The sequence below is a fragment of the Bufo gargarizans genome, chromosome 9, assembly GCF_014858855.1.
Source record: "Bufo gargarizans isolate SCDJY-AF-19 chromosome 9, ASM1485885v1, whole genome shotgun sequence".
NCBI classification, from domain to species: Eukaryota; Metazoa; Chordata; class Amphibia; order Anura; family Bufonidae; genus Bufo; species Bufo gargarizans.
The window spans coordinates 3,036,700-3,108,788 of record NC_058088.1 but is presented as its reverse complement, the minus strand read 5'-3'; the positions used below and the strand labels follow the sequence as shown (position 1 = coordinate 3,108,788).

Genomic DNA, 72,089 nt, shown 5'->3' with positions numbered 1-72,089 from the left:
AACACCAGCCAGATGTTGGTTGAGGTGCCCTTGATGGTAATTAGTGTTAGGTGCTTTTGCGGCTGGGCCCCTGGTTCGTGACGCCAGCACCGTAAAGTGCAAATGTTGAGAGTAGTAGTAAGAATGAGGAGTCGGTTGTTGTAAACCAGTTAAACATTTACTGAAGAATTAATAGTCTTTGGACAGTTGGTACAGTTCATCAATGGAAAGCGTTTTGTATAGCACAAATAATAATAAGTTCACTGGTAATCCTATTATCAGGTAGTGGCAGTCAATGGAGGGATTCTTCTAATGCTGATACTTTACAGGCAAGGATCCTGGTGGTAATCCTAAGTTACCGGTAACTCTTTACAGCAATCTGGCACTAAAGATGCTATTAACTATTTATTTAGGAGTTATCCTTTAAGAGCGTTCCCCTCACGGCAGGCAAACACATCTGCTTCATTCTTTGGCAAGAAACTCTTCTAGAAAGTTTTTGGTTTTCACTACTACCCAGAAGGTTTAGTTAGTGATAAAGACAATTCTGTGCATCAACTGTCCATTTGTGTCCAGGCACTCGGAAAGCTACTCCTGGTCACTTGTGCTGATGAGGTCCATAAGCTATAGTTAGCTGTTACCCTCACTAGTCTCTCTGCATCTTGGTGTATAAACTTACTGTCCGGTGCTTGGTTTCTATAGTTAACTGCTCCAGGCTTGATCAGGGCCCAGAGGAAAGGAACAGAGCTACATGGTGACTTTAGCCTGAATTGATGTGGAGAAGGCCTTCGACAAGGTCAACTGGGACTTCTTACAGAAAACATTATTGCAATTTGGCATACCGGAAAGGTTTCAGCAAGCAATTATGACTTTATATAGTGAACCCAGCGCCAGAGTTAGAGTCAATGGGACGTTGTCTAACACCTTCCTTATCAGGAATGGTACGAGGCAGGGGTGTCCTCTGTCCCCCATTCTCTATATACTTGTTATGGAAACCCTTCTTCAAGCAATTAGAGTCCACATGGGGATAAAGGGGGTTCAGATTGGAGATAAAGGACCAAGTTATGTAAATGCAGCATTTGCAGATGATCTTCTCATTATGGTCACAAACCCTGTCGAGGACTTCCCGCATCTGTTGGAGTTATTTGACCTTTAGGGGAGCTTATCTAATTTTAAGGTCAACCACTCCAAATTTGAATCTATGAACGTTTCGGCCCCTCTCAGTTGGGAAAACTGTACCAATTAAACTATTCGCCGCTGCTCAAAGACATTGAAACACATTTAAAGGCCCTTAGGATCCTATATGTTTTATGGATGGGGCGAAAAAACTTACTAAAAACCTTTATTATGCCTAAACTGCTATATGTTATGCAAATGCTTTCTATCTTTTAGCCTAGCTCCTTTTTCTCTACAGTAAGAAAAATATTTACTAACTTCCTATGGAATGGGAGAAAACCCAGAATAGCCTCCCAGATGCCTTAACATACGACAGAGCAATACACCTAAAGAGATGTCTCCAAATTCAAACATCCAACTATAGAGCTCAAGGCAATGAAATAGAACTAACATGCCTTACACATGTACAGAGAGCGGGTCTGTGGTGTCTGAACACCTCGCCTATAGAGGACAATCCACTCCTAAGGGTAACAGTATCTGTATTACGGAATCTAAATGAGGATCAGGATCTACTTGTGAAACCATCCCTAAATATGCCAGCAGAGCTCATCCCTTTTTCTGTTAGACCAGGAGTTACTGATCTTGCCCCGATATGGGGGAAATTTAGGAATTGCACAGTAGATGACTTCTTGGAGGAGATATCCCGGGCGGAGGAGATTCCTCAACATATTCCTCATGCCAATAAATGTAGTCATTTTCTTGACACCTCAGAAGTTTATTCTGCTGGAAAATTACTATTTAAGAAAATAAGTGTAGACAGGGAGAGGACATGGTTTGAAAAACTAATGGATAAAGACTCTATCCCAAGAAGACATGGGCCTCAGAGCTATGATAATTTTTCTTGAAACAGACATCTTGCGTTGCATATGCACTCACACTCTCATGGGTTCTCGAGGTGTGTTAGGGTCCAAGAGCACTCTTAAAAAAGTCCTGACTCAATGATACACAACCCCCAGACAATCATACTTAAGTGGTCTTCAAGACTCAGATAAATGTTGGAGATGTAGATCAGGGGTAGGCTCACTGAGTCACATATTTTGGTCCTATCCTAAGATAGTACCTTTCTGGTCAGAAATTACAAGCTCAATCAATAGAATTTCACGTTGACTCCACAGGCTGTACTCCTATGGCTGCCCACTCTAGACTGTCAACTCTCTAAAAAGAACCTGGTTACCCACCTGATCCAAGCAGCGAGAATTTTAATTCCAATAAAATGGTTAAGTGAAGATACTCCCACAATGGAGCAATGGAGAGACAAGTCGATCAGATGTATAGATTAGAGGAGTTGGCCAGTTGGGGGGATAGGAAGCATGAACAATTTCTAAAAATGTGGAGCCCCTGGAGAATATATAAGCTAAATAATTCCCCTGGAGGTGAGCATTAGGAAAATGGGTGCCCTCTAAAGTGGGATTTGCTTTGACAGCAAGGCCTGCATGCGTCATCTTAAGTAATTGTGGAAATATGTCATGCTTCATAATACAAATTATCTCAGGAAAAAGCCCAAACACGGCTTAAACATCCAGAAAACCAGGTGTGCCGATTGGAGGGGGCGGGGAGATTATGGCCCCTTGCCCTTTTTCCCTCGGCCCCTTTCCCTCAGTCCTTCCCCCCAGCCAATTCCCTCCCCTTTGAACCCTTCCCAATTTTAACCTATTCCAGATTTCTGTTCTTTCACATACTGTTACAAATTGAATTATATTATATGATATGTTGCTTTTGTATATTAATCTACGTAAGCTGAAAAATTCTGATCTTGGATTCTCATTTATGTATAAGGCCTCATGCACACGACTGTTCTGTTTTTTGCGGTCCGCAAAAAACGGAAGCCGCCCATGTGCCTTCCGCAATATGCGGAACGGAACGAGCGGCCCATTGTAGAAATGCCTATTCTTGTCCGCAAAACGGACAATAATAGGACATGTCCTATTTTTTTTGCGGGGCTAGGGAACGAAGCAACGGATGCGGACAGCACACGAAGTGCTGTCCGCATCTTTTGCGTCCCCATTGAAGGGATTGGGTCTGCATCCGAGCCGCAAAAAATGCGGCTCGGATGCGGACCAAAACAACGGTCGTGTGCATGAGGCCTAATGAAGATGTTTACGCTGGGCCCAATTCAGTGCTCCGAATGAGTGGCCGTGTATGTATCATTTATAATATGCTTAAAAAAGAAATTTGAAAGAAAGTGAATTAATCACCAAACAGCTGATCGTGGGGTTGCCACGACCCCCGCCTATCTAATATTGATGACCTACCCTAAAGACAGGTCATCAATATAAAAAAGCGGACAACCCCTTTAACAGCATTTAGTTATATGCTTTACAGCAGCCACCATGGGCCATAGACACAATGGACAGGAGCTGACTCATTGGGGGTCATTCAAACGCTGATCTTCGTTTCCCCTTTCCGCTGCCGGAGGACGCGCCTCATTTATAAGGAGGTGTGTGCTGTGTCATAAATTAGGCGCACCTCCAGCAGTCCGTGCGCCAGGAGTTAAAACTACTTCAGTCCCTGAGTAGAGTAGTTTTGCACCAATATTTAAGCCTGTTTCCAGTACATCTGTTGGGGCTGATGTCTCTGCCCCCGCCACTCCCTCACCACTTCCTCAATACTCCCAAACATGGCACAAAAATGATGCCTGTGTGACAAAATATTGTCACACGGGTGTTTAAAAAGTCGCAAGGGCCATTTTTTATGCCAAAAACAGGGGAAGCACTTTTCGTAAATGACCCCCATTGTCATCTATGGGGCAGGTTTTTGGGCATGCTGTGTATGAGCGGTGCAGAGGTGAAGAGGGAGTAGACAAGGTATGATATCCCCTTTTGTGACATGGTGGATCCTATGTTAACTATATGACTGTGTGATATCTGTCATTGTAATACTGCCTGTAATGACAATGAAATGACTGCTGAAAAGTGATCTGTACAGACCAAGAATTGGCCCCTATTATTAGGCTTAGTGGCCAGTGGGAAAACTGCAGGATATTATTATATATATTTTTTTTAAATAGATGTTGACATGGAAAATAAAAAATAACCACCAAAAATTCTAAAAATCAGTTTCTGTAATACCCCAGAGTAGGGACATTACTATTGTTGCACTGATTTATTGTATTTCACATAATTTGGATGTAATCTTAAAGAGGACCTTTCACTTGTATAAACTATGTGAACTGAGTATGCTGCCATATAGAGCGGCGCCCGGGGATCTTACTGCACTTACTATTATCCCCGGGGCGCCGCTCCGTTCTCCCGTTATAGGCTCCGGTACCTTTGCTCCTTAAGTTATAGTAGGCGGGTCTTCCCTTGTCCTGTGGGCGTCTCCTTCTCCTAGGCTGCAGCGCTGGCCAATCGCAGCGCACAGCTCACAGCCTGGGAGGTTTTTTTCTCCCAGGCTGTGAGCTGTGCGCTGCGATTGGCCAGCGCTGCAGCCTAGGAGAAGGAGACGCCCACAGGACAAGGGAAGACCCGCCTACTATAACTTAAGGAGCAAAGGTACCAGAGCCTATAACGGGAGAACGGAGCGGCGCCCGGGGATAATAGTAAGTGCAGTGAGATCCCCGGGCGCAGGGCCGTCTTTGCCGCAGGGCAAAAGGGGCAGCTGCCCCGGGCCCAGATGCTCCTGGGGGCCCAAGGCAGCTCCGTTTCCCGACTCCCACATTTACTTGTTGTCTATGCGAGCGAGCGGCGTGTGGCTCGCTGCTCGCATTAGTGAAGGACTTGTCTGTCAAGAAATGGGTAGGGGTTGACCCTCCAACAGTTCGGCAGTGGAGAAAAGCAGTAGAGGACTTGATTAAAGAAGAACGGGTGATGGAGGGCCATAGTAGAAAAGGAAAAACTACGGATGAAATATGGAAGAGCTGGTTACTTTAGGGCTGGATAGATAGGTTTTCTTTCTTTTTTTTTGTCTCTTATATTGCACGTCTCCCCCTCCCCCCCCCCCCCCCCCCCCCCCCCCCCTATGGGAGGTGGGAGGGTGGGAAATTGGAGAGTAAAATATTTGGGTATGTATAAAATAAGATTGGAATGTTTTTCTTTTCTTTTTTTTCATCTTATTCCGACGGCTCAAAAAATGTAATTTTTATCCAATCTATGGATGATGATTTTTGAGACGATGGCAAAAAAAGGATATTTATAAAAGGGAAAGAGAAGAAGGAGGGGAGAAAAAGGGGAAAAGAAAAATAAATATTGCCATACACTGTCATTATAAATAGTACCATATATTGTCATTATAAATAGTGATGCATTTGGGTGGGGGGGTGGTAGGGGTAAAAAGTTAATGTGAATGACTATTGTGACGACCCGTTGGACGGTCTGATACTGTATATTTAATGTGTTTTGTATAACAATAAAGAAATATTTTAAAAAAAATATATAAATTACTTACTGCCGTCTGCCGGCCAGTGCCATGCTAGCTCCTCCTCCCGACCTCCGACCTGGGCCTGCCCTTGCGTCCCTACGGTACGTACGCTGCCTCTCTCTGAGCCACAGTCTCCCGCTGCTGCCAGCCTCATCCCTCAAGTTCCGACCTCAACTTGCAAAGGCGGCTGTGTTACAGAGGAGACACCCAGCCCATCACCACCACCATCAGCCCCCGGCCAATCCAGCTGGTTAAAAGTAAGGGTGTATGTAAGGGTTAACAGTATTATGGCCTGTGATAATAGTAGACCACTGCCATGGGCGATTTAGGAGATAATGCCACTGTGTATTCATGGATGTGGATGTTTAATACAGATAATATCATTAGATATTATTTGATGAGCAATGTTTTATGGTTAGAAATGTGTAGTGCAGCTTCTGCAATATCCAGATAGAGAGTTAATTCACCAGTGATGTGTAAGCATATGCCAGTCTATGTAATGTAGGGGTTCAGCATCAGTGATGCCATCAGCAGAATACAGGCCTCCATTTACAGCTGCTTGTTAGGACACAGGCTGCAGAGAAGCCTGTTCCCTATCTGAAAGATCACCCCACGAAGCCAGGGTCAGGACCGAAGCTTGGGGAGCAGATGAGTCTGGTTATTTCCTTAGGTACCACATACTAGGGGGTGACTTTAAAAGGGACCCAATCCTGGGATACCCCTTTAATGTCCTGCTGCCTGGACCAGTATCTGTACACGTATGTATGGCATAATTAATAGAATGACACATCACACATGACATGACATGAGTGACACAGGTCTTTACCAGGCAGCCTGGTAAAGACCTGTGTCACTCATGTCATGTTATGTGTGATGTGTCATTACATTAATTATGCCATACATACGTGTACAGATACTGGTCCTGTACTCCTGTGAGGCTGCAAGCCAGGGGTGTGGTGTGGACCCACTCTTGAGACTGCATGTGCTTACAGTCCCTAAATAAATAATACTGCAGTGATTAGCAACCGTATGACAGGTGTTTATCACTGATGCTCAGGATGACCGTCGCTTGAAAGAGCTTAAAGTGTAACTGCCATTTCATTATTTATTTTTGCTAAAGTATAGGGCAAGTGATAGGTAACATTTTTAGAATATAGTTTATTTAGCCAAAACGTTTAATTGTAGTAGAAAACTGTGGCTGAGATGGCCCTTAGCAGCGCTCTCTGAAATTAGCGTTGCTAACGGCCAACCGTCTTCTATTTGAAAAGGGGAGACGGGCTGTGCGGGAGCTGTGCTTCTGCCTCCCGTGCTCCCCCGGTAGCCACAGGCATCTTAAAATCTAATGCTCGGGTACACTAACTCAGTGTTTCCCAACCAGTGTGCCTCCAGCTGTTGCAGAACTACAACTCCAGCATGCCCAGACAGCCTTTGGCTGTCTGGGCATGCTGGGAGTTGTAGTTTTGCAACAGCTGGAGGCACACTGGTTGGGAAACACTGCACTAACTAACCTGCCTTCCCTGTGATAATCACTCATGAAGACGCATGGACCTTAGCATTTCAGAGAGCGCTGCTAAGGGCCATCTCAGCCACAGTTTTCTACTAAAATTAAACGTTTTGGCTAAATAGGCAATATTTTTAGAATATAGTTTATCACTTGCCCTACACTTTAGCAAAAAAATAATAATTAAATGGCAGTTACACTTTAAATAGAGGTTGGGTAAAGCATGCTTCCTGCACCTCCATTTAAATGCCATGATGCTGAATGGCGCCGCTCTATATGGCAGCATACTCAGTTCACATAGTTTATACAAGTGAAAGGTCCTCTTTAATGTATGACATGCTATGGCTGGCAGTGCTCTGCACCAGGAATGGAACTTACCATTCCCTTCTCCCCCTTTGGTAGAAATGGGTTAGGCCGACTTCTTGCCAAGGGTGGAGGCTGAGTGTGTAAGTTGGTTGAGAGGAGAATAGGGTGATGAGCTGACGTGTTTTCCCCCTCTCCAGCCAGAAGAGTAGGGAAGCAGCTCGTAGAGCACCAACTCCTCACAATATTCAGCCCTTGCGGACATCGTATTTAAATAGAGAGAAAAGGGGCCAAGGACACCCTCATCATCAAGCCATTTGTAGGCCAGTGTCAGCTAAGAACAGAAAGCAGCATCAAGTCAGCCTGCCACCATACCTTCCTCCGCTGGTGCCAGAAAGAGAGTTTGCACTAAAGTTGGCTGTAACCATTTGCACCTTCAAGCTCAAGTTGCCTTAGTAAAAGAACTTCATAATGTTTCCAAGTGTGGCCTCATTCGTCTTCATCAACCCTTTCACTGTATCGGATGGAGTGAGATAGGACACCGTGACACAACTACTACACTACATCAGAACCACTACCACTACCATCCTCTACATCGGCTCCTATGGGGGCTTGCTGCATTTCATATAAAAACCTGATTAGGGCTAGTTTCACACTGCCTGCTGGAGGTCTCTGGATAGTGTGGCGGTTTTTGCTGGGTAGTAGCCGGATTTCCGCGGAACCCCATTATAGTCATTCTGGTACCATCCGACAATGCCGGATCCAGAGAGCTCCGGCGGGCTGTTCTGTGCCGGAAGAGCCTGCTTGAATTAATAACTGCAGCGTGACACATTTCTGCAGCGTGACAAATGCTTGGGGCCCCGGAGATCAGGGGGCCCCCTGCTGGCCTCAGGCAGTTGATCATATAATATTACCTTAGGCTACTTTCACACTTGCATTCGGGGCTGCGCTTGTGAGTTCAGTTTAAAGGCTCTCACAAGCGGCCCCGAACGGATCCGTACAGCCCTAATGCATTCTGAGTGGATGCGGATCCGCTCAGAATGCATCAGTCTGGCAGCGTTTGGCCTCCGCTCCGCTCAGCAGGCGGACACCGGAACGCAGCTTGCAGCGTTCGGGTGTCCACCTGGTCGTGCGGAGGCAAACGGATCCATCCAGACTTACAATGTAAGTCAATGGGGACGGATCCGTTTGAATTTGACACAATATGGCTCAATTTTCAAACTAATCCGTCCCCCATTGACTTTCAATGTAAAGTCTGGACGGATCCGTCTGAAGCTACTTTCACACTTAGAATTTTTTTCTACAATATAATGCAGACGGATCCGTTCTGAACGGATCCCATCGTCTGCATTATATGAGCGGATCCGTCTGGGCGGATCCACTCTGAACGCAAGTGTGAAAGTAGCCTTACTCACTTACAAAACAAAATGAGTAAAGCAGCTGCACGTGGTCAGGGACAAGGGGGCCCTTCTCAGCTGTAGAGCAGCCCAAAGAGAGTCGCTGTTGGGGCGGAGCTTAGTAGTATGACAGGGCGGAGCTTTCAGTTGCAACTGGGTGGAGCTTAACTTTGCTTGGGGCCCCAGAAATGCCAAATCCACCTCTGGGGAATGGGTGTCTATGGATTTTTTTGACCTACACTCAAGGAGCCTTTCCTGACAAATGGTCTCCACAGAAAGCAGCCTACAAGAAGGCGGATCTCTGAGAACCACAACAATAAAGGGTTAAAGATCTATTCACTTCTCTTCCCCCACACCAGAATGGATTAATCATCAGGTTAATTTTTACCACGGGGAGAAGATTACAAGAATAATCCGCAGTTTGACCTCACCCAGAAACACACGGATGATCGATGAATTTTATGACTGTTATTCTTTTCCAATTAATCTATGACCTGACGGCTCCAGCTCGCGGCGTCTGCTGAGCTTCCCCAAATCACTGGCTTGGGATCCCCCACAATCAGGAGACCTCGCCAGGAAAGTGGCCGCTGCATTTCCATTTTATGTGTCCTGCGTCAGAGCATAACCCGGCACACCTAGACGTCAATGGGCTGTCCGTATAATAGACGGATAAGCTGGGTTCTCTATAGGAGGGGTCCCTCTTTAATAACACCCTGGCTGACAGAAGGGAGCAGGGGACCCATATTTATTACATCGATTAGCCATGTGCGAAGCCAGCTTTGGAGGTTACATCCGAAGTCGCTTCATTCAAAACTTCAGGTTAATGCTGCACAACTCCCAACTTTTTGGACGGTCAAAGAGGGACACTTATGGTTCATTGTATGAGAGATCCATTTTTCCTGCATATCGATACACTTCAATAGTTTTCTCTTACGAAATAGCACAAAAATAATATGAATATAGACATTTCTAAAATCCCAACCGCATTAAATAATGAAATAATATACAAGAGAAGAAGCAGACAAACACTTTCTGGGTCAATATTGCGAATGTAATAATGCAAACCTATACCTCAGATCAAAAAGTGGGACATATAAGGAGCAAAGAGGCACAGAGGGGATTGGGTTAAAAAGAGGGACTGTTCCTCGAAGAGAGGGATACTTGGAAGGTCTGATACTGTACGGAGTCTCATTTCTACTCCACCCCAGGGCTGGCTTACTTTTCTTTGTCTTTTTTTAGTGCTGAAGTGCGACTTTTTGCATGTCAGGGAGACATGCAACTTTTCTCCACACAGATGCAACTTTTTAATGCACAAATAAATTAAACCAGTCTAAGTGAACATGAACCTGTCACACTGAAAAACAACCACCAGAGGTCAGACTTAGGCCTCTTGCACACAAACGTTAATTTTTTTTCCATTTCCGTTCCGTTTTTGTGGATTCCGTTTGCGGTCCATATGCGGAACCTTTCACTTCAATGGGTCCGCAAAAACAACGGAAGGTACTCCATATACATTCCGTTTCCGCATTTCCGTTCAAAGATAGAACATGTCCTATTATTGCCCGCAAATCATGTTCCGTGGCTCCATTCAAGTCAATGGGTCCGCAAAAAAGACTTTAATGCATATGAAATGCATCCATATGTCTTCCATATCCGTTCTGTTTTTGGGGAACCATCTATTGAAAATGTTATGCCCAGCCCAATTTTTTTATGTACTTACTGTTTAAACATTATTGTATGCTTCAGTTTGCAATCCGCAAAAAACGGATCACAAACGGAAACCAAACGGCAAAACAGAATGGAAGCGGAAACACTACTGAAACAAAAAACGGAAAAATGGATCCGTGAAAAACGGACTGCAAAATACTGAAAAAGCCATACGGTCATGTGCAAGAGGCCTAAGGGCTCGTTCACACGACCGTTGCCCTTCCGTTGCCCGCATACGGCGGGTCCGCAATACACGGGGCACCGGCCGTGTGCATTCCGCATCACGGATGTGGACCCATTCACGTGACACGGTCGGTGCCTGTGCATTGCGGACCGCAATTTGCGGCACGGGCACGGAGGGGCAACGGTCGTGTGAACGAGCCCTAATACAAATAAGCCTAGTCTAATTCATCAATTGCTGTGCGACTTTTAATAAAAAAACTAAAGACAGACAAAGGAAATATACGCCAGTCTAATTTCAGCCCTAATAAGAGACGAGCTTGATAAATGTTCCCCGGTGTCTCATTCTCGTCATCCAGCAATCTTGCGAGCAGGGCCCCGACTCCTAGTGTTTCAGTTGTATATTAGCCAGTTACATTGTGATGTATTTTGTTTTGAACCCTATGAATTTGTAAAGCGCTGTGGAAAATGGTGGCGCTATATAAATAAATATTATTATTATTTTATTATTAATGGACACCTATTAATTAAAACATATTAATTACCCCCCGACAGGTTTTGCCATTAGCACGGAGTCCTCAGGGGTTACAGGGCTAACTACCCAGGATATCCCCTGTTTAAAAAAAAATAATTGGGAGAAAAGTTGTAGTTGAGGAAAACTCTATCGCCATCTGGTGGATACATTAAGAATTAACAGTTAAAGCATCAAGTAAAACCTTGTCGAAGAAGGCACAAAAATTATCTAGGACATATAATAAATGTGCTGCAAAGCATGTACCTCAGGTTTTTGGCCACATTAAGACATAAAAATTGTTTTAAATCTCCCTGCACTGATCCTAAATTACAGCCTGCTTTATACTCCAGAGCTGTATGCACAATTCTGCAGCCTTCAAAGCTGGTCACCCGGCATTTCTTGCATGTTCGGTGTCTGTACTGAGCCTCCTGGTTATTTGTACTCTGATAGGTGAAGTCTAAACGCTGTACTCTCATTCCTCCATTATACATGTGCATCCAGATTCCCTACCAATAGGTACATGCCCAGTGGAATCCACAAACACAGCAGAGCTAAGTTCTTGGCTTTTCTCACCAACAGAAATCAGAGCGTTGCCTCTTAGATTTCAGATATTGTAATATGACCTGTTTTTTGGCCACTTGGTTTTCTGGCAGCAGCCTTGGCATGCACTGTGACTTCTGTATCTAATAACAATCAGCAGAATTGTAAATGCAGCTCTGGAGGATAATACAGAATGTAGCCCAGGATTAGTACAAGAGTAAGTAAAGGAAAGTATTTCCCTTAGGCCTCTTTCATACGGGCGTCAGTTTTTTTGCCCGGATAAGAGGCGGGTGCGTTGCGGGAAAATGCGCGATTTTTCCGCGCGAGTGCAAAACATTGTCATGCGTTGCACTCGCGTGAGAAAAATCGCGCATGTTTGGTACCCAAACCCGAACTTCTTCACAGAAGTTCGGGCTTGGGATTGATGTTCTGAAGATTGTATTATTTTCCCTTATAACATGGTTAGAGGGGTTTTCCCTTATAACCCCTCTAGCGCTGTTTTACTATGCATTCTGTATTCAGAATGCTATTATTTTCCCTTATAACCATGTTATAAGGGAAAATAATAATGATCGGGTCTCCATCCCGATCGTCTCCTAGCAACCGTGCCTGAAAATCGCACCGCATCCGTACTTGCTTGCGGATGCTATGCGATTTTCACGCTTCCCATTCACTTCTATGGGGCCTGCGTCGCGTGAAAATCGGACAATATAGAGCATGCTGCGATTTTCACTCACCGCTCATGTGCACAGCCCCATAGAAATGAATGGGTCAGGATTCAGTGCGGGTGCAATACGTTCACCTCACGCATCGCACCCGCACGGAAAACTCGCCCGTGTGAAAGGGGCCTTAGGATAGGTCATCAAAATAAGATTGGCTGGGGTCTGAATCCCGACATCCCCACAATCAGCTGTGATCAGGATCTGAGGCACCAGATCTGTACACTGTTTAGTGGTCGAGCCTGGTTACTGCAGCCCTGCTCCCATTAATCAGAGGGGGGGGGGGTGTACTGGGAGATGGAATCCCAGAATCCAATATTGATGACCTACCCTAAAGATTGGTCATCAATCGCTCAAAACATGCAGTGACAGGGGAGCAGCCCATAGCAGGCCACAACGGTGATGAGCCTCCCTAGCATTGCGGGTGACACTAGGGAGGCTCGTCCCCGTTGTGGCCTGCTATTGGCTGCTCCCCCCGTCGCCGGATGTTTTGTTCCGAGCGACAGGGAGATGCTGTGGCGGCCGTGCAGGGATCCGGAGCAACGCAGGTTACGGGGAGCAGGTAAGCATAATGTATACGAGGGGCCCGGGCATTGGGGGGGTCATAGGGATTGAAATATCCCTTTAACCCAACATGAGATGCCCATACGTCAGGAGCGTCAAGGGGTTGTACGGAGTGTTTTCTTTTGAATTTTACCCCACATAGAAAATATATTTAAAAAAAATAACCTTTTGGCTTTTGGAATGTGAGGAGGAAAAAAACGAAAATGCAAAAAAATGAAAAATTGTGTCCTTAAGGTCCCTTTCACACGACTGAGTTTTCTGCACGGGTGCAATGCGTGAAGTGAATGCATTGCACCCGCACTGAATCCGGACCCATTCATTTCAATGGGTCTGTGCACATGAGCGCCGTTTTTCACGCATAATTTCTGCGTTGCGTGAAAATCGCAGCATGTTCTATATTCTGAGTTTTTCACACGGCCGGCCTTAGGTATTCAGGCGCCCTGTGCGAGCTAACCTTGTGGCGCCCCCCCCCCCCCCCCCCCCCCTCCTTACACCTGGTCGCATAAACATACACAAAGAGGAAAAAAATATTTGTAACAAATATTTTTGAAAATGTAATAGTGTTACCTGCAGTCCTATGTAAAACCACAGATAACACTAGTGCTCATAATGTGGTAGTGTTACCTCCGATCCTATGTAAAACCACAGATAACACTAGTGCTGATAATGTGGTAGTGTTACCTGCAGTCCTATGTAAAACCACAGATAACACTAGTGCTGATAATGTGGTAGTGTTACCTGCAGTCCTATGTAAAACCACAGATAACACTAGTGCTGATAATGTGGTAGTGTTACCTCCGATCCTATGTAAAACCACAGATAACACTAGTGCTGATAATGTGGTAGTGTTACCTGCAGTCCTATGTAAAACCACAGATAACACTAGTGCTGATAATGTGGTAGTGTTATCTTCGTCCTTAGTGTGCCTTCTTGTGTCTATCACACGGACTCCCTGCTGGCGGCGCTGCCTCATCTTCCTTTTTCTTCCTCCGCACAGAACGTCCTGATGCAGCTGCGTCAAGACATAAAAAACACTGGGTATGGTCATGGTGACACACAGGAAGAGACACATACATACAATAAATATGATCACATCACAGTTCCTACCTGTCTGCTTTGGTAAAGCTGGGCATAGCTGGGCTATGCCAGGCTTTAGCAGAGTGGGCACAGGACAGTGGACACATGGCACGATATGTATGCAAGCACAGCTGAGCGAGTGCAGGGCAAGGGCCCGCATACACATTTCTCCTTCTGCCTGTCATACCCCCCCCCCCCCACACCGGGCATTTTGGGGGTCATTAGGGGTTGGATGATGCGGATTGTGCACATAGCCACCAATAATATCCCCCCCTCCTAAAGGTAACTGATGTGCTGGGGGAGAGGAATATGATTGGTGGCTATGTGCACACTCAACATCAGCAGCAAGGAGTTAAAGTCCAACTCTTAATGGCCCCCAAAATCCCTGGGGGGGGGGGGGGGGGTTGATGTAGTAGCAGGAAAGCACACTTTCCCCCTGTCCTCTATGAGCCCCCCCTGAGTCCTCTCTGAGCCCCCCCTCCCCCATTGCACACTTCTCCCACTCCATGGGCCATTGGGCTGGCAGCAGCACATCCCCCCCCCCCCCCCAGCCCCCATGGCACATTTCTCCAAATACCTACTTGTTCTTTTGCTGTGTAGACTGTAGTGCTGCCGCGTGGGCCTTCCTTGCTGTGGCTGCTGGCTGGTGCTCGGGCGCGCTCCGTCTTCTCTCTGGGGGCAGAGCTCAGTGGCAACGTCAAAAGGGAAGACGTGCCTGTGCGGCAGCTACGCTCCAGCAGCCACTGGTCTGCTCTCTTAAAGAGACAGGCAGGCCAGCCAGGCAGCAGAGCGGAGCTCAGAGCGGCCGCAGGCCCCGCCCCCTCCTCACTCCTTCAATTGTCCAGACCGTGCGCTTTGAGCGCTGTGTTAGTCGGCCGCCCGCAGTCGCAGAATAATCGTGAGTAGAGACTCCTCTAGACTTAGTTCACGGCGGGCTGTCGGCCGCCCGGCGCCCCTGTTGCTATGGCGCCCTGTGCGGCCGCACAGCCCGCACACCCCAAAGGCCGGCCCTGGCCCTATAGGCCTTTCACACGGGCAAGTTTTCCACGCGGGTGCAATGTGTGAGGTGAACGCATTGCACTAGCACTGAATCCGGACCCATTAACTTCAATGGGGCTGTGCAGATGAGCAGTGATTTTCAAGCATCACTTGTGCATTGCGTGAAAATCGCAGAATGTCCTATATTCTGCGTTTTTACGCAACGCAGGCCCCATAGAAATGAATAGGGCTGCGTGAGAATCGCAAACATCCACAAGCAAGTGTGGATGCGGTGCGATTTTCACGCATGGTTGCTAGGAGAAAATAATAGCATTTTTAACACAGAATGCTTACTAAAATGTCAATTGAGGGGCAAAAAAATTAATAAAAATGAACTCACCTTATCCACTTGATCACGCAGCAGGCATCGTCTTCTTTGGCATTTCTGGCAGAGCTGAGTTACCTAGAATGGAACCCTTCCTTCCATTGTATTCCCCTCTCTAGAGAGGGAGGAGTTAGTGAAGATTAGTCTAGCCTTCCCCTCCTTGGGGACGGGTTGTGTAGAGTCTAGCTTACCCCTGTAAGAGGAATGCTGTGTATCAGCCAGCAGAGCACGGTCTGCTCTGCTGGGCCCAGAGGCCCCAGCTACAAGCCTCTAAAGCCAGGAGAGAAGTTTTCCTGGATCAAGATAAAGTAAGAGACAGGCTACAAAAAGTTAAGTTGCTGTTACAGCAGAAGAGGAAAAGTTTCCTATTTGATTCAGCTAACATAGCAGAGCTGAGATTTTGCAGACGTGTTTGCCTGCCGGAAATTAAGCTAAAACCTGCTGATGACCAAGATAAAGTTTGGAAGATTGTTCCTTGATGAAAGTTTATCCCAAGTAAAGCTGTGTTCAATGTTACTACCAGTCTGGACATATATTGTAAAAGCCTCCTAAGGGGCAAGGGATACCCCAGACGTCCGGCCTACGGGCGTTGCACAGGCAGGATGGGTCACAGTCTCTAGTTATCTACCTCGGGCCTACTTATGTACAGTCTCTAGACCAGAAGTGGTCCAGAAACACTTGTAATATCCAGGGTGGTCTCTACTACAACAGGCACAATCAGTGACAACAGCCCAGATCAGTGTCTGTTGGACCTCGGGGTGACAGCTGTTCTTAGCAGACCCAACTCCAACTAATGGTCCTCTGCAGTGTGAACTAGCTCATGAGAGGTGTGCTTTGGTTCAGCAGCAGTCTGCCATACACTACCTGAATGACTGACTGACCATGAGGCGCTCTGAGCTCTTGATGTTTATAACCTGGCCCCACCTAGGACACAACACATGCAGTGCAACACTACTGTGTCCGCATGTGTGACCCCTGACCTCAGCCAACCTTCTCACCGCTATGCAGCGTTATCGTCTTAAAGGGTTTCTACCACCAGAAATACTGTTATGTAGCTGACTGACATTAGGGATGCGCCCATGTCAGCACTACATAACAGTATGTTTCTAATGTTAGTCCCTCCATTTTTATTATATGCTAATGAGCCTCTAGGTGCTATATGGGCGTAAAATCAGCACCTAGAGGCTCCGTCCACTCACCCTGTATTCCGCCCAGGTCCTGTGTTGTGCCCGCCCAGCTCCTCTTGATTGATGCCACTGTTCCCTGCATCGTTGGCGAAATCCTGCGCCTGCGCCGTTCACTTTGGTCTTCGGCGCAGGCGCAGTGAGTGAATGATGCGATCCTGGTGCCGGCTTCCTCACTGCACCTGCGCCGACTACGTCACAGTGAGGAAGGCTTCTAGGACGTAACTCAATGCCGTAAAAGAATAACGCTAGTGTGAAAGTACCTTTACTTTGCTAACTGTATTTGGAGACTGTTGGATTGCTCTTTCTAACCACCAAGCTCTGTAGCTCACATCTAAGTGTAACCACCAAGCTCTGTAGCTCACATCTAAGTGTAACCACCAAGCTCTGTAGCTCACATCTAAGTGTAACCACCAAGCTCTGTAGCTCACATCTAAGTGTAACCACCAAGACCTATTCCTCACATCTGAGTGTAACCACTAAGTCCTGTTACTCAAATCTGAGTGTAACCACCAAGTTCTGTGCCTCACATCTGTTTGTAACCCCCAAGCTCTGTGCCTCACATATGAGTGTAACCACCAAGCTGTGTGCCTCATATCTGTGTGTAACCACCAAGCCTTAAGCCTCACATCTGTGTGTAACTACCAAGCCTTGTGCTTCACATCTGTGTGTGCCTCACATTTGAGTGTAACCACAAGCCCTGTTCCTTACATCTAAGTGTAACCAGCAAGCTTTGTGCCTCACATCTGAATGTAACCACAAAGCTCTGTGCCTCACATCTGAGTGTAACCACCAAGCTCTGTGCTCAGGGCCAGTGTCAGCACCCGGCATACCCGGGCAAGTGCCGGGGCCCATTGCTCCTGGGGGGGGCCCACTGAGCTGCTATGAGCACTTCCATCAATGACACTGCTGTCATTTCACTTACGCAGTAGCCCTCTGGTGGGCCCTCTGATAGTCACATGAGGCCGGCTGCTGCAGAGCTTAAGAAACACCCCCTCTACAAGACGTGCTGCCTGAAGAGAGAGACCACAGGGCTGGAGCAGAAGTGTGAACACAGTCTGTCAGTCTGCACTGTGACTGTCTCTCTCTGTGGGACAGGAGGGTGGGCAGGCTGAAGTATTCGAGTTGCTGCTGGATGCTGTATACCAGCAGCTTCATGCTATTTGGTTGTTTTACTGCCTCATTAAGCAGTTTGCCTCCATGACACCTGCCCCCCCTTCATATACTGTCCTATCTCATCCTCATGGAGCCCCCTACTGTCTCCTTTCCTCCATCATGTATCCAGAGCTCCTGTCCCACCCTTCTATCTCCTACTGCTGCCCTGCACAGACCTCCTGCCCCTACTTCTTGTATGAATCCCACTCAGAGACCCTTCCACCTACTTGCTGTGTCCACCCCTCCTGTCTATCCAGGGCCCCGGGCCCCTGTCTCACTCCTCTGCCTCTCATTATGGTGGCATCTGAACCGCATTCACCATAAGGACCTTCTAACGTCACAGGGTCATGTGACTGTGCCCCCCACCCCGTACTGTGCCCCTCACCTCGTACTGTGCACCTTTATACCCCGCATTGTGCCTTCTTACCACACCCTGTACAGTGCCCCTAGTCATTCCCTGTACTGTGCCCGTTATACCCTTTTATCCAGTCACTGTATGGCGGTGTTATCCGGTCACCGTACAGAGGTGTTATCCAGTCACTGTATGGCCGTGTTATCCGGTCACTGTACAGAGGTGTTATCCGGTCACTGTATGGCGGTGGTATCTAATAACTGGATGTCCATAACTGTATCCCCTTCCCTGCCCACGCCACCTTTTGTAGACCTGGCATGAGTGGGGAAAAGTTGCAGGTTGCGGTGCTAAGGACCTTTGCATCACAACCTGTGTCAGAAATACGCCTAACATAGACGTATTTCTAAATAATGAATGACCACCTAAATGTATTATTATTTTCGGGGGTAGGGCTAATATCATTATATTATGTAGAGTCTAGTGTATTATACTGTGCCCTGCATTTCCCAACAGAGAAATTAAACTTGGGAGACACAGTCGCTATCCCTGACAACCAGGTAGCGCTCTGTCAGTACATGGCGGCCTCCGCTCCGCAGCTCCGCTGTGTACTGGTGTTTATTCTGACACTGAGGCCGGATTCACATCACATTTTTGCCATCCGTTTAATGTATACCAAAAATGTATACATTGATAACAGATGCCGTACAAAGGCGTCCGTTCACCATAGAGTTCCATTGTAAAAAAAATATATACGTTAACGTATGCATTTTTTACTGGACTCTGCAGGATACAAAAACGTGAAGTGCTGCACATTTGTATACATCAAACCGATAGGAAAAACGGGATGTGAACTACATCACTGCACAGCTCCTTCTCTCCTACAGGCCCGGCCCAGCGGTGACGTCATGATGTATCTCTCACTGCTGCAGCAGGCCGGAGGAGAGAAGGAGTGCAGGAAGCTGCGGTTAGTGAATGATCTCCATTGACCCTCCATTTAGTATAATGACCACCAGAGCCCGATTCAGTATAATGACCCCCAGTGACCACCATACAGTATAACGACTCCCAGTGCCCCCATTCAATATAATGACCCCCAGTGACCCCCATATAGTATAATGACCCCCAGTGCCCCCTTCATACAGTATAACCCCCACTGGGGGGGGGGCACTGGGGGTCATTATTCTAAATTGGGGGCGACTGGGGGTCATTATTCTGAATAGAGGGCCACTGTGGGGTCATTATACTGTGTGTGGGGCCACTGGGGGTCATTATACCATGTGGGAGCCACAGGGGGACATATAAATGTAAAAAAGCCTCAAGGGGGCCCACTGGGATTTATCGCCCAAGGGCCCACATGAACCTGGAGCCGGCCCTGTCTGTGCCTGACATCTGCATGTAACCACCAAGCTCTTTCCCTCACATCTGAGTGTAACCATCAAGCTCTGTGCCTCACATCTGAGTGTAACCATCAAGCTCTGTGCCTCACATCTGAGTGTAACCATCAAGCTCTGTGCCTCACATCTGAGTGTAACCATCAAGCTCTGTCCCTCACATCTGGGTGTAACCATCAAGCTCTGTGCCTCACATCTGTGTGTAACCCACGCTCTCTGCCGCAATACTATGTGCAACTGTCAAGTTTGTGCCCTCTGTGAGACACTATAACCCTGTTCTTGCTGCCTCAATCTGAGTAAACCGCTCTTCAGGTTAAACCTCACCTATAAGTCATAGGTGGATATTCTCTTCTAGATGCATTGGTTTATCTTTATGGTTTGCAGACCTGCCAGTATCGCACAGCCTTGGTGACCACTTTAATGACTAGTCCACCGATAAGAAATAATGGCTACATCTACAATAATACCACAAATAAAGAAGATCATTTTAATGGCAGTATACCAAAACATTCTTGTTTTACTCCTTTTCTTGGATTCAATCATAATTCTTCCATTTTCTTCCACTAGGTGGCATAAGATGCCCACATTCCCTAGCATGACAATTAGAGCAGTGCTGTACATTCCTTTAGTGGGGTGGGCACCCAGGGAGTGGAATATCCCCCCTTCGGAATAACTCGTACATTCTCTCAATACAGCTGTTTTCCACATTTTTATTTTTTTTTTTAATCATTTTAAGTTGGGGGCTTGGAAAAGCGAGGAGCTCTATACTTGACCTATTAACAGTCTCTGTTGACACATAAAGGTGGTCCTAAATTCCCCACCCTACTATTCCCTCCTGCCTCCTTCGCACACACCCTGTTCCTGCCTGCCCTTTTTTTCCAGTCCTGTTGTTAAGGGTTTTTTTTTGGATAGACTTAGCTTCAGACCGAAATCTCCAGACAAGAGGAGGATTCAGACTTAGAAGAACAGGAGGACAAGGCTAAAAAACCAAAAAAGTGGCAGAGACTCCTCATATCAACCCGCAGGTGAAAAATAAACTGTGAAAATGTTCAGCTGGATGAAGAAGAATGAGAAGAACAAGAAGACCCCAGAAGTCATCCATACGGTCACTGAGGGTCTCAAAGACCTGTATAAGAAGAAGCTGAAACCAGTAGAAGATTACTACCGATTCCACGACTTCCATTCTCCAGCCCTGGAAGATGCTGACTTTGACAACAAGCCCATGGTGTTGGTCATGGGGCAGTATTCCACTGGGAAGACCACCTTCATAAAGTATCTCCTTGAGCAGGACATCCCGGGGAGTCGCATTGGACCTGAGCCCACCACCGACTCTTTTATTGCCGTTATGCATGGAGAAACTGAGGGCATCACTCCAGGCAATGCGCTGATGGTTGACCCCAATAAACCCTTCCGAAAACTCAACCCTTTTGGGAACACTTTTCTGAACAGGTGAGTGAACGAGGGATAAACACCTGCATTCGGGATTCACGTTATAGCGAAGAGAAGCTGGTAAATAGTTGGGAGAATTAACTAGAAATGTGATTTCCCCACTCAGCGCCACACCTGTCCACAGGCAGTGTGAGGTATTGCAGCTCAGCCCCCTTCTTTTCAATGGAGCTGACCTGAAATTCCAGATACAATCCATGCACAAGTATGGCGCTCTTCTTGAAAGAGTGCGGAGATGTTTTTCTGATCCTTGACCCCCCTATTAAAGGGGTCTTCACATGTTATAAAGTGATGGCATACTGCCAGGCTTTTATTTTAGGAATTCGCTCTCTACGATTGACCTCAAAAGTGAAGGGGCTGCAGTGCTGATTTAGCACCACGTCCCCTGTTTAGTTTTCCCTCCAGTGCCACCCTGACCACCTGGTTGTGCAGGGGTTATATTCACTTGAATGTGTGTTTGCTGTTTCCTGCATAGTGGGTGCCCAGGCGTCTCCGAGCAAAGAAGAAACAAAGGGATGTAGCACTAAATCAGCACTGTCCCATCTTTATTAGTAGGATCAGTGGAGGTTCCAGAGGTTGGACCCTCACCATATATAATGATGGCATATACTAGTGTAAGGGGTCACTCTCTCTCAGGGGGTCGCAATCACAGACTTCTCCTCTGACCACGGGTTTCAGGTCCAAAAGGTGCCTTATTTCAGCACTTCAGCACCATCACACACATAAACATTGAAAATAAACACCTCCCCGTCCTAATACACGTTGTCTCTGCCTCGCCTATAGAGCACAGTACACACATGGGATTAGTTCCAGTTTCCTCAGCCATATACCGTCCAGAATAATCTGACTATTCCAGCACCCTTGGGGATAGATGGTTCAGAAGTCCTCCCGACTCTGACCGTGCATACCTCTTTCCATAGGCGTCGCTGGGCCCCCCAAACTTCAGGCTTTACAAAGCCTCGTGGCCCCTCAGCCCTTCTGGCTGAGACCACACAGAGCCTCTCAGGCTCCCCCAGCTTTTCTTCCTCCAAGTCAGGCTCCATTCAAACGTCCGTATATTGGGTTCGCATCCGTTCCGCAAATTGCGGAACGGGTGCGGACCCATTAATTCTCTATGGGAATGAAATGGATGCGGAGAGCACACTATGTGCTCTCCGCATCCGCATTTCCGGAACGCTCCCCTGATCTTCCGGTCCGCCGCTCCAGAAAAAAATAGAGCATGTCCTATTCTTGTCCGCAATTGCGGACAAGAATAGGCAGTTCTATGGGGGTGCCGGCCAGGTGTATTGTGGATCCGCAATGCACTACGGACGTCTTAATTGGACCCTCATCCACAGAGGGTTGTTTTATTCCTCCTTGATTACAGCAACAGGCCTTACCTGCAATCACCTCTGGCAAAAGACAATACATGTAGTGGAAGTGTGTGGACTGGCAGATCCCACTACCAAACCTATCCCCCAGTCCACGTAAAATCCAGCCCAGAACAACATCTAGACAAAACTGTCTCAGCAAACTACACTTTGCTGAAACCACTGCAGCTTTCTGGATTTCAGTTATCTCACCCAGCTGAGGTATCTGTGTGGGATATACATGCCTCCCAGCACTTATACTGTACACATCACCACACTGGTGATTTATAACATGTGAATTCTTCTTAAATAATGAAATATGTAGGCAGTTGACTCAATTGGATCCACACTGTCACTCACTATACATCACAAGGGGTGATGGAAAAAGATCACCGAACATTGACCCCCTGCATTGCATAGTAAAACATGTCCGCCATCTCCAACTGTTGTTTATGTATTTGTTGTTTATTTATTTATTTTTAAATGCTACATTTAGAGATAAGAGAATACCTGCAGGAGATACATTGTTTCAAACCTCAGCAAATGATGAGGCTTATGATCATAGACTTTAAGCGGAACATCCTAGCCCCTTCCAGCAAGTCCAGGACATTTCCTAGATGACAGGATCCAGAATATTATTAGCTGTCACTGTTTATGTTTTATGGGAATGGTTTCCTTAGACAAGTATGTACCACGACTGCTGTATAAACATGGACTCCACATGGAACTTAAATGACGTATTCAGCTTGAGGGGTTGATGTTACACAGACCATTAGTATATTGGTATTGCAGCTCAGACCTATTCACTTAAAGGGCATCTGTCAGCAGATTTGTCCCTATGACACTGGTTGACCTGTTACATGTGCACTTGGCAGCTGAAGACATCTGTGTTGGTCCCATGTTCATATGTGTCCGCATTGCTGAGAAAAATGATGTTTTAAAATATGCAAATGAGCCCTAGGAGCAACAGGGGCAGTTACCATTACTCCTAGAGCCTCTGCTCTCTCTGCACCTGCCGCGCCCTCTGCACTTTGATTGAAGAGCTAGCAGTGATGACATTTTCACTGCCTGGCCTTTCAATAAAGTGCAGAGGGTTTGGCCATTGCAGAGAGAGCAGAGCCTCTAGGTGTAACGCCAACGCCCCTGTTGCTCCTAGGGCTCATTTGCATATATTAAAACATAATTTTTCTCAGCAATGCAGGCACATATGAACATGGGACGAACACAGATGTCTTCAGCTGTCAAGTGCACATGCAACAGGTCAAAGCTGCTGACAGATGCCCTTTAAGTGCAATACCACACATGGCCCATGGACTAGAGTGCTGCTGTTTCTGTAAGAGGGCAACTGTTTTTGTAATCTTGTACAAGTGGTCTGTGCATCCCACAATCAGTCCAGTCTTGGATTATCTCATGTGCTTGATGTCAAATGTTGTGCTCTTCAGTAACTGAGAATAGGAGGTTACAGTCATAGTCGGCCATTTTGAAAGCGACATGCAGCTTTAGTTGGTCACCTGGTCAATGAGAATACATACCAGTAAATAAAATGGCTTCCTGCTATCTTGTCTAAACCTCATCGCCCGCTATGTCTTTAACACCCACATAACAGCCCACACACTTTTAGGATTTCCATTAAATTGACTGGATATCTATGTTTCTGTTTTTACTATGGGTTTTATTTCTATTAACCATTTGTTATGCTTCTTTTGGACAGGTTCATGTGTGCCCATCTGCCTAACAAAGTTTTGGAAAGCATCAGCCTAATAGACACTCCGGGCATCTTGTCTGGGGCCAAGCAGCGGGTGAGCAGAGGTGAGTATTACACCCAACACAGGGCGACCAAAACACCCCCAGTAGACACCAAAAACTCTTTGATGGATCCAGTAAATGGAATATAATGCACTATTATATATGCCTCTATGACAAATACTTGACGTAGGCTTCATTGTAACCATGAAAGCCTAAGAACTTCAAAGCCACTTCTCTGGTCTCCATTCAGTGCTGATCCAACCATGAGACGAATCATCCCGGTACCTCCACCCTGTGCCAAGCACTTTGTTACCAGATTTTCTCTGAAGACAAGCTAATACACTGGCACTGAACTGGGAACATGAGTTTGCACAGCAGTGCTGGAACCATGCCCTCACCTAAATCAATTGACCTCCAAAAATAGATTCAAGGGAAAACCTAATTTAAAAAAAATATTGAGTGGATACCATCTTCAAAGTGAAAGTAGAAGATCCTCAGTGTGTCTAAGGACATGTTGTAAAGAAATGATAATACGTAAGGACTCACAAGCCTTCTTTAGGAGTGTAGAGGGGAAGCAGGACTCACAGGCTTTTTCCATGAGTAGACAAGGGAAGCAGGACTCTCAGACTATTTATAATTGTGGGCAGAGGGAAGTAGGACCCACAGGCTTTCTCTATGAGTGGACAGGGAAAGCAGGACTCCCAGACTTTCTTATGAGTGAGTAGGGGAAGCAGGACTCACAGGCTTTCTATATGAGTGGGCAGGGGAAGCAGGACTCACAGGCTTTCTATATAAGTGGGCAGGGGAAGCAGGAGTCACAGGCTTTCTATATGAGTGGGCAAGGGAAGCAGGATTCACAGGCTTGCTATATGAGTGGGCAAGGGAAGCAGGACTCACAGGCTTTCTATATGAGTGGACAGGGGAGCAGGACTCACAGGCTCTCTATATAAGCGGGCAGGGGAAGCAGGACTTACAGGCTTTCTATATAAGCGGGCAGGGGAAGCAGGACTCACAGGCTTTCTATATGAGTGGGCAGGGGAAGCAGGACTCACAGGCTTTCTATATGAGTGCGCAAGGGAAGCAGGACTCACAGGCTTTCTATATGAGTGGGCAAGGGAAGCAGGACTCACAGGCTTTCTATATGAGTGGGCAAGGGAAGCAGGACTCACAGGCTTTCTATATGAGTGGGCAAGAGAAGCAGGACTCACAGGCTTTCTATATGAGTGGGCAGGGGAAGCAGGACTCACAGGCTTTCTATATAAGTGGGCAGGGGAAGCAGGACTCACAGGCTTTCTATATGAGTGGGCAGGGGAAGCAGGACTCACAGGCTTTCTATATGAGTGGGCAGGGGAAGCAGGACTCACAGGCTTTCTATATGAGTGGGTGGGGAAGCAGGACTCACAGGCTTTCTATATGAGTGGGCAGGGGAAGCAGGGCTCACAGGCTTTCTATATGAGTGGGCAGGGGAAGCAGGACTCACAGGCTTTCTATATGAGTGGGCAGGGGAAGCAGGACTTACAGGCTTTCTATATGAGTGGGCAGGGGAAGCAGGACTTACAGGCTTTCTATATGAGTGGGCAGGGGAAGCAGGACTCACAGGCTTTCTATATGGGTCGGTGGAGGAAGCAGGACTCACAGGCTTTCTATATGGGTCGGTGGAGGAAGCAGGACCCTGACAGCAGTTAAACAGCTTTTTACATTAAAATACTGAATGAAATCCCAAGCTGAGCAACTCCTCCTCTACCCCATGCTGCCCTCAGATAAAAGACCTGACAGGGGTTTATGGGCTGACCCCAAAGTACCTATAGTGCTTTCTTCCCCATAAAGTCATCTATAAATTTGTGGCTTATGGCTAGTAAATAGGTAGGTTTTAGGGTGTCTGTCCACTGAGCTGGGTCAGACATATTGCAGGATGTCCCATCCTGTGTGCTTGGAGAAGGGAAGGGCAGAGGGCAGCAGGAATCTGCAACCATTAACTGATCTAAACATAATCCGCTATTGTTTATGAAAATATCCCTTCTCTAGGAGCGGCTACAGCTCTGATCCTGGCGCTCTGCCTTCTGGCTCCGCTAAATAAACATCAAGTAATGGGAGCCTGAAAACCAACCGTGCCCTAGAGATATTATAGGTGATAAATAACCTACATATATGATGACTAAAAATGATGTGTCATTGTAAACAGATCATATAATTGGCAGATGAATTATATACTATGCGGAGTTGAACTGGTTCCAGTACATTATATGACCTGTTATGGGGCAACTTTTTATTTTGGGGCCTTATCTATGAAAATGTATGGATTCCAAGGGAGCGATCGATGTCCATATATGTAGGCTACCTAGAGGGTAGTTTGGCACTATTACATGATAGGAGGGTAGTTTGGCACTATTATATGATAGTAGGGCAGTTTGGCACTATTAGATGATAGTAGGGCAGTTTGGCACTATTAGACGATAGGAGGGCAGTTTGGCACTATTAGATGATAGTAGGGCAGTTTGGCACTATTAGACGATAGGAGGGAAGTTTGTCACTATTAGATGATAGGAGGGCAGTTTGGCACTATTAGATGATAGGAGGGTAGTTTGGCACTATTAGATGATAGTAGGGCAGTTTGGCACTATTAGATGATAGGAGGGCAGTTTGGCACTATTAGATGATAGTAGGGCAGTTTGGCACTATTAGATGATAGGAGGGTAGTTTGGCACTATTAGATGATAGGAGGGTAGTTTGGCACTATTAGATGATAGTAGGGCAGTTAGGCACTATTAGATGATAGTAGGGCAGTTTGGCACTATTAGATGCTAGTAGGGCAGTTTGGCACTATTAGATGATAGTAGGGCAGTTTGGCACTATTAGATGATAGTAGGGCAGTTAGGCACTATTAGATGATAGTAGGGCAGTTTGGCACTATTAGATGCTAGTAGGGCAGTTAGGCACTATTAGATGATAGGAGGGTAGTTTGGAACTATTAGATGATAGGAGGGTAGTTTGGCACTATTAGATGATAGGAGGGTAGTTTGGCACTATTAGATGATAGGAGGGTAGTTTGGCACTATTAGATGATAGGAGGGCAGTTTGGCACTATTAGATGATAGGAGGGCAGTTTGGCACTATTAGATGATAGGAGGGTAGTTTGGCACTATTAGATGATAGGAGGGCAGTTTGGCACTATTAGATGATAGGAGGGTAGTTTGGCACTATTACACACTGTTTTATAATACATAAGAGGGTGCTTGGCGCTGGTACACTCTGTACACAGGGCAGCATTTTTTGATAGCCCCGGAATATTTCCACATGTTTCCCAGCTGTCCGGACCTCTGTTGCTATGTTTCTCTGACTTGTCTTAGACGTGAATTAAGGCTCTGTGTAATGTTCATTGTAGGACTTTGCTGGCGGTTAACTGTTCACATGCTATAGGGTGCAGATGGAGGGAACTCCCCAGATTTCAAGGAGTGGAAAGTTGGATGGATTACATGAGCTAATCATACATTCCACGGAAAATTCCTTTCCTTCCAATAGCTAATAAACTCCATTTGTGCCATGTAGGTGTATACATCTGTGTGTGGGTGTGAAGAATGGTGGGGGGTGTTCATGACAAGCCCGGGGAAGACCAGAGGCTATCCTGTGCCTACCGCTACTCCCCCTCAGCAGGGGTATCCCTCCCATACCATGTTTGGATTGTTGCTTAGGAGCGGCATAAACAGAGGTGTTCCCCATACGGGATTAGAGAAAGGGGTCTGCTGGAGCACTCTAACATTTAGCTATTACTATTGCTCCTGCAGTATTCATAAACTTGGTGCTTCTGCCCCCTGATTTACTTCACGTCTCCTTTTTGCAAAGCAATTTATGAGACCTACAGACCCCTAAGCATCTGAAGACACAGCAGGAACCTGGAACTCCGGGTCCCAGTACCTGAGCTAATATCAAAAAAGGCGTAGAAAATAATAAATGAGATGGGTCTACCGTCCCGTCCCATTAACCGCCCAGCCACATCCCTTCTTTAGACCTGGCGTGAGTGGGAAAAAATAGCAGATTGCGGCGCAAATAACCTGAAGTCTGACGTATATCTGATTCTGATAGTAAATGACCCCCATAGTTTATAGCTTAACGGGGTTGTCTTGTTTGGACAATGCCTTTTTGTTAGAAGGATCCCCTGCTTTCCTGTTCCTGTTCACCCAGCGATCTGATGTAATCTATGTCAGATCCAAGTGCCAACAAGTCAGTTTTCCTGCAGCGCTACTACAGGGGAAAGGTAGTATTGCACTTTTCCGATTTCAAAAGACTGTATTTAATATGCACGGGAGTGTTGGGTCCCACAGGGCAAGAGACATTTTTTTGTAACCCTTTGTAAGGGGTTATAAAAGGCGGACCACATCTGTTAGAGAGTAAGTGGTATTTTATAAAGCTTATAAAGGTTATAAAAATAACATACAGTGCCAGGACAATTCTGTTAAAAATGTACAAGACTTTATTAAGAGTATACATTATAAAAAAAAATGAAAAAAATCGGCAGGGGCATTTCAGTGGCCCCAAACAAACTTATGTTTGAGGACCCTGATTCCAATGCTAAACTCCACCCTCTAAAATACACCCCAAACCATCTCGATTGGGTTCAGGTCCGGTGACTGTGGAGGCCAGGTCATCTGGCGCAGCACCCCATCACTCTCCTTCATCGTCAAATAGCCCTTACACAGCCTGGAGGTGTGTTTGGGGTCATTGTCCTGTTGAAAAATAAATGATGGTCCAACTAAACGCAAACCGGATGGAATAGCATGCCGCTGCAAGATGCTGTGGTAGCCATGCTGGTTCAGTATGCCTTCAATTTTGAATAAATCCCCAACGGTTTCACCAGCAAAGCACCCCCACACCATCACACCTCCTCCTCCATGCTTCACGGTGGGAACCAGGCATGTAGAGTCCATCCGTTCACCTTTTCTGCGTCGCACAAAGACACGGTGCTTGGAACCAAAGATCTCAAATTTGGACTCATCAGACCAAAGCACAGATTTCCACTGGTCTAATGTCCATTCCTTGTGTTCTTTAGCCCAAACAAGTCTCTTCTGCTTGTTGCCTGTCCTTAGCAGTGGTTTCCTAGCAGATATTCTACCATGAAGGCCTGATTCACACAGTCTCCTCTTAACAGTTGTTCTAGAGATGTGTCTGCTGCTAGAACTCTGTGTGGCATTGACCTGGTCTCTAATCTGAGCTGCTGTTAACCTGTGATTTCTGAGGCTGGTGACTCGGATGAACTTATCCTCTGCAGCAGAGGTGACTCTTGGACTTCCTTTCCTGGGGCGGTCCGCATGTGAGCCAGTTTCTTTGTAGTGCTTGATGGTTTTTGTGACTGCACTGTCAAGGAACCATGAACCAGACGTACAACAAGAGATAAGTGGAAGTAAGAAGGCTTTATTGACAATCAAGCTGTAAGCAAAAGTCCAAACGGATGGCTAAACTGAAGCAGGGTCTTGCGTGGACAGAGGTCAAGAACCAGGGGGGTGGTCAGACGAAGCCTGGATCAGGAACCAGCAGGGTAGTCAGACGAAGCCAGGATCAGGAACCATCAGGGTAGTCAGACGAAGCCAGGATCAGGAACCAACGGGGTAGTCAGACGAAGCCAGGATCAGGAACCAACGGGGTAGTCAGACGAGGCCAGGATCAGGAACCAGAAGCAGCAGCAGTCTTAGAAGCATGTGAACACAGGAGGACCAAGCAAGGAACTGAAGCCACAGACCTCCTATATATATGAGCTGGGCATCCAGCTCCTCCCAGTGGGAAGGAGAAGCCGCAGGGTGGGAGGCTACAAAAAACCCAGAAACCAAGATGGCCGCCAGCACATGTCAAACGAAGGAGAACAGTGGAAGGTAAGACCATGACATGCACTTGGGGACACTTTTAACGTTTTCCCAATTTTTCGGACTGACTGACCTTAATTTCTTAAAGTAATGATGGCCACTCGTTTTTCTTTACTTAGCTGCTTTTATCTTGCCATAATACAAATTCTAACAGTCTATTCAGTAGGACTATCAGCTGTGTATCCACCTGACTTCTCCACAACGCAACTGATGGTCCCAACCCCATTTATAAGGCAAGAAATCCTACTTATTAAACCTGACAGGGCACACCTGTGAAGTGAAAACCATTTCAGGTGACTACCCTTTGAAGCTCATCAAGAGAATGCCAAGAGTGTGCAAAGCAGTAATCAAAGCAAAAGGTGGCTACTTTGAAGAACCTAGAATATGACATATTTTCAGTTGTTTCACACTTTTTTGTTATGTATATAATTCCACATGTGTTAATTCAAAGTTTTGATGCCTTCAGTGTGAATCTACAATTTTCATAGTCATGAAAATAAAGAAAACTCTTTGAATGAGAAGGTGTGTCCAAACTTTTGGTCTGTACTGTACATGGGCAGAACCGTCTAGCCAAGCACTTCTTTCCTTGGCCACCTAAATAATGTAAAAGAAATCACCAACCGCAACCACCCTTGTAGTAAAGCCACTGATTTATCTCTACTCGTACTCCCATGATGTCATAATTTACACAGTTTGTGCTTGACCCTTGATCAGATCACCATCTTTTTCCTTGTAAAGCTTGTCCTAGAGCTATTGATATCACCTGGCTACTTGAACAATGTGTAAGATACGATGATGAGGTGGCCAGAAACTGTCAAAGTTAAAGGAACACTTGGAGCAAAATTTATTCATGGTGTCATGTCTAGAGCTGGACTTGAGGGGGGATGTACATGATGCCAGGATTCAAAGATCACCATAAAGAGAGTCCCTTTGTCATGCATCACCCCCTCAGTCCTCTACTGCATATTACTTTTGCCCAGAGTGTCCTCTGGAAAAATTTCCATTGATGGAGGTCCTGCAAAAAGTTGCGAGACTCGATGCAGTGCAAATATGTATGCAAGATGCTAATGAGTTAAAGTTCTACAGAGCTGACGGGATAGTAGGACGGGTTTGTGGCAGTCACACATACAGAATCATCTCTTTCCAAGATCTCAGCCTCGCAGGCTCCCTTGGGCTTCACTCCCTCCCAGTTTTACATGTCCAAATAAGGCTCTCGGTTCCATGGGTTTGCTGGAAAGTTTGAAGCCTGGAGAGGGGGGAGGCAGCAGAGAACCAGTGGAAGGGGAAGAGGGAAACATTTTGCTGCCAGCATAGAAAATAATGAAATCACATCCCATCTGTGAAACACAATCTATTTTCCACCAACAATGAAACCGACTCTTATCTAGGGTGCACAGCACAGAGACATGCCCGGCCAGATCACTGACCACACACCGGCGAGGGAAGGAAGGTGCTGGACAATTCTTGGACCTTATAGTTAAAGAACATGGCTAATCATGAGCCTGCTCCTCGTTATTGTGAGTCAACCCAACATATTTTGAGCGCCTCAAATCTGGCAGTAAACAGAGTAGCTCTTGTACTTTAGTACAATAACTGCCAGTACCAAGAGGCAGTAACTTGAAGCTCATGGGCTCCAATGTAAAATCTGCCATGTGTCATTTATAACACTGGTGTCTTCTGATGTGGCAGATGAATTTCTGGGCTCTGGAGCAACTGCTACAGCTGTGTCCCCTATAGCTATTCTTCTACTCATGTCTGATTATCATCTTGAGGAAGGCAACTGCCTTCCACTTGGACCATGTCGCTGTTTAGACTATGCGGTCTGCTGGCCAGAAACTATGATCGGTGGTGCCTGGCATGAACGACAGGATCGCCCGATGAATGAGCGTTTTGCTCGTTCATCAGGTGATCGGCAGCACATCTACATGGGCAGATGGTCGGGAAACAGTCGTTCTGGACGATTATTGGCTTGTGTAAATGCAGCTTTAGACATATGGATCATCCATCACATCTGGCCGCCAGTTTGCCAGCACTGTTTTATAGTGGATATATTCACCAATTTATCAAGTTTTTCAATGGAGTCAGTACACATCCTAAATAGTTCATACACTTTGGACTTTGCCCCCATATTGCTATAAATGAACGCTGTAGACTCATGACCATGTATCATCATATTTGCACAAAAATATAATTATTATAGATGGATCTTAAAGGGGGTTTAATATTGATGGCCTATCCTCAAGATAGGTCATCAGTATCTGATCGGTAGTGGGTTTGACTCCCGGCACCAATCAGCTGTTTGAAAAGGCCATTGCCGCTCTGGCTTCTTCCTAGGCCAGTGACGTCACATTTATTGGTCACATGGACTAGGAGCAGCCCAGTCCCATTCAAGTGAACGGGCCTGAGCTACAATACCAAGCACAGCCATTATCGAATGGTACAGCGTTTGCTTGGTAAGCTGTGAAGAGACCACAGAGCTCACCAGAGCATCGCAACATCTTTAGATACCTGATCGGTGGTGGTGCCAGGTCAGAACCCCACCTGAGAATAAGTCCTCAAAAGAGGACTCCCGGATAACCCCTTATATAAAATCTGAAATTACAAACAGCGTCAGACTGAATTCCCTTAAGCCTACCAGAGAAAATGATTCTGAGAGCCCATGCTCTGTGAATGCATGTTCACACTTAAGTAATTATTTTTCAGGATTTACCATCAGTATGGTTAAATAAGGTATCTAGTGGTTATTGGTTCCACGCAGAGCTCCAAATTATCCATTACTAGACCTTAGAGGCCCTGTTTTATATGGAACCCATTATTTTGTCAGAGCTTGGGCCCACCAGAGTATACTCTGTAGGGCCGGTCTGACCCCGATTACAAAGACTATTTTTCATTATTTATATAGATATATATAGTGTAAACCAATAGTATATGTGAATACATTAAACTGTTGATTTTTGGGGGAAGGTGGCATCTTCATCAACTTTCAGCATCCTGTGGATACTTATTCCCTGCCTGCAGGCTCTCTGCAGGTTCAGAAAACTCCTCAGCCACTAAAATATCCATCTAGTATAAAACTGTGAATAGAAGATAGGAAGGGTAGAAGAAGGGAGGTGTAGCTGCAGAGTGTTACTCTTTCAATTACCGTAAACATCTTGAGGGGCTCGCCATCCTACACACTTTAAGAAATGAGATCAGTTACAGCGTTTCATCTGGTCCCAGTGCCTTCCAGTTAATTTTCTGGTGACAGTTAACCAAACTGGTGCTAGTTAACAGTTAAACACAGCTGAATGATTACATGCCCCCACCCCCACATACCCTCCCATTGCTCTCCATGGGTGCAGGTGTCAGATATTTCACAGACATCAGAGAAGAATGTACCAGGATTATAAGTCCAAGACTTGCACCAGTTTAACCTCATGAGGAGTCTTGGAAATAGAGCAAATTAATACAACCGTAATTAAGGTATGACCACATGGTCAGGTTTCTACATGCAATGTTGGAAGCCAAAGCCAGGAGTAAATTAATATGAGGAGAAGTCGTATCCATCCTCAGTACTTTCTCTCCTTTTATGATCACTCCTGATTTTGGTCTTCAAAACTGCATCAGGAAACCGGAATGTGTGGCGGTACCCTTACAGTAAAATAAACCTACCCTGGAATGTTCTCTGCTCTCATCTATCACAGAATTATTTGGTGTCCTGGTATACATAAATTGTTTATGTCTTGCTTCAGTCTGTGTATTTCGGTTCTCGTCACAAATCCCTTAAAATGTCTGTTGAGCTAATCTATGAAATTCTGAATAAGCAGTGGTACGGAATACAGAGCTGTGGTGGCTGCATCATTATAGCATACATTCTACTAGTTCACACATGTAGATATGATAAAATATGGGTTATACTTTATATTACAACTAGATTAGGAGTTCTGCAGGTTGCTACTAGAATCAGTCAACGCTCTGTTTACAGACACACCCCTGGTGGCTTAGCTACGCCCAATCTAAATGAAGGAAGCTGTTTATTCCAGCGATATGCGTGGGGCTTGGCTTGTGTACTTACTTGGACCTGGACTACTACTTTCACACCATGGGTATTGTTACTTAATATTTTGCATTGGAGGTCATGTTCGAGCATTAGTGTATATACACTACAGACCAAAAGTTTGCACACACCTTCTCATTCAAAGAGTTTTCTTTATTTTGATGACTATGAAAATTGTAGATTCACACTGAAGGCATCAAAACTATGAATTAACACCTGTGGAATTATATACATAACAAAAAAGTGTGAAACAACTGAAAATATGTCATATTCTAGGTTCTTCAAAGTAGCCACCTTTTGCTTTGATTACTGCTTTGCACACTCTTGGCATTCTCTTGATGAGCTTCAAGAGGTAGTCACCTGAAATGGTTTTCACTTCACAGGTGTGCCCTGTCAGTTTAATAAGTGGGATTTCTTGCCTTATAAATGGGGTTGGGACCATCAGTTGCGTTGTGGAGACACGATAGGCCACTGATACCTGTTAGAATTGTATTCAAGAGCAGCAAAGAAAAGCCCTCCAAAGAAAAAGTCATCAAAAAATTGGAAAACTTGAAGTGTCCACTGCATCACCAAATCTACATTTGAATCACATTGGCATAGTCAGAAATAATGAATGATAGATTGTCCAACTCGGTCTGACTGTATGTTTTAGTCAGTGTGCGTTGTCTGGGCACCCAGGAGGGCGTATTGGGGACGAGTGTCCACAGTATGTTGGACTAGCATGCCTACATTGTTTCGATGTATAAATGTTGATATGCTGGGTCGAATAAAGATTGTATATTTTTATTATAGGATGTACAGTTTCTTTTCATATAGTCCTTCTGGTTGTAGTGGTATTGTATTGGTTATAAGAACTATTGGCTGGCACTACATCATTTTTCAAGTGTGCCCTTTGGTTGTTATTTTTTATATGAGTCCTGTATATACACTGGAGATGTTAGCTCAGAGGGCTGCAAAAATGAGAATACAGCATTGGATGAGAATGACTTATAGGGCACAATCAGAACAAGATATGCATACATCTTGAAGGGTGCAAAGTATCAAGTATGTTGAAATACAAGGCTGTCCCAAACACATTATATCCTTCACCATTCCTGCTCAAACGAATCACTGATCTAACATATGTCCAAAAAAACACCATCCCAAATTTTCTAGTAGTCTGCCATTGGCCATCGCAGACAATAGTTTGTGCTAGTTGGCAGTGAGATGAAATGGCCTAAATAAGTCATTCTGGCTATCTTTTAGCTCATGTGTCTGGTCAGCATTAACCAGAGTGGAGAGAGAGACTACAAAGAGTGCATCTCAAACTTTGGAGGACCCAACAGGTCCATGCATTACATGAACAGACTTTTGATTTAAGCGGACAACATGCAATACTTAATGTCCCCTGTGGTGGCACTGCAGGAATATTGAACACTTACTGCTGGATTCCCCACAGATTATTGATTTCTGGCGTTTCTCATGTAGGTCAGCTTGAGATTCATTTTTCACCAACGGCCCTTCCTGCAAGAGTAACACAAATATGTAAAAACAGCACCCAATGAATAGAGCTCAATGTTCTTAATATCTCTTTTGAATTAATTTGAATATTTTGTTTGTTTCCAGGTTATGATTTTCCATCTGTCCTTCAATGGTTTGCTGAGCGAGTCGATCTTATCATTCTTCTTTTTGATGCCCACAAGTTGGAGATTTCAGATGAGTTTTCCGAGGCCATTAGAGCTCTGAAGGGTAATGAGGACAAAATACGTGTTGTCCTGAACAAGGCCGACATGGTGGAAACCCAGCAGTTGATGCGTGTATATGGCGCCCTGATGTGGTCTCTGGGCAAAGTGTTTAATACACCTGAAGTTTTACGGGTCTACATAGGCTCCTTCTGGTCTGAGCCCCTAATGATTTCCGACAATAGACACTTGTTTGAACTTGAGGAGCAGGACTTGTTCCAAGACATCCAGAACCTGCCCAGGAACTCGGCTGTGCGAAAGCTCAATGACCTGGTAAAGAGAGCCAGGCTGGTTAGGGTAAGACACGTTTTTTTTGTTTTGTATTATTTTTCTTAGCACTTCTCATATTATTTTTTCTTGTGCTCATGACTTTGAAGATCTAACATTCCAAAAAGTCTATGGGACTCCAAATATACAAAAATATAACAATCTTTATTAAATAATAAATATAAAAAATAGTTATTCAGAAGAAGGAAAATGGCAAGATGGAAAATGATACAGAGAGCATTGCAAAGGGCATTATACCAAGTATAGTGATCTGTGCCTTTAAAGGGAGTCTTTCACCTAATCTGAGCGTTTTAGACCGCTCAGATCAGGTTATAGACTCTTTAACCCTCATTACGATCATACCTTTGTCTTATGTGTCCCTCGCCCAGATAATGAAAATAATACTTTTTAAACTTATGCAAATTACCTTCTGAAGGTGCCCAGGGGCGGCGTTACTGGGCGATGTGCCCAGAAAAACACACCTCCAGCCGGCGGACGTCACGAGCCGCACCAGAGGACGGCGGGCTGGGAACTGGCCCGCACCTGCGCACTGCTCTGCCCATTATGGGCAGATGAACAGCTTTTCATATTGCGCATGCGCCAGCCAACTAAAGACAGCCGGCCGGCGCATGCGCAATATGAAAGGATGTTCCTCTGCCCATAATGGGCAGAGCAGTGCGCAGGTGCGGGCCAGTTCCCAGCCCGCCGTCCTCTGGTGCCGCTCGTGACGTCCGCCGGCTGGAGGTGTGTTTTTCTGGGCACATCGCCCAGTAACGCCGCCCCTGGGCACCTTCAGAAGGTAATTTGCATAAGTTTAAAAAGTATTATTTTCATTATCTGGGCGAGGGACACATAAGAGACGGGTATGATCGTAATGAGGGTTAAAGAGTCTATAACCTGATCTGAGCGGTCTAAAACGCTCAGATTAGGTGAAAGACTCCCTTTAAGATATAAGATGGAAATAAATGGTGCTACTAAGCATATCACTATAAAAATAAGATATAAGATCTCTAAGGCTACTTTCACACTAGCGTTCAGGGCTCCACTTGTGAGTTCCGTTTGAAGGCTCTCACAAGCGGCCCCGAACGCATCCGTCCAGCCCTAATGCATTCTCAGTGGATGCGGATCCGCTCAGAATGCATCAGTCTGGCACCGTTTGTCCTCCGCTCCGCTCAGCAGGCGGACACCTGAACGCTGCTTGCAGGGTGTCCGCCTGGCCGTGCGGAGGCAAACGGATCCATCCAGACTTACAATGTAAGTCAATGGGGACGGATCCGTTTGAAGTTGACACAATATGGCTCAATTTTCAAACGGATCCTTCCCCCACTGACTTTCAATGTAAAGTCTGGACGGATCCATCTGAGCAACTTTCACACTTAGAATTTTTTCTAAAATATAATGCAGACGGATCCGTTCTGAACGCAAGTGTGAAAGTAGCCTAATAATCACCAGTTATTAAATAATAAAATAGTGCCACAGGCGCATAGGTATGTCAAATATTAGCAATATTGCATTAGTAGTGTTGCTGAACAAATCAAAATAGCCAAAAATGTTATAAAAGATGTTATCACAGAAGATAATAACTAACATGCATAACTGCACTAATGTTCCAAATATTTAATCTGTACCGCAACACAGCAGATGCCTTCAATATACCAAAGAGTATACATATAATACACCTCAAAGTAAAAGGGTAGAACATAAATATCCTAACAGAACATACCTGTGACATGGTTCACTGTAACCTGGAATGCCGCCCCACGCACAGACACCTTGACGCACATTTCACCCTCAAGGCTTCATCAGGAGGTGATAGATGTAAGAAGTACACGGCATATATAGGGAATGCAATGGGGGTATGTAATAATAATTATAATCACCTTGATTTCCACTTATACGGGCACAAGTCCGCAGGGGCGCATTAAGTGCATTATAGGCCCGGGTCTGCCTACCCAACTTGGGCTCCTCCCTCCATTTTAGTTTTGTATTTTGAGTATGAAGGGGCTGCGGTGCTTCGTGAGCTCTGCAGTCTCTTCCTAGGCCATAAAATGACATCTTCAGACTGAACAAAATACCCCAAATTACCCCAAATTGGGTCCTAAACTGAAAAATGTAAGCGCCAAATTTAAAGTACATATAATTATAATAAAAAAGACATGGAGGAGAATACAGCACCACATACCTCTTACACCCAGTGACATCTCGTGTCATGTAGACCTTCTCTTTCCTCTTCTCATCCATATGACCCAGACCGCCATAGCAAATTCTTTCAGCTGCATCTCGTCTCTACAGAGTTTGTAACACAGACACGTTAGATTTCCCAATTTTTCCATCAACCTCCCCATCCCGGTGTCCCCACAGTGTCATCCTGCTGCCACCCCTAATACTGTGCCCGTTGTGCTTCCCAATGCCCCAGGTACTATACTGCTGAAGAAATACTGACCCTAATAGACATAATTGGAGTCCTTTATCAAACTGGTGTAAAGTAGAACTGGATTTCCAAAAGAGCTGTCAAAAATGAAAGGTGGAATCTGATTGGCTGCTATGGGCATCTAAGCCAGTTCTACTTTACACCAGTTTGATAAATTGTCCCTATAGTGTCCACAATAATAATAACACCCTATATTGTGCACCAGGCAATAATCCACGTATAGTGGCCCCAAAAATATTTGCCCCTACAGTGCCTCCCCAATAGCAACGCCCCATATAGTAATTTCCCCCATAGTAATTTGCCCCCACACAGTTATTTTCCCCCAAACTGCCCCATATAGTAGTTTGCCCCCACAAAGTAATTTGCCCCCACACTGCCCCCACATAGTAATATCCCCTACACTGCCCCCATATAGTAATTTGCCCAAACACTGCCCCATATAGTAATTTCCCCAAACTCTGCCCCATACTGTATAGTAATTTGCTCCCACATAGTAATTTCCCCCACATAGTAGTCCCTCCCATAATAATTTGTCCCTACACAGCCCCCACATAGTACGGTAATACTTCCATAATAATTTTCCCCACATAGTAATTTGCCCTCATACAGAAGCCCCAATATAGTCATTTCCCCCCAATGTAATCGATGCCTCTTCACTAATATGTCATCCTGTGTGTCCCCACCCCACATGTCCCCCAAAGTAGGCACATAAAATAAAAAAATGAAAAAAATGAAAAGCTAAATACTCACCTATGTCCAGGGCCTAGGCGCTTGCTCGCAGAGGAAGGCGCGTACCGGCACAGGCGCGCGATGACGTCATCACGTCCGCCTGAGCCGGGATTTCACTATCGCATAGGCCTTAGGCCTACTAGGCCTGGAGCCTATGTCGGTGAACGGCGGCGGGGTAGGGAACTATGCGCTCCCGTGCCCCGCCGCAGTATGTGGGCCGTTCAGGGTCGGCGTTGGTCCCCCAGGCGGTGCTGGGCCCAGGCTGCCGACCCGAATGCCCCTATTGTAATCCGCCACTGCAAGTCCGCCATGATGGCCGACCATTGTCGACTGCCCTACCGGCACCTATGGGTGGTGAGACATCTTCAGTTCTCGAATCTTAGGTGACAGTGATTTCCCATCCTTCCTTTTGCTATGTAAAATGGGAAGGATTGCATAATCCTTTCCAACATATTCCAACCCCCCCCTGTGCATGATCAAGATCATATGATAGTCATAAGTGTTTGATTTGTAAAAAAAATTACAATTCAGACATCATATAGTTTATGTTTCTAATGAAGCTAGAACCGGCCCTGTACCTCACAGGGATCCGGAGATCTCCACATTCATTGCTCGAATTCCTCTGCTAGATATATCTCAGGCTGGCAGCTCAGGGGTGCGTACTTTCTCAGGGAACGTGCCCTTTCTGCTGCAGCTCTCTCCCTATAACAGTACCAGCTTCTCACACTATATACAGCTGGTGAAAGTTAAAGGATGGAACTGAGCACATGCGACCACCTCAGCAAGGTGGACAGAGCATCAGGAAAAGAATAAACAGCAGGTGGCGCTATACAGATACATTTTATTGAATGACTCGGTGGCGATACAAGTATTCAGATCCAGGTTCTGATTTGGAACTGTAGACTTATTTGTGGGACAACCCCTTTAGTTAGAATTAATATGTTAATTGCTGCAGATTTTTGGTGCTAATTCTACTGTAATAATCTGCAGCAGTTCCATGTAGATGCAGTTTTACAAATCCCATCCACATGTAGCATAAATATCCATGCAGAAATGAAGGAATACTGTAGATTTTCTATTTCACAGCACTGTAGTTCTGCTGTGGATTTGTTGCATTGTTTCCATCCTTAGCAATGCATAGGAAGAAATCGGTGGCGAAAGTCACTCGTATCACAATGTACATTTTGCATTGGGTTGATGATAGATTTGTAATTCCAGTAAGGCTCATGCACACAAACGTATTTTGTTTCCGTGTCTGTTCTGGGGGTTTTCTGTGTATAGGATGCGGACCCATTCATTTTATTGGTTCTGTAAAAAATGCGGACAGCACACCGTGGGCTGTCCGCATCCATATGTCCGTTCTGTAGCCCCGCAGAAAAAGATAGAACATGTCCTTTTCTTGTCTGTTTTGCGGACAAGGACAGGCATTGTTACAATGGATCCGCAAAAAAAAACTGATGCAATACGGATGTCACCCGTATTTTTTGCAGATCCGTGTTTTCCGCACCGCGAAATACATAGGGCCGTGTGCATGAGCCCTGAGGGACTTTACTGCAGGGAATCCTCAGGTCGCAATGTCAAAGCAGTCTCCATAAGAAACCCCTGAATAGCAGGCAGGCTGGCAACCTGAAGTGCAGTACCGGGGCAAAAAGCAGGTGCAGGGGCGTAGCTATAGGGGAAGCAGGGGAAGCGGCTGCTTTGGGGCCCTGACCCCAAAGGGGCCCATCCAGGAGGAGGAGGACTAGAAGATTTTGTCAGGATCCCCCTCAACAGTATTACACAATGAAATGATATACAGTGACAGTATAGGCGGTGTAGGAAACGGATGGAACAGCTGCCGGACCTGGTCTGAGAGAGCAATCTTTACTAGCCACAGGAATAGGGGCGGCATGAAAGGAAGGGGTTGCGAAAAAATTACTGGGGGAGGAGGGCCACATTCAAAAATTTGCTGTGGGGCCCAGTCATTTCTAGCTACGCCACTGATGCAGGTGCACAGTCTGATAAAAGGGCACAGAACAGGGCAGGTGATGTACAGATAGAGATGTCAGGAAAGTGGACGTTCCCTCTGTTACCCCTTCCTTCAAATAAATGTACAGCGATCATTTATCCAAAAGTGCACACAAGCAGAACAGGCAGTATGGCAGAGCTGTGTGTTTGGAAGGGGAAGTGAATTTGCAGACCCCCCATTGTGAGGGTATGTAAGAACATAAGCACTCAGCGTGTGTCCAATTATCAGGGTCACACAATCACTCAGCAAGGAGTTACGCTCAGGATGCAGGTCTTCCAAAACAGTCGTCTAGGAGCGTGGCTGCGGATCATCTGCTCTATAGCACAGATCAACACTGATACCCTGTGCTCTGCCAAGGACAGGAACTGGGGGGTTTAGAGCCTGACCTAGGGATTCTGTCCTGTAAATTTCTGAATGGACGGGGGTCATCTGTGTCGTTGCAGTCAATGACTGGCCAATGTCCCCAAGCACTGCAGAGGCCAGTCATTGGCTGCAGGATTCTGCACGTGCGATGGGGTCACCGCGAAGCTGAGGAAGACCCTGACAATCTCTGCTCAGAGTAGCGGCGCAAGCACAGAGGCTCTGCTTCCGGTGCTGGAGCAGCGACTGCACAAGCAACCCTACACTTCCAGGCACAAGATCGTCAGGTCCAGCCAAGATGTCCGACCCTGTCAATCAAGCTTCATCGCAGGTGAAGAATCCTGCTGGATGAGACAAATCGATTCACTCACTTTACCAGTCAGTGATAAAAATCTGGCAGTTTCTCTTTAAGGACACTTTGTAGTATGCAACATACTTAAAGGGTAACTGTAATTATTCCTTAGGGAGGTGTTTTTTAACATTTAGATGGCAGTCGGGACATTGCGCTGGCTCACGGATTACGTGTTGAGGTTTTAATGTCAGTCTTAGGAGCAACTATCTGATTTGAGAATGCAGATATTGATAATCTATCATAAAAGGCAAAAAAAAACTCCTTGGTGGATGTAGAATATGCTATATTTGGGTATGGAGGAGAGGGTGCAGGGACTGTACGGGGGCGCCAGGGCCTGTTCTGACACTAGATGATTTAATTTGCTTCTCTTTCTGGCTCTGGCATCCAGGCTGGGAAAATGGTGTATGACCCAAAGCCAGCACATTCCTGCGAGTTTACTCACCGAGGGAGCGAGCAGGAGTGAGGGAGAGAGGGGAGAATGTGGGGAGAGAGGGCGAACTGGAGAGGTAGGAGGGAGAAGGAAGGGATGATATAAATAGGAAGGAACAGGTGAGGGACGAACAAGCAGAACCAGGAAAGATAGGGTAGTCAGACTGGATGCTGAACACTACAGAAATATCCATGGTCCATAGGAGCAAATCTTCAAAGTTTCCTATCATGGATCCTAATTCTCTCTGTCCATCTATATTCTTCATGTCTAGGTGGAACCTGAGCTTCCTTCATCCCAGTAAAAGTCTTGGTTTGCTCCTTTAGTCCCGTATCACAATGGCCTGGCCAAAGTAGAATAGGATGCAGCTGTGCTCCCTAGCGTCAACCACCTAGGGCACATGCCGCACCGGTGCCCCCCTACATATACCCCTGCCTATTCTAAGTAGCATCTTGCTCTTATGTCTCTAGCTACAACCAATGGCATTGCCTTAATCCAGTGCCAGCCATTGCTCCATTCAATAATATCTCTGAGGCTTTACAAACCAATGCATGTACTCAAATACTCATAGGCCTGTTCTATTGGAAGCCAGTTTGCTTAAAGTGGTTGGTGGCCCCTTTTCTACTTTTATAACCTGTCCATCAGACCTTTAGGACCTACCACTGTCACGGATGTCACGGATGGTGTAACAGAAAACAAGAAGTTACAAATAAGGATCCGACTGGCTTGAACCGAAACTAAGGAACAAAAGGGAGACCCCTATTTAAGCCCTGAAACTCTCCCTGTCTTCTCAGCCCATGCAAAGATCTCTATGATAGAAAATTGCATGCCCTCGTGCCTCGACTGTATGACACCTGAACACCCTATAATAGTGACTGGACACGACCACCGGCTCCCTACACTTAATATGGAGGGAGTCAGGGTCACCTAGGATCAAGCAAACAGGAAAACACAAATTAATGAACAGACTTATCTGTAGAAGCATTAGTTGTAGCATCCAGCATGTACACACTCCAGGAAGTTGTATAAACCGCAAAGTGATGCAGTATGGGAGGGGATTTAAAGGGATGCAATCAGTGCAACTAGATGACAGCTGAGAGAGGGAAACGAGATGACAAAACTAAAGCAAAACAAAAGAACCTCAAGCAGGAGGTTCTGAAGAACGTCTGTCAGAGCTTCTCAGATGTCTGGCGGTGACACACTGTTGCTGAGAATAAAGGGTCCTTCGTACCTGTTCATGACTAGAGATCTCTCTACAAATTGTACGGGGTATTGGAAATACAGTAGAAAGAGGATATCCCACTTTAAAACGACCTTATAAATGCTTTAATGACAAAACGTGCTAAAATCCAGACATGTACATCAGTATGTACATGTCTGGATTTTAGCAAGTTTTGTCATTAAAGCATTTATATGGTCGTTTGGAAGCTGGATCTCCTCTTTCTACTTACATTTCCACTATCGCTGAGCTCCTGGCGAATTTCTGTGCCTCCATCTCAGACCAGGACCAGGTGAGCCTCGACTACTGTTTTTTATTGGAAATACAGTGGTTCCTCAAGATGCAATGGCCTCAGGATACAATATTTTCAGCATACAATGGTCTTTTCCTGACCCATCAGTAAGTTGAAACTAGATTCAACATACAATGCCCCGGACTCAGATCCAACCAACCAAGGTCACTTCTCTGGTACAATAGCTGTATAAGTTTCTAGTTAGCAGCTATTCCTGACTGTTATATGTTTTCTCTGTCTTAGTTATCTGCTTATTTTTCTTAAATCTCTATTTTCTCTTATCTTGGATGACATTTTGGGGCTTTGGAACCGATTACTCAACTTACAATGGTTTGAACATAAAATGGTCGTCCTGGAACCAATCAATATTGTAACTTAAGGGACCACTGTAATCAAATGAGTATGTTGGCTATTTCCAAGTCTATAGAGTGTTAGTCTCCAACCAAAATGGGGACTGCGGGCATAGCAGATATACCTACCCTTTAATAGTGGGATTGTAAGAAGTAGGGGTACTCAAAGGAGAACATACTGGGAGTTGGCCTATCCAGATTGGAATCCATCATCTCTGTGCTAACTCATGATCCAGGCAGCTAACCTTGGAAGGATTTGACCGCAGCCTTAAGGATATGGGAACCGTCCAACAGCTGTAGCTGCATACTTGGAGATTTAGTCATAACCTGTTCACCATCTTGTGTTTTATGTCCAGCCTTTCTCTTGCTATGACAATCTTCTTCTCAGTCTCCATATTCTTCCTTACAGCTGTACCTGGTTTTGCCGATTACATCTTAAATATTGTAATTGTTGAGCAGGATCCTTCGCAGTTGGAAAACTCCACCAAATCACAATAATTTGTTTGTTGCTCGAGGGGTGGGGACATACAGTAGGTATGTTCCCGTATGTTTACATTGGGAAGCTAGCCGATGGCCCCAGAGACTGCCTGGAAGCATTAGGACCTCCTTATCTCTTCCTGTCACCTTCTCACTGTGTCCTATTGCTTTGTCCTGTTAATGAGAGCAGTGCATGGGATTTCCTCACCAAAGGAGGGATGTGTATATAATCTTGGTGCACGGACATCTGTAAAACCATTTCATAGGGATAGGGCTGGGCTGGTAGGAGCACGCCAGCAATGTGTACACCAAGATGAAGTAATAGGGGTGTAATGAATTAGGCCTAAAGGCAACTGCAAAAAATGCGTTGTAGTGTACAAAGCAAAATGGAAGTAGTTCAAGTCACATATAAAGTATATCCTCATAAACCATTGTACTACAGCCCTTGTGGTAATGTGAACAGTGCTGGAAGGTGTGTTGTCCTACTTCAGGTATCTCAGATATGTGAAACAGATAAAATCCAGAGAGTGGCAGTAGTCTCAGCAAAGAATAGTTTGCTGAGACATTTTTGCATACATTTTCTGGGCTGGATTTTACTTGGACTGGTGGCTAGGCTTGGTAAAGGGAGTTCCCAGTCCACACCCTTCCAGTATGGGTTTCCCTTTCTACCTCAGGTGATCGCAGGTGAGGCCTGCTGTAATCAGGCTGGCATAAAGCGCCTCAGAGTAAGTCAGTCTGAGGAGGGCGAGCGAGACTGTTTTGTGAAGCAGAGGCTCTGTGTGTGGTCTCAGTCAGGAGGACTGAGGGGCCACAAGGCTTTGAATAGCCTGAGGTTTGGAGGACCTAGCGACACCTAGAGAACGAGGGTTGCACGCCCAGCATCTGGAGGACTACTGGGCCACACTCCCCCAAAAGGTACTGGAGTTGCCACAGCCTTGAGGCTGCAGTGTTGATGTTGGCTGAGGAAAGCCGCATATTTTGTCCATGTGTGAACTAAGCTCTATGAGTGAGGCAGGGACGTATTGTGTTTAGGAGTTTATTTGTGTTTTAAGTGTTGGCGGTGCTGGAACCTCACCCCACCTCACCCCACCCAGTGATGTATAACTGGACTATCCTTTATAAAGAAGACTGTCAAAATAAATGCAGAGTTTGGACATGAAAATCCGTTGTCTGGTGAGATATCTGTGAATGTGACCCCCTGAAAAGAGACGATCCCTTACACCCTATACATACACTGCCCTGAGTGCAGGGCCTACTCTGGGTTAAGACAAGGGGGATGCAAAGAAGGAGAGCTAAGGAATGGCTTTGGCTACAGCAAAGTGTTTCGGATCAGTGAGTGTGGCTTTGGCCTAAACCCTAAGGGTGTAATTCCCATGCTCCCCTGGCATTCACCCTTTAACCCCTGTAAAGGGAAGCAACCAGACCGCTACATCTTGGGATAGTCCCAGTGTAGTTGACAGCTGACCCACTGAGGTCAGGGACACTAGTCCAAGCACCAGGAGGCTCTAGGCACAGAAAACGCACCAAAAACGCAGGTACAGTCTGAACAGTCACTTATTAAGGAGGTTTTTGGCAAAACTTGACTGTAGGAACCTTGGATGGACGGCTGGGATGCAGAGAAACCACACCACAATCGCAGGAGCAGTCTGAAAGTCATTGAAACTGCAGCTATTTGGCAACATGCAATAAGAGACACTAAGCCAGCTTGCGGGCGGGGTAATGGTTGGTGCACGAATAAGGCAGGCAGGAACTAATGGGGTAATTTATTAAGACCGGCATTTTAGACACTGGTCTTGTTAACCCTGCACTGACGCTTAATGCGCCTAAGTTATGTAACGTAGGCTGGTGTACAACAGCCAAATCTATGCCAGCTCCATTGCCAAAAGCCTTCCTCCAGCAGCTGAGGTTCTGGTCACCAGCATCTTAAGCAGGCTGCGGCCTACGCGTATATTGTAAAAGCCTCCAGGCTACCCTGGACCTTTAAGAGACTGAGAGTGAGTGTGCGCATGTCCAAATCCTTTTACCAGCCAATGGCTGGTCAGTCCCTGTGTATTTAAGGCACCCTCCCTGAATGGTGGGTGTCTGAGCTTTAGGTTCCTAGTCTAGAGTTACCAGCGAAGGTGTGGTATTGAAACTGACTACCGTGTACCAAACTTCTGCCTGACACCGTCTCCGACTCCATGCCACCTGCACTGACCTTTGCCTGTTTCTTGTATTGCCCATTGTCGCCTGCCCTAACCTCGGACTTGTTTCTCAGATTTGTTTTTACGCTGCCTGCCTTGACCTCAGCCTGTCACCGTGGGACAGCTGCCAACTACACCAGGACTATCTGAAGAGGTAGCAGCTTGGTGTGTCTCCTACTGCGAAGACCAGATCCCTGTTTAGGGGTTAAAAGGTGAATACCAGGGATCGCCAGGATATGCACTTAGACCTACACAAAGTCAACTCAGTCAGCTGGTACAGTGGGTCCACACCCACTGCCAGTTACAGCCGTGCCTTCATATAGTCAATGCTAAGAGTTTTTGGATGGCTTCTGCTACAAGTTCATCACTTCAGGATATGGATTCTATTTGAGGAGCTGCACAGATTAGTTTATTTATGGACTTGAATGTTTACAGTAAGTCAAGAGACTACAAGAAGGTGCGTGACAAAAAGTGCAGGAAAGAAGGCTGAATTTATGGTCTTCTTAAGGTTGTTCTTCTGGACAAGGTCTGGCAATAAATCAGATCTCAGTGCAGAACATCATTGTTGGAGCTTCTTTTACTCGGTGATTAGATGAGAAAAATATATTTTCTTCAACAGTATAGTCCTCCATTTATGTCACAGCAAGATCATTTGCCTGGAGTAGCCTGATAGTGCTCATAGACATAAGACTTGCCCAAGTGACATCATCTAAGGTCTTTGGACAGCTTATCTCCATGGGGAAAATTTATTTGTCTTGAAAAATAGTTCGAACAGAGAAAGAGGAGACCTATGACATCCAACAGCCCTTTCTTTCCTCCCCCCAACATCTGTCATTGGGAAAGTCTGGACATCTTATGCACATTAGATGCTCAGTTGGTATTGCTGAAATTGGAAGGTTTGACAGATTTTTTCTGTGTGCAGGTCCAGAAAATACTATTGGCAACCCTGGTCAGCAGTGAACTAGATATCCGCAATAGAGTTATGCATATGCAGACAGAAAGGGCAATGGCTGGGCCATGTCATATCTTATCTCACATCCAATGGTTCCTGTCTCATCTGAAATAGATAAGGGAGTCGGTGTCATTAATGGTGTCAGTCCCAAAGGAAGCAGAAAGCTTTTCAGTCATCCTGTTCCCTTGAAGTGTTAGATGTCTCACGCTCCCGCCCGCCCGGTCTTCCTACCATTCTCTCTATTGATGTTGTGGTCCCTGCTATATTCCTTGACAACTCTGGAGAATTCTCTTGGCTTCCTTAGCAGGAAAAGAGCAGGATGCTGACAGAAAGACTGTGACGTGTGCAACGGGCGGCCTCACCCCAGGGCCCTCTATATAACGCAGCGCGTCCCAGGTGTAGGAAATGCTGAGTGGTATGTTGCAGCCTAAAATGTCTCTTATTGTGTGTCACGGTGCTCCTACCTGGATACGACTGGACCCCTAGGCTTTGGCTCTGAAGCAATAAACAAGGGGAATAATTGAGTGATAAAAGAATAACTGGAGTCCAGACCTTGAGATGAAGTTCAATGGCAGCTTTACTTTGCATAAACGTTCTCCAAAACGGTTTACAGGCTTTGTCTTGGTTCCAGCAGGCTTTAGCATGAAACTGGCAGGCAGACTCCACTCTGCTATATTTGTTTCTTTCAGACTCTGCTGTACTGACAGGCTGGCTGTATAACTCAGCTTCTTCTCTATGCTGCACTTCACTTTGTAGTCTGACTCTAGGTTATGCCAGGGAACTTTCCTCATGGCTCCTGAGGAGTCAAGCTTTGGCCTCCATAGCCAGCAGAGCTTAGGGTGCTCTGGCTGGCGTGGGCATGTCCAGCAGAGACGTGCCCCTGCACAACCTTCTCTTAGCAGGGGGTAAACTAGACTGACTCTAACTGGAAACTTCTGCCCCACCCTTCCAGCAGGGAGTAGGACTCGCCCACTTCTCTCCAGAGGGGGGTTAGAATGGAATGGAAGGTTCCATTCTATCTAAGATAGCTCTGCCATATTTGCTGCCACCTGCTGGTGAACCAGGCATACCACATGCTAAAAACAGTTGCAAACATTATTAAAGATGCACGTTAATGGAGAGGACCTGGAACATAATGCATAGATTACTTTATGTTAGACCATTAAGGACAGTAGCAGGGTGTAGGAGTGGCAACACCACTCAGGGATGTTACACGTGGACAGAGCAGAGACACCAGAAGTGTCAGACGCAGTGTTTAGGTCCTGTCTTCTCTGTGCCAAAAGCAACGTCTTGCCAAACCAAAAGACAATTAACAGGGACCATGCATGAGGGAGGAGGGTGCAAACCATTGTGATGAGTTTCACATATGACTTACATGGAGTCATTACAGCAGATTGTATTAGAGCTTTGTATGCTAGACCTATGTGTTGGTAGGCCAGCTTGTGTAGCCCACGTGTTTGTTTTAAAGCCCATGGAGAAGGATGGCCCCAACACAAATTTTCTCCATCCACCTCAATCCTAGGCGTATGAACCAGAGGGTGCTCTCTTGCCACAGTCCCAACATTCGGGGTGTGAACTAGAGAATGCTCTCTTGCCACAGTCCCAACATTCGGGGTATTAACCAGCGGGTGCTCTCTTGCCACAGTCTCGACATTCGGGATGTAAACCATACGGTGCTCTCTTGCCACAGTCCCAACATTCACAAAAGAAGGAGGACAGCGCCCTTCAGTAAAGGCTGCATGTTCTGGTCTCCCTGTCAAGTAAGCATACCGCCTTTAAGGGTAGGTGCCCCAAAACATAACTATATCTTTCTTGTAAAAATTGTTTCTCTACTCCTGAGAATTGCTTCTTTTTATTTTTATGCAAAAAAGGTTTTCGGTGCATCCTGGGGGGGGGGGGGGGCATTACCCGACCAATAATACCACCCATTGCAACTCCCTCTTGTTAGATTGAGTGCCTATGGGATTTCAGAGCCAGTAGCAATGTTGCAGGTGGAGCCAGGTGCACCGAATAGTGTGGCCTCGCCCACTGAAAACCATATTTGCGCAAAAATTTTAATGAGTGTTTCTCAGGATTAGAGCAACAGTTATGGTTGTGTTCCATGGCAACTACTCTACATTTTTGCTTACTTTGAAACTGATTTTGGAGGTGATAGACTCCCTCTAAACTGCCATACAGTTTAGATAGCTGTCCTCCCACCACTATTCCCCAAGGTCATGAGTCCTGACCAGGGAAAGGGGGACAAGCCGCTGGCAGACATCTCTGGCAGTGGATTATCTCCCCTGCAAACAAAAGGATCGGGCATGTTGAACTCCAATAGCCTGATCCTTCTTTCCCCAAGCATCTGTTGTCAGAGGAAAGTTGTGACACCCTCATATACATGGCCGTTTTGGCCAAAATAATTTGGTTCGGCCAACTTCTATCTAACAGTGTGTGGCCAGCTAATGGTTGAGAGTTTGCTACAATTTTTCATCATTTGTTTACCTTGCAGGTCCATGCTTACATCATCAGCTACTTGAAGAAGGAAATGCCTTCTGTCTTCCGGAAGGGAAACAAGAAGAAGCAGCTTATTAACGAGTTACCTGTTATTTATGCCAAGATTCAACTAGAACATCATATTTCTCCTGGAGATTTCCCAGACTGTGCTAAAATGCAAGTATGTATCTTTCCGATACTCCCAATTTCATGTTATGTGGTGGCCACGTAATGGCAGATTTACCTTTTTTCTTTGTCTTTAGATATGTAAGATTTAATGTACCACGTACAAGGATCATATTACTTGTAAACTGTATGCAATGACCAGCTAAAGGGTATCTGCTAGTCTTCATACTGTGATCTATTGGAAACTACCTCCATAGATATCTAACGTACACAAAGGACCAAATAGTTCACTCATGCCTTTACTGTCTCTTAAAATAGTTTGTCAATTTACTTTCAGTTAATTTTATATGTTCATACTTCTCCCTCACGTCCTACAGGAACAGCTTATGATTCATGACTTCACCAAGTTCCACTCACTGAAGTTGAATATGATTCACATTCTTGATGACATGCTGACAGTTGACATTGCCAAACTGATGCCTCTCCTGCGTCAAGAAGACCTAGAAACCATCGACAATGTTGTACAAGGAGGAGCCTTTGACGGAAACCACAATGGTCCTTTTGTTGAAGGCTCCACTGAAGGCATCTTAGAAGGCATTGAAGATGAGGAGTGGGTGGTTACAAAGGACAAACCAAAATATGATGAGATCTTCTTCAACTTGGCCCCCACTGATGGCAAATTAAATGGCATCAAGGCAAAGAACTGGATGATAGCAACCAAGTTACCAAACTCCGTCCTAGGCAAGATATGGAAACTTTCTGATGTTGATCGTGATGGCATGCTGGATGACGAAGAATTTGCTTTGGCAAGTCATTTGATTGAAGTCAAACTGGAAGGGCACGGGCTTCCTCCTGAGTTGCCCAGACACCTAGTGCCACCATCCAAGAGGCGACAGAAGGGGTCCGCCGAATAAATGCCCTTGAGCTTCGAAGTTGTTGTCCTTAACCCTAACCTTATGCACAGTCACAAACTCAATGTCCTCCATCGGAACATTCTTCATCAAATGATACTAACCTAAGCCAATTATTCTCAAGACACTGTGTCTGCTACAATATATGCAAGTTACTTACAAAGTTTAGAAGCTCAGAGCTCCTCATTTGGGGTGCCAGGAAAAGTATATGGTTAAAGATGGGATAGAACAAGGCCTATTATACCAAAGTCTGGGTAAAGCACAACATAGAAGAACCCAGGTCGACCACGCAAACGACGGCCATTGGTGTTGAATTCCTGGACTGTAACGTGTGACAAAACATGCCATATACAACACATCTCTGTAAGATGAATAATGTTAGGTTGACCAATATGTCCTCCGTCCCCTCTGTGATATTGAGAGCAGCCATTTAGAATATAACTCACTTGAAGAGGGGTGAATTGGTCAAGTAAATGTGTTGGGATGGGTTGATCAACTTGTGAATCTGAGCTGTCCGTCATGTATGTTGTTACATAACTTACACTAGAAACTTAATGTTGTATACTCTGCTTTCCTCACTGATTGGAATATAAGCAGCAGGTCACCATTATGCCTTATTGCTTTAAGATATATATATTTGTATACGTGTTTGCTTCAATAATATCACAGGGGTTCTGTGGTCAAGAAAAGAATGTACGTAATTACTAAAAAGAGCGAGGCAAAATTTTACAGCCCGAGCCGTTGTCAGCAGAACTGAGATTTGTATAGCTTCAGACAATATGGTAAGCTGAATCGGAGTGGGGGGATTCACCAAGTGTGCAACATAGGCAGCTGCACGAGGGCCTAGGACAGTGATGGCTAACCTCTGGCACTGCAGCTGTGGTGAAACTACGACTCCCAGCATGCTCCATTGATTTCTATAGAATTCTGAGAACAGCCATGCAGGTGTGCATTTTGGAAGTTGTAGTTTTACCACAGCTGGTGTGCCGGAGGTCAGCCATCACAGCCCTAGGACATAAGGGGTCACTGCTAAATAAAAGGGGTTATCACATGATTAAAGAAAACATTCAAAACAGACTTTATACTACAGTACATAACAAAGCTAGAACCAGCCCTGTACCTCACATGGATCCAGAGATCTCCCCATTCATTGTTCCAATTCCTCTGCTAGCTTTATTTCAAGCTGCCAGCTCAGGGAATCTGTTCTTTCTTGGGGGGTGTCCTTACTGCTGCAGCTCTCTCCCTACCATGGCTCAGGGTGCATGTCCTTTCTGCTGCAGTGCTCTCCCTGTGACTGTAGATCTGGCTGGTGGCAGCTGAAGGATAGAACAGAGCAAGTGTGAACACCTCAGCGAGGTTACTGAGGTGGACAGACAAATGAGGAGAAGAATAAACAGCAGGTGGGGCTATACATATGGATTTTAGTTAATAACTCAGTGGCTATACTACATTTTCTATTAGAAGCAATTAAAAGTATTCAGATCCAGGTTCTGGTTTGAAAACAGTTGAATATTTTTCATAGGACAACCCCTTTTAATGAAAATGAATAACACCTCAAATGCAAACAGAGCCCCTGCTTCCCATGTGTCTTTATATGTGGTAGAGGGTCCTTTGGCCCCCGTCATGCACCAGGGCCTGGTGTGACTGCTACCTCTGCTCCTCTATAGCTACAACCCTGCATTGAAGGATTTTTAGGAGCACCATGAAGGACATTGTCCATACCTGGCATCCCAAACTGTGGCCCCAGCTATATATTGTGGCCCCAGCTGTTTGCGTTCACTCTGCTCGGAATCAAACCTCATTCAATATAGCTAATATATATATATATTATAGCCCCTGTTATATGCTGAGAAATCTGACGTGCTTACAGCCTGGTTCCTTGTAGCGACTCAAATCGTGGAGTAATATGCACACTTGACTACTATGTAATACTGGTGCTCAGACAGCAAATAAACATCGAATTAAAAATTTATATTTATTAGTCTATGAATTACTGAACTAAATGCTATCCATGAAATAAACACTGTGAGGGACATTTATTAAGACCAACGATTGATACACCGGACCTTTCATGTTTTTTTTTTTTTTATTCTAGATAAATACCTTTACCTTCTCCCCGGCTGTGATGCTCTCCGCTGTGATTGGATCGCGGCACAGCCAGGGAGAAGGAGACGCCTATTGAGAAACCCTGGTGTCTCCTCCTCCCTGTACCGATGCTCAGTATTAACATACTGAGCGGGAAAACTACAGGGGGCACAGCTGGGCGTAGGAGCCATATTTTAAAAAAACAGGCAGGGTGGCAGCATCAGCGGGGTGTACTCCGCAAGTAAAAGTATTTATCTAGAATATAAAAAAAAACATGAAAGGTCCGCTTTAATCCCTGTGCACTGCCGGTGGATGCGCCTAAGTTATGTAGAGGCGCTTTGGCTCTTGCTGCCGCCGGCCGTGCAACATGCTATACTCATGGTGTAGTTTAAAGAGGACCTTTCATCAGAATTAAACTTCTAAAGTAACTATACAGGCGTGTAGAGCGGCGCCCAGGGACCCCCTTGCACTTACTGGTATACCTGGGCGCCGCTCCGTTCTCCGGTAATTGCCTCCGGTATCTTTACAGTAAGGCTCCACCCAGGGGAACCTGCCGGCACCTCCTTCTCTCATGCTGCAGCGCTGGCCAATCACAGCGCTCAGCTCTCTCTCAGGCTATGAGCTGAGCGCTGTGATTGGCCAGCGCTGCAGCATTGGAGAATGAGCCGACGGCAGGTTCCCCTGGGTGGAGCCTAACTGTAAAGATACCAGAGGCAATTACCGGAGAACGGAGCGGCGCCCAGGTATAACAGTTAGTGCAGGGGGGTCCCTGGGCGCCGCTCTACATGCCTGTATAGTTACTTTAGAAGTTTAATTCTGATGAAAGGTCCTCTTTAAGGCCATTTTCCATGCCATACACTGGTGTGGAAAATGATGAATGAGAAGGGCCAGCCGCTCCGCCCACGCCCCACCCCTTTTTCCCACCACTTTGCAAAAGTGGTGTGAATGGGGTAAAGTCACAGATTTTGTCGCAAAACAACTGCGTCCTAGATACACCAAAAAGTGGTGTATAACAAATAATAAATGACCGCCTGTGTATATACCTTCAGATGTCTAGGATGTAATTTGTTCAACCTCATGGCTAATACTTAGACATCCATGTATTACTATCGTCTTATCCACGGGTGTGAGAACCTGCACAGGGCTGTATGTGCTCAGCACCTTGGCAGCTATATTAGTAGACAAGGAACAGGGGCTGGCTGGCCATAGACCATACTGGGAAATTTCCCGGTGGGTTGATGCCCAGGTGGCCGCCTCAGCCCTCCTAATGGTGGCTGGCTGGGTACATAACGATCTGAAGCTCTAAGCATTAATTAATGTAAGAGCATCAAGCACTTATGCACCTGGCCAACTGCCACAGGTGCCCACCTAAACTCAACTGTATCAATGTCGTCAGGATAATAATACAGTTGAATACTGTGGAGAAGGCGGCAGTACTTTGTGCTATTTGGTTCTGCAGGGGCGGTACTTTGTGCTGCACTACTGTATTGCAGACCCTGACTACTCTTGTTGCCCCGCCTTCTGTCAATTTGGACCCACCTAAAAAATTGGGTCACTTTTAGTTTTTTTTCCAGGGCCACTTTAAGTTCCCAGTCTCATAACAAGGAAGTGGACAATGGACTTGAGTCATGAAAAGGCATAGGGACACCAGGCCCTAGGAGTGTGGTGGTGTGAACCAGCTGCTTAAAAGAGCCTCATTTTTATCTTTTCTATGGGTACCTTGTCTTCTAATTACTCCCCTGATCAGACCATTTGTGGCATCAAGTTAATTGTCCAAGCTCATTATGACGTTAAAGTTTCCAATCCCAGTAGGCTACATGCTTTTGCACAAGTTCAGCAAAGCTTGTCATACCAACAGGAAATCTCAGCGACTTCTTTGGTTGGTGGGACATCTCTCATTTTCCTACTTTAAGGGTCCAGACAGTAACAGGCACCATTTAAAGGGCATCTGTCAGCAGATTTGTACCTATGAAACTGGCTCACCTGTTTCATGTGCAGGTGGCAGCTGAAGGCATCTGTGTTGGTCCCATGTTCATATGTGCCTGCATTGCTGAGAAAAATGATGTTTTATTATATGCAAATGAGCCTCTAAGTGCAACGGGGCGTTGCTGTTACACCTAGAAGCTCAGCTCTCTCTACAAGTGCAGCACCCTCTACTTTTATTTTACAGGGCCAGGCAGTGAAAACGTCATCCCACCTGGCCTTGTAAATCAAAGTGCAGAGGGAGCAGCAGTTGCAGAGAAACCGGAGCTTCTAGGTGTAACGGCAACACCCCCATGTTCCTAGAGGCTCATCTGCATATATTAAGACATCATTTTTCTCAGCAATGAGGGCACATATGAACATGGGACCAACACAGACTCATTTGCATACATTAACACTGCATTTTTCTCAGCAACATGGGCACATATGAACATGGGACCAACACAGATGCCTTCAGCTGCCAAGCGCACATGTAACAGGTCAGACAAATCTGCTGACAGATGCCCTTTAAGACCCATCTATAAGTCTGTATAGAGTCAGCCTGATGGGAAGAAACCCCTATGTAGGTGATGAGTTTCTGATCAATGGGGACCACGCCACTAGGATGTCCACTGATCACTAGAACAGGGGTCCCGAGTGTCCCATTCCTCCTTACTGCTCGAGATTGAGTGACGTAGCAATCAAGCTTGCGCGCTACCCTTCCTTTTACAGTCCGTGGGTCCGACAATGATAGCTGAGCGTTGTAGCATTATATGGCATCCATTCCAAGGAACAGGCAGCTGGGTAATTTATGGTTTCTAGCAGCTCTTTGCTTGGGCTTTATGGCTCATAGAAGGGGGTTCCTAACTGGTGACCCCTCTATGTAACATCCGTATCCCCTAACTATCCCAAGAATGGCTAGCTATGTTTGAGCACTGGGGGATCCTTCATTACGAACGGCACTGAGCGTCAAGCATGACTGAAATGAGGAGTTTGAATGGGGCGGTGGTCGAGCATGCCCACTGCTGCTCCATCCAAAGTCTAATGGACTGATGAAGATAGTCAATAGCACTTCCCTATCTTCCTCAGTCCCATAGACTTTGTATGGCGCAGAAGTGAGCATGCTCGACCACTGCTCTATTCAGACTCATCCTCACTGCAGTCATGCAACGAAGTGGAGTTGTGGGCTCAGGACTCATGTTCTAGTGGTCAAGAGGGTCCTAACAGTGCAAGGCCCAATGAAAGTGATAATTTTGGATTGAAAGGACATTCCTTTAACAGAATCCTCTAGACCTCATTATCTGCGACCTATATAAATTACTCACTATATTATTCCTACTATCATACTATAACGTATTCAGCTGTACGGCTGTAAACCATTTTAGTCATTCTTCCAAGCCATGTCATAGTCACACAATCTGGAGCATATTTTTTTCAGCACTGAAATGGTTAATGCCGGCTGGACATCAGATCCAGACCCACGGTTTAGGCTAGGTCTACACAACGACATTTGTTGCGCGACATTTTATTGCACCAATGTCGCGTGACAATTTTAATAATGGTCTATGGCAGTGATGGCTAACCTTGGCACTTCAGCTGTGGTAAAACTACAACTCCCAAGATGCCCCCCTTGCTTGGCTGCTCTCAGAACTCTGTAGAAATAAATGGAGCATGCTGGGAGTCGTAGTTTCACCACAGCTGGAGTGCCAAGGTTAGCCATCACTGGTCTATGGTGTCGCACTGCAACATGCAACATGCTGCGACTGCAATGCAATAGTCGCAGAAAATCCATTCGAGATGGATTTTTCTTCGACTGTCGCAGCGCAGCATGTCGCATGTTGCAGTGCGACACCATAGATTGCCATTATAAAAATTGTTGCGCGACATTGGTGCAACAAAATGTTGCGCGACAAATGTATCAGTGTAGTTGTGCCCTATCTGTCGAGCGACAAATGTCATCGTGTAGACCTAGCCTTAACCTCTTCCGTCCCAATTTTTAATTTTTTGCTCTATATGCTGCGGGCCTATTTCTATTTACCACTTATGTATCTGAGTTTGCTGGCGTCCGTCCAGAAATGCTGACGCCAAGGCTTCTGCACATCTACACCAGCGGCCGGTCAGCGTGCTCTGTCTGCGCTATATGAGCGTCCATTACTAAATGTTTACATCTGTCAGGAAATTCTGGCGCACACGGGGGACACGAGTTATGTGTGTGACATTAATACAATAGAAACGCCAGTGGAGATGCTGCATCCTGAATGACCACAGTGGGGGTTATGTATTGAAGTAGAGACAAACACCAGCGGTGTTGCCGTGGAAACGTAGGAAATCTAAATAATTAATAAATAAAAAAAGGTATGCTTAAACCCCGGTGTCATTTCTCAAACTAGTCAAAGATGCACCCCCACGCTGACCAGTGGGCAGATATTTTTAAAATCCATACAGTGGCCAATCAAACCTAGGGACAGATTTATGAAAACTATCTTTGTTGCCCACAGCGACCATTCACCACACTGTTTTCATTTTTCAACAGCAGAAAATGAGCTTTGATTCGTTACTATGGGCAACATGACACATAATGAAAAGCAACCAGTCAGAAAGCAGATTTCATTTTTCAACAGCAGAAAATGAAATGAAAGTGGCACTCTGATTGGTTGCTATGGGCTACATGACGCATTATGAAAAGCAACCAATCACAAACCAGTTTTAATTTCTCAACATGAGAAAAATAAATGAAAGCTGCACTCTGATTGGTTGCTAGAGGCAACATGTTGCATCATGAAAAGCAACCAATCAGAAAGCAGCTTTCATTTTTCAACAGCAGAAGAAGAAATAAAAGCTGCGCTCTGATTGGTTGCTAGAAGCAACATTTTGAATCAAGAAAAGTAACCAATCACAAAAAAGCTTTCATTTTTCAACAGTGGAAAATGAAATGATTGGTTGCCATGGGCAACATGACACATCATGAAAAGCAACCAATCACAAAACAGCTTTGAAAGCTGTGCTTTGATTGGTTGCTATGGGCAACAAAGACAGTTTCTTAGCTTCTACCCCTATGATCAAAGCATTTACTCCTTTTAATGCCATGGACATAAGACTCTCCTAGAAAAAGGAGAGACCTCCCAGACTTCCGGAAGAGCTGGTATAGCTCATGGACAGCTGCCCTCCATGGGTGCTAAAGGATGCTGGGTCATTAGGTGCTTCCCCAGCTCTCAGATATTGCTCTAAAGGGGCGTGCCACATCATGAATAGGGATATGTTGCCTAGTAAAAGGGCGTGGACTTTTAAGAAATGGGCCGGGCATTAGAAAAAGGGGCGTGCCCATACACTGAAAAAAGCTTTGTGCGCCGCATTTGGCCCCCTCCTAGAGGCGAACTACTAAAAGTTGTCAAGTATGGTGTCACATTCGACAACCCCCTCTCAGAAGGAGGCTTCTCTAACCCCCCTCGATTAGCTGTAGTAGCTGGGAGGAAGCCATTATTTTCAGTACTAGAGGAGAAATGTTCCAAAGCATGGGCAGCCATGTAATATTTGATTTCTAGATGCTCTTCGCTAGGCCTTTATAGCTCATGGGCAAGGGGTTCCAAGCTGGTGACCCCCCCTATATAAGGTTCATATGTCGTAATTGACTGAATGTTCAGCAATTATCCAGAAGACAGATACCCTTTAAAATAGTTCTTCCTCAGTCCCACAGACTCTGAATGGAGCAGAAATGCACATGCTCGACCAACGCGCCATTCAAACTCCTCCTCGGTGCAAAAAGAAAGTAAATTAACATTAAAAGGGAACTAAACCTTTAAAAAAAACATGAAGGGTCAGGTTGCATTACATCTTCTTGGCGGGCCAGGCGAATGGAGCACGGATTCCATATATTTTCTATGGATCGATGGAGGTGAAGGTAGAGGTGGCTCCCTTTTCAATGTAGTCAACTTAAAAAAAAAAAAAAATCCTATTGAGGCATACTGCCCAAAAATAGCCCCACGGGGCGCTCTTTGGCTATACAGCCTAAGGGCTCATGCACATGTGTGCCGCGCATTGGGGACCGCAAACAGTGGGTCTGCAATATACGGGCACCGGCCGCTTGTGCACGGCATCACGGATGCGGACCCATTCACTTGAAACAGAACGGAGGCACCAAACCCCACAGAAGCGCTACAGAGGTTTCTGTCCGTGCTTCTGCACCAAAAAAAATGTAGTGCATGCACTTCTTTTTTCAAGTGAATGGGTACTGCCTTCGCATACGGCGGCCCTACGGTCAGTGCCTGTGGACGGTCGTGTGCATGAGCCCTCAAACAGTGTTTTTTTAGACTAAAAACAGTCATTAAACACTTTAGTAAATGAGCCCCCCTGACATGGAGCTGCACCCGTATACATGCAGTACACTCTGTTACTGAGACCTCTGGTCCTCGCTGATATTTCCGTCCCAACCCCGGAATATTTCTGTTTTCCTTGGGAATAACATGTTCCTATAACATTGGCAGCGCTTTCCTCGTGAATCACACGTATGACTCATACTCTCCATAGGGATAAGACTACACGGGCAGAGCAGCAGGTAACACAAGGGGCTGCCTGCTCCAGAGGGCTCCAATAACTGCCCAGAAGTTACCGTATACTGCCCATATTCCAGATTTTGGTAGAAAAGAAGGACTATGGGGATTTTCGGCATTCCGAATTTTAACATGCCCGTTCCTTTGTTCTCAGGGGAGACAAGCAAGGTGTCTGACAGGGGCTTATTTCCCTCTCCCTGCTGAGAGCACATGCATGCTGAACTGAGCCAAGGATGCATGTGTATGAGGAACGGGTGAGTGTCAGGAGGGAGTAGGTAAACTGTGATATTAACTAATGTGTAAGTGGTTCCTGTGTTATCTATTCAGAGGTGTTACTTGTCATTGTAATTCAGGAATAACAGGAAATCAAGACCTATTAACAGACCTAGTGGCCAGTGTGAATATTGCAGGATTATGTCATTATTTTTTTAAGACAGTGATATGGAAAAAAATAAAATGTGATTCAACAATAGGTCATTCTCGGATGACACATTCCCTTTAAAGGAAATCTGTCACATAGATTACCACTATTATTGTAAAACTATTGCCATGCAGAACATAATATCTCATTCCTTAATGTACCCTTCATTTGGAGTTTCTGGATTTCATTCTGGAGAAAATCAACTTTGTGTGTTATGCAAATTAGGCAGTAAGGTGCCCAGAGGGGCATTATTATCTTTCAAAGGTGCCCAGGAAGGCCCCCATCCAGTGCCCAGCCCGCCCTCTAAGAGAGCCCAAGCGTGCCTCTCCTGTGCCGAAACTCCATGCCCACATCAGCACCGTTGCCGTCCCCAGCTACGTCATTGAAGCCAGTTAGGCTCTACTTTGGCTACTGGAGCAGCGACTGCGCATGTGTCACTAAACTTCTGGGCGGCGGTGCTGCTCCAGAAGTAGAAGCAGAGACATTGAGTTTGCACTGCACTGCTACTCGGAGCAGCGACTGCGCATGTGCCACTAAACTTCTGGGTGGCGGTGCTGCACCAGAAGTAGAAGCAGAGACATTGAGTTTGCACTGCACTGCTACTCGGAGCAGGCGCAAGATTGTAAGGGCTGGACGTGATATCCAGCCCTGTTAGGCCTCTTGCACACGAACCATGTGCGCCCCGTTGCCATATTGCAGATCCGAAATACACTGGCGCCGTTCCGTGTGCATTCCGCATCCCGGATGCGGACCCATTCACTTGAATGGGTCCGCAAATTCGGAGATGCGGAATGGTGCTGGACGGAAGCACGGAACGGAACCCTACGGGAGCACTACTGAGTGCTTCTGTGGGGTTTCGTCCAGTACTTCCGTTCCGCAAAAAGATAGAATATGTCCTATCTTTTTGCGGAATGGCCCATTAAAGTGAATGGGTCCGCGATCTGCTGCGGCTGCCCCACGGACGGTGTTCGTGCATTGTGCATCGTGTGCAAGAGGCCTTAATCACTCGGCATGGATTCGCTTATGCCTATCTACCAGTGAACTTTGTCACATCAAGGGTGGAATACGCCGCAAAAAATATGCACTTAACACAAGTTTACAAATGGCGGATTTTCATATCCCCGTCATGCCTAATATCCTGTGACATCGATGCTAATTTGCGCTGTGGATTTCATCCTTTGCAATGCGGGTGGGGTTTGTTCCAGTATGGTCTGCCATGTCAATGACACCTGCAGGGATGATGTCACCGCCTGGCAGTGGTGTATCTTGGTTTTGTGCTGCCCTAGGCGAGACTAAACTCGGGCACCCCCCTAATATAAATTTGACCCAGCCCTTCCTTGTTAAAAAACAATGTGCAGCTAGAGTTAGTACAGTATTAATCCCTCCCTAATTCTCCCCCCTCTAACCACCCAACGGGTCCCAACCCCCTTACCCCATAAAACAACTAAGTAATAGATTTTTTGTGAATTACTGTAATTTAAGTACTTACAGTTTTTGAAGACAGCAGGCTCAGGGTTCAGTGCATTGGTGGCCGGGGCCTGGCCTCAGTTTTCACGGTGACCGTGTGCAGGATCCGCTCTGCACTTGGAGGAGATAAGGCTCACCCTAGCGTTGCCGGCCCTTGACTCCACCTCCGTGTGACGTCACGACGGCAACGTGAGGACGCAAAAGGCAGGGGAGGTCGGGAGGAAGTCAGGAGGGGGAGGAAGTACGTTTTTCAACTCCTTCACTATGCGGCGCCGGCGATGCCGCTCGCATAATGAAGGATCGGACAAGGGGCAAAAAATATATTTAGCATATTGTGTAACTATCACTAAGCAAACAAGGCATTTTGCCGCCCCCTTTTCAAGTGCTGCCCTAGGCAAATGCCTTGTTTGCCTTGTGATAGATACACCCCTGCCGCCTGGCAAACCTGGGCAGATGCCAGAGGCCAATTAGCTTGGAGGCCCGTGACAAAATGGTGAATGATGCTCTGCATAAAGCCCTATAGATAGCATTGCTCTATGCACCTTTTGCACTGCGTAACTGAAGCCCATTGTGCACAGTGCACGGAGCTCTATAGTAAGGTATAATATTCTGTCTCTACATGTTCAGGTTACAGTCATTATTGCTGAGGAAAGTTTAACCACAGGGACATGCTGGGACACGGGAGAGGATCAGCGGACGGCACAGCTTGTAATGTACTACACCTTTACCTACTGGGTCTATATCTAGCCGAATAACACCATCTGAAGACCTAGGGCAATACAAGCTGTGTTTAGCAATCATCAAGGCTGAATCAGTGTGGTATTTCTCCAAAAATAAAGATGAATTCATATTGTTTGCAGTTTTTGTAAAAAAAAGAAAAATTAAGGTTTTGTCAGGAGTGCCAACCTCTTTCTATATGCCCTATAACGACATATGGTAGGGTGAGCCCCCTATATAAGCCAGAGCAGAGAGGGACACTGATACCATCATATCTGGCAGACCCATACTTAACAACATTGCAACAGACTTTGTTGCTTTCTAGGCAGAGCGCCATACATTTACAAGTGCTGTGCCTGGTACTGCAGCTCAGTCCCATTCAATGCGTTGCAGTACCAAGCACAGCCACAGCAAGAAGTACAGCGCTGTATCTCGTTCAGTAAACTGCAGGAGTACGTTTATAATGAAAGGACATGTACTGAGTTAGGCTGGTTTCACACGGGCGTTGCGGGAAAAGGTGCGGGTGCATTGCGGGAACATGCACGATTTTTCCGCGCGAGTGCAAAACATTGTAATGCGTTTTGCACGAGCGTGAGAAAAATCGGCATGTTTGGTACCCAAAGCTGAACTTCTTCACAGAAGTTCGGGCTTGGGTTAGGTGTTCTGTAGATTGTATTATTTTCCCTTATAACATGGTTATAAGGGAAAATAATAGCATTCTGAATACAGAATGCATAGTACAATAGCGCTGGAGGAGTTAAAAAATTTTTTTTTTAACTCTTGACTGTCTCTTTCTTTGCTGATTGCAGTCAAAGGACCTGTGGTGACGTCACTCCAGTCATCACATGGTCCGTCACAGTATTCGAGCATATTAAGGTATCCCTGTGATAATAATTCATGTAGCAGCCGCCGGAAGTAGAAGCACTGTGCGCATGAGCCGGCTGCTACATGAATTATTATCACAGGGATCGCAGGTCAGTGACTGTAACGGAACATCAGATTGCAGAGAAAGGGGGAATATAAATGTCATTTTAACTCCTAAGACTCCTGTGCCCAGCCTTCTGTCTCCCAGGGAAGCACGAGTCAGAAGCACAGCATCTGCACAGCCCGTCTTTTCTAATGAACGGATGGCCCTTAGCAACGCTCTTTTGAAGAGTGCTGCTAAGAGCCATTTCAGCCCCAGTTTTCTACCAAAAATAAACGTTTTGGCTAAATAAAGTCTATTGCAAAATTGTTACCTATCACTTGCCCTACACTTTAGCAAAAAATAAATAAAAAAAAGACAGTTATCCTTTAAAGGGGACCTCCAGGAACTAAAAAAATAAAAATACTTAAATATTATATTATAATAAATATATTGAAAAATAGTGATGGATGAACATTGGCCGGGACGATTCTCGAACGCGCGTTCGCGATCAAATGTTCGCAAACCGACTTTAATAGCAGGCGAACCTGAAAAACCTATGAGTGCAAAAATAGTCCCACAACATATACCAGAGTTGGATCAATGGCAAAAATTCCCACAAAAAATATGTATTTTAATCGGGGGCCATTTTTACGCGTCTTAAAGGGAAACTCTCAAAAATGTGCCCTGCTGGAGCCTAGAAAAATTTGTATTTCCTATCGGTTTGATGTATACAAATGTGCAGCATTTTTGTATCCTGCAGAGTCCATTAAAAAAATGCATACAATTTTTTTTTTCTACCATGGAACTGTATGGTGAACGGACGCCACTTTCAGATGGCACTCCCCTGGTTGCACATGTAATTATCCACACATGTAAGTCAGCTTGCCGCCTCTCCAGTAGGTGGTGCTTTACCCGCCACCATGTTTAGCACGCTGGCACACCGATGTGGTGTCTAAGGTACAGTACATACGCCTTTCCCTTCACAGGGGGGTACTTGTACCACTGCCAAATGCCGTTCCGGCAGACTTTCCTGGTTCCAATGTATCTCCTTTTCAGCTGGAGCAATTTTACTATTACCAGGGGCTATATTCAACACACCCTCCTAGTCGGAGAATGTTCCAGGCTACCGTATTACTTCCGTAGACGCTGTAGCCAATATACCATCCTGGTGCTAGTGTGCACCACGCAACCATATTACTCCCTTATTATCCCTTCTTAGGTGGAGTACCTGTACCATCTCCAGATGCTGTAGCCATTACACCTGTCTGGTTTTAGTGTGCATCAGGCAGTTGCAACGGAGCAAGGACCGCAGTACGGTGCAGTGGGTCAGGATATGTATATATATATATTTATGAGTAGTTCATGACGCCAATTGCAGCTTGCGCAGGTACTGTAGCAGGGCCCTTTAAGATGTTATAGCTCACGTACCAGGTGAGGAATGCCAGAGGGGGAGAATGTTTCTGTATAGCAGGTATGGTAGTGTCAACGGTGTCTCCTACCTTGGTACAGCTGGACTCCTGGATCCTGGCTCACTTGCAATAAATTGAGTGTTGTTAATAGGAGTAACTGAGGAACTTTGGGAGTAGTAAATGAGATCCAGACTTGAAATATAATCCAACTTGTCTTTACTGAATGGCAGCTTTATTCCACATGAGTTACAGCAATAGTCTTGGGTCCCAGCAGGTATAGGCAATGTATGGCAGGGATCAATATCTCTTCTGCTTCTATACTATGTGCCTGGAGAATCTGGCAGGTATTTATCTTCTGCTCTATCTTCTGCTTAGTATGGGCCTGACTAGCTGAGGAGGGATTTGGCTTCTCCTGGACTCTGGATATGTACTCACAGCCTGGCTCACAGGGAATGCTTCTTCCTGGAGGCTGGAGATGGCTGCTTTTCTTGTCAACCAGCTGAGGCTGATGGCTCAGGCTGGGAAGGATGATCTTTGGCCTCAGCCGAGGCTAGATCCTGTCTTGGGATCCCTGTTTCTGGGAGCTCCTACTAACACAGTCAACCCCAGGCGGGGGTAGCTGGTACACTAACTTAACTTCCTTCTCCTCCCCATGAGACAGCACATGGGACCAGCCCACTTCTGCTCACAGAGAAGGGGGGCTAAAACTGGAATGAACTATTCCAGTCTAGCAATACTAAACTGGCTATGGACCTGATCACACATTGCTGCCACCTGCTGGTGTACAGGGAAATGACAGCATAATATAAAACAGGCCTAGAAATACATTAAATTACATTAATGACAATATTATTATACAGACGGACAATTAAGTTACACTTAACATGTTGTAGCAGGGAAAGAGAGTTTAGTAACATACTACCTATACCATTTCCAGATGCTGTAGCCATGTCTCCAATCATTATAGTGTGCATCATGCAGACAGATTACTCCTATTCTCAGACAGAGTATTTGTAGTATCTCCAAGTGCTGTGCCCTATTAGTACAATCTGTGTCCCATACTGCTCCTGCATTGCCCCTTCCTGGCTCTAATATGTGATAGGCAATCATGTGGCCCCTCTTCCCAGACACTATATTCATCACTCTTTTCTGGTTCTAGTATGCATCTAGCACCCCATTACCGTTGTCCTCGGCGGTGTACTTGTACTATCTCAAGGAGCTGTATCCGAAAACCATCCTGGTTGTAGTATGTACCTGGTAACCATATGTTCCCCCCCTTCTTGGGCGGGGTACAGTTGCAATTGTTAGATCCAGTATATGGCTAGCCTGTTCAGATCTGACACCCGGTGCAGTACCTCCTGAACCAGGTCCTCTGAGTGCACCAAGTCTTCTCATTGCCCCTCTACTAGGCATAATTTTTACTTTATTGCTTGACGCACTACTTAGTAAGACTTCTCAGTCCTGTTAGGCACCAGACAACCACACTCCCACCGCCATGGGCAGGTTGTTGGCTATCATGCTAGGTTTGTTCTTTGTCACTCCTATAAAGTACTACTGTATTCCGCACAGCCGTGTTACCCCATTTTATAGATGGAGTACTCGCGTTGTTGTTACTGCCTCTGCTTTGTTTTCACATAGCTACATGGCCCAATCCTGGCAGAGTACCTGGATCACCACTGGATGCTCTATCCTGCAGGGATACGCAGCATTGTGAGCACCAGCTGCTACTGCAGTTTTTGGGTCATCGCTGGACGTCCTCTCTGATATGGCTGGGACAGGACTAGTGAGCGCCACACACCTACTTGGTGGGTGGAATTTTCCGCTGCTCGCTCTGGTATCGGACATGGTCCCATAGCTCTTCCATGGTCCTGGCGTTCTTGGGACTCCCTTATGTTCTCTGATCAGTTGTGATACATGACAGAAGTGCCGTTCACTTGGGCCTTGCTGTTGTCTGCACCTGTCAGTTTCTTCCCTCTTCCTTGGGGGTTTCATTGTGCTCTGCTGGTAGCTGGTTTCTACATGTCAGTGTAGTCTCTCCCGGCTTCCCCTGTCCAATTCTGCATCCTTTTCTGACATATGGATGTCTGGCGATTCTTTTACAAATTCCAGGGTGCTGTACTTGCCCCTTCCAGGGCAGTGTTATACAGTATGCTAGTCACTACACTTCGGATTGCTGAAGTTTTTTTCCCTATGGTAGCTACATTTCATTTTTCCTTTGATAATCTGGCTATTATTGTCTTCATCTGGTCCAGTTCTGTGGAACCTACTTGAGCCTCTGACTTGGTAATCCTGCTTGGAGTCCCTGCCCCAATGATTCTTAGACCAGCTAGCTGGCCGGTTCCCGCTGGGGAAGCTACTCGTGGCATCTCTGACCGCACATGCTCTGTATCACAGCTGCTTCTTTGGGCCCAGTTTGGTTCTTTTCCTCCTTGCAGCACCTCCGGAAACCCGCTGATAGAGAGGGAGGAGGAGCCGGCGTCGGAGGGAACAAGGGAGGTGGGAGGACCCAGCAGCGCGCGCTTCCTCAGCGCGGCCGGCGTCCTCCATCCCCTAGGCAACGAGCAGGAGCAGGAATCAGTGCCGACGGTGATGAGTCGGTGCTTAGAGTAGTGGCTGGGGCTGAAGCAGGGTCATGTCACGCTTGCCATGTCACGTGACCATTCAGTCTGGCCTATTTAACAGGCAACTTGCTGGCCACAAGTTGCCTGTGATTGGTCTTTATACTCACCAGCGTATTTCCTGCATGTGCGTTTGTGGAACTCGACCTCGGATTGTGTTTGACTCCTTATATTGTGTTATCCTTCTATACTGAAGTGATCTCCTGGCTTCTGACCTCAGTTTGTATTTTGACCTCAATTCTGCATTTTCCCTGTGTACTCATGTGACCTCCTGGTACTTGAGCTCAGCTTCCATTTTGTCCTGTTTTTGTCTACGGTGTGTTATTGCTTGTTTGGATTCTACCCAGCCTGCAAGTTTACGATTCTGTCCTTGTCTCCGGTTTTCTCCACTTTGTTTCCTCCCTGTAAGCCCCTGCACGTACTTAAGCTAGGGACTGCCGTCCAGTTGTGCACCGTCGGTTAGGATGGATCGTGCAAGTAGGTAGGGATAGCTGTGTGGGCGGAGCTCAGCTCAGGGCTGCACTTATACCTACCACTTGTGACAATTCTACTCCTTCATCACCCAAGTTAATCACTCCCTTTTCATTTGCTTCAGACTACACCACGTCTGGGATCCAAGGATATCCAGGTAGGAGCAGCGTGACACGTGCATATAACATCTACAGAGACATTGTAGGCCACTCTACACCACTCTGTCAATCCTACACCTGGGTACCAACACTACCATCTACAAAGGGGACTCCATGTCCTCGTTGCTTAACTACAACTGGCGTCACGTTTACTTGCTCTATAAGAGGGACATATTTTGTAGATACCTCCTTAAGGGGAAGGGATACCCCAGATGCTGGAAATAGACAGCTGCACCTTGCAGTGGAAGAAGGCTTGCTTCCCTTCCCATGGTGAGTCTTTGTTATTCTTTCTCTCAATTGTTCAGCCTCCAGTGCTTCCTTGTTTCCTCTACCCTGGCCTTCACATGGTGTTTGCCACGGACAGGCCACATTTTTGGTCTGAGACAATTTAGAGTTTTTCCTTGCCGGGTCCTCTTACTGGTCAGGTTCCTTTGCTTCCAGGCCTTATGGAATCGCCTTCCTTTTGCGGAGGGGTGGTCCACAGGGTCTTCCTTTAGTTTAGTTTCCAGGACGTTTTTTTCCTTGGTTCAGGACTGCTCCTGTCCTTTTCCCAGGCATTTTCTCCCCTGCCAGGTTCCCTCATGGTCTAATTTTTCTTGTTGGGTCTGTCCTCTTATAGCTCCTCCCCCTGGAGCATCCTTCTAGATGCAGAGTGCTAGGCCATTACCAACAGACGCCTTCCGGTTGTGCTGCTCTCCTGTTTTTTCAGGGGGAGCCCGGGTTCTTCCAGATCCTTCCTCTGGCTCTCTAGTGTGCACTTGTTCAACTCTCAGTTCTTGCGCAGGACATCTAGCCCTGCTCCCTATCCTCTAGCTTCTTTATTTTTCCCACCTTGGGTGGAGCTGGGTGTTTCCTTTTGTTCCTTTCTTGCATATGGCCTTTTTTCCTATGCACTTGTCCTTGGGATACTGGCAGTCTCCCACAATTTTTTTCTTTGGACTCTTCCTGGTCCTGGAGCCTCTTGGCTCACTTCCTTAGTTTTCTATCTACCATTTCATGCTATGGCCTCTCCTGGTCCTGTTGGGTCACATGGTTCTACTGCACCTGTGCGCCAACATTTTGCATGAGATTTCCTTCCCACCCTCAGAGACTTCATTGGGACGTCCCATGGTGCTGTGTCCTCTAATGACATTAACGAGAAAATTAGATTTTTGTACTTACCGTAAAATCCGTTTCTTGTTTAATTCATCGGGGGACACAGATCCCATCCTTTGTTTTCATTTCTCTTTCTGTCACTGGGTTGCTGTTCTTCTTTCTTCCCCGGTCCAGGACATGTTAGTTCTTTGCTTTTGTTTCTCTCTCCTACTGCTATTGGTACAAACTGATTAGCCTAGTGTCTGTGGAGAGGGTACAGCCCACCTGGGCGGAGCCAGCCTTTTTCATATCTAGTGTCGCCTCCTAGTGGTGGCTGGGCGTATTCCCATGGTGCTGTGTCCCCCAATGAATTGAACGAGAAACAGATTTTACGGTAAGTACAAAAATTATCACTGTTGCATGAATATAGCCTTAGCGGATAGGCCCCCAGAGAGCGGTGAATGTGCACTTTACTCACCGCTCCCTGGACCTCTTCTGCAGGTGACGGCACTGGGGTCTGTATAAGTTTGGGGTCTGATCCGGGGTCTATATGAATTTGGGGACTGATTTGGGGTCTAATCTAGGGCCTACATAAATGCATGGGCTAATCTGTTTTTTGGGGAATTTGTGGTTTGATGCATGGTGGACTGATTGCAGAAGAACACCCCATGCATCCAAAATAAAGTTAGAACACCCCATCTATTTACATCTCATCTGTATATAACGCAGCCTGGATTACATGTTGCTCACCGGATTGCTGCTGCCTCTTCAAATAGCTGATCGTCGGATTGTCTGAAGTCGAACCTCTACCCCACCGAATAGATATTAAGGACTTATCCAGAGGACCGGCAACCAGTATTGCACTCCCGGGAAACCCTTTTAAAGAGATGAGTACGTCAGTAATGGCATTTTACGCCGCGGTCGTATTATGGGACTTACTGTACTTGTTAGAATAGTCTTTTCTTCTTTCAGTACATTTTCCTGCAGTCCTTTGCATGAAAACCCAGAACCCCACCCTCTCCTGCCAGGGCTGCCCCAGATTCCACAGCAGAGTGCAAGTATGCCGGGTCATAGGATCAGCAGATTACACGGCTCTGTTAGTGAGCAGGAATGAGACGGCGGATCTGTGATGTCTCCAAAACAAGAATACATTGTTAGGATTGCAGAAAACCGAGCTCGCGGGGTGCATCCCTAATATCTGGTTTTGTGAGGCACCAAATAGTATATGCAGGGTGTTTATATGCAGCATCCTCTCCCTGCTAATAAAAGATAAAAACCCATAAAAATACATTTCTTAGATGATGTCATCAGTTCCTAGAAAAGCTGGGTGATGACCAAGAGGACAATTTGCAATTTTGACACGTACTGGACATAATAACTGGGGCTAGAGGGGTAGGCATATGGCTCAACTTAATTAAGCTAGACAAAATTCTTGACTTCCTGGCATGCTAGTTGGGCGTGCCAGGGAGGCTGGTGCTGCCGCTGCACAGCTCAGCTCTGCTGTAGACTGACACAGCATTATACATACTAGTGGGTTATGGTGGGTGACTGGCAGTGGATGCTGAATGATGGATGGCTAGATATGTTGCTCATGCTAGCTGCACCCTGGCTGACTGCAGGGGTGAATTCACCGGTGAACCCCTGAGGCAGAAGTGGGCCCCAAGCCCCCTGCATAAGTGGCTCATGGCACATTACATTGGCTGTACTACTTACAGATAGGCGGCACACAGCATCTCAGCCATACAATAAACTGGGCGTCCAGGCTGGCCAATATCCTCCCTCGGTGGCTGATGGGAGTTGTAGTTTTCCCCACAGACTGCAATTCCACAAGAAACTTTCTTAAAGGGACACTTCTGTCAGAAAGGGGTATATTTTTTAAACTCTATGGGACACATTTACTACTGAATATGCACCAGTTTTGGAGCAATTTGCACCGAAATGCTGGCAGACATGCTTTGCACCACATTTATCAAGAGTTTTAGACACTTTTCTAACTTTTTTAGGCCTCGTCCAACAAGGGACGTGACTTATCAGAAAGTGGACACGGCTTTGTGTAAAAGGGTGTGTGACTTATTAGGATCTCCATGCGCCATAATTTTGGTATATTTATTTGGAGTGCAACTAAGCCAATGTATTGGTGGCGTATACTTAGACTAGACGGGTTTATCAGCCACGGTCTTAACCTGTTGGGGACACATGACATACCGGTACGTCATGATGTTCCGGTACTTAAGGACACATGACATACTGGTACGTCATGTGTATGTCCGATCACCATCGTGCGGCAGGAGGTGATCGGAACTGGGTACCTGCTGAAATCATTCAGCAGGCACCCTGGGACAATACCGCGGGGGGTCCTGTGACACCCCCCCCCCCCCCCCCCCGTATCGGCGATCGCTGCAAACCGCAGGTAAATTCAGACGTGCGGTTTGCAGCGCTGTCGATAGTTTCTGATCGGACCGCGGGGATCAAAAACGTCAAAATTACCTACATTTTTTTTTTTAACCCCCTGCAGCCCTCATTATTAGTTGCCGGCGGGCGGTGCAGGGGGGGAGGTGTGGGCGGGCGCGTGATCACCCAGCCCGCCACCTCTAATTTTCAGAATGGCCGAGTGGTTAGCAAGCAGAGTGTCAGCACATTACTGACACTCTGCTTGAAACGGCTGACATCTGTGCTGTGATGTCAACCGTTTAACTCCTTCCATGCCGCGGTCCGTAGGGACCGCTGTATGGAAGGATAACAGGAAGGGAGCTCCCTCCCTCTCCCATCGGGGGCTGCTGTGAAAAAATGTTTAAAAAAAGTGAAAACAATTTAAAAATAAAAAATGTATCACTGATTAAAAATAAAAAAAATAAAATGCACTACACATATTAGTTATCGCCGCGTCCGTAATAACCTGCTCTATAAAAATATCACATGATCTAACCCCTTTTTTGTCACCTTACATCACAAAAAGTGTAATAGCAAGCGATCAAAAAGTCATACGCACCCCAAAATAGTGCCAATCAAACCGTAACCTCATCCCGCAAAAATCATACCATACCCAAGATAATCGCCCAAAAACTGAGAAAAATATGTCTCTCGGACTA

At 46.0% G+C, this 72,089-nt stretch overlaps 1 protein-coding gene across 1 annotated transcript; it reads left to right on the top strand.

Annotated features, from left to right (window-relative positions):
• The first annotated feature begins 20,213 nt into the window (after positions 1 to 20,213).
• On the top strand, positions 20,214 to 53,136 carry EHD2 (EH domain containing 2). The gene is made up of 5 exons (XM_044305394.1): positions 20,214 to 20,904; positions 23,962 to 24,059; positions 35,490 to 35,902; positions 50,144 to 50,308; positions 50,631 to 53,136. The coding sequence occupies exons 1-5, from the start codon at positions 20,501 to 20,503 to the stop codon at positions 51,165 to 51,167; spliced, it is 1,617 nt and encodes a 538-aa protein (XP_044161329.1). The 5' UTR covers positions 20,214 to 20,500; the 3' UTR covers positions 51,168 to 53,136.
• The last annotated feature ends 18,953 nt before the right edge of the window (positions 53,137 to 72,089 follow it).

Bases quoted from the DNA above. Each gene is read 5' to 3' on its own strand.
- EHD2 (XM_044305394.1), top strand. From the start codon at position 20,501: ATGTTCAGCTGGATGAAGAAGAATGAGAAGAACAAGAAGACCCCAGAA. The intron at 20,905-23,961 runs GTGAGTGAACGA...TCTTTTGGACAG, and splicing joins GGGAACACTTTTCTGAACAG to GTTCATGTGTGCCCATCTGC. The intron at 24,060-35,489 runs GTGAGTATTACA...GTTTGTTTCCAG, and splicing joins CAAGCAGCGGGTGAGCAGAG to GTTATGATTTTCCATCTGTC.